This window comes from Dipodomys spectabilis, unplaced genomic scaffold (genome assembly GCF_019054845.1).
Source record: "Dipodomys spectabilis isolate Male_0828 unplaced genomic scaffold, ASM1905484v1 ptg000125l, whole genome shotgun sequence".
Lineage (NCBI taxonomy): Eukaryota > Metazoa > Chordata > Mammalia > Rodentia > Heteromyidae > Dipodomys > Dipodomys spectabilis.
In genome coordinates, this window is record NW_024870802.1 from 13306893 (window position 1) to 13378981 (window position 72089).

General features: G+C 43.4%; 2 protein-coding genes across 2 annotated transcripts in view; both read right to left on the minus strand.

Moving 5' to 3' along the window:
* Window positions 1-1226: 1226 nt before the first annotated feature.
* On the minus strand, window positions 1227-20441 carry LOC122115883 (acyl-CoA desaturase 1-like). Its single transcript, XM_042689467.1, has 6 exons — window positions 20415-20441; window positions 10571-10844; window positions 6379-6509; window positions 4560-4765; window positions 2642-2874; window positions 1227-1434 (listed from the first exon to the last, which is right to left on the minus strand). Exons 1-6 carry the CDS (start codon window positions 20439-20441, stop codon window positions 1235-1237), a joined length of 1071 nt encoding a protein of 356 aa, XP_042545401.1. The 3' UTR covers window positions 1227-1234.
* A 36600-nt stretch (window positions 20442-57041) lies between these two features.
* The window catches only part of LOC122115849 (acyl-CoA desaturase 1-like), a 25372-nt gene continuing 10324 nt past the window's right edge, over window positions 57042-72089 (minus strand). Inside the window, exons 3-7 of the mRNA XM_042689420.1 lie at window positions 70935-71211; window positions 67274-67404; window positions 65370-65575; window positions 63446-63678; window positions 57042-57241 (exon numbers count right to left, since the gene is read on the minus strand). Coding sequence (XP_042545354.1) covers window positions 57042-57241; window positions 63446-63678; window positions 65370-65575; window positions 67274-67404; window positions 70935-71211 — 1047 coding nt within the window. The remainder of the gene's footprint in view (window positions 57242-63445; window positions 63679-65369; window positions 65576-67273; window positions 67405-70934; window positions 71212-72089) is intronic.

Below are 72089 nucleotides of genomic sequence, written 5' to 3' on the forward strand. Positions count from 1 at the left end.
TTTTGTTGCTTTGTATGTTCCTCCCTCATGGTATAACCCCCTGTTTTCACTGTATTTGATTTTGGTATAATTTGTGGAGGGGAAGAGAAAAAACAAATTGTTTAAATAGGGATACAGTTGACCTATTGCAATAATGAGATGGATGTACAAGATTCTATATTGAAAAGTGAACTATACAATTTAGGTGGGGGGTAGTGTAGTTGAAGAGGTGGAAGGGAAAGGATGGTAGGGGAAAAACATAAGGAGTAGGCAACAATGCTTGAGAAGAAATGTACTCATTACCTTGCTCATGTAACTATAACTCCTCTGTACAGTATTTTCACAATAAAAAAAAATTGGGGGTGGGGGTCCAGCCATGGGGCCCGAACTCTGGGTCTGGGCACTGTCCCTCAGCTCTTCAGCTCAAGGCTAGTGCTCTTCCACTTGAGCCATAGCGCCACTTCCGGCTTTTTTTTTCTTCTACTTATGTGATGCTGAGGAATCGAACCCAGGGCCTCATGCATGCAAGGCAAGCACTCTACCACTGAGCCACCTTCCCAGCCACCCCCCCAAAAAAGATTTGCTGTTGTATTTGGCCATTGCCTGCTCAGCCAGGAAAGAAAGAAAACACACTATATGGAGGGCTCCATTTCTTTGCTACATAGGCTCCCAGATCTGATCTCAGAAAGAATGTTTTTTTTTTGGCTTAATTCCTTCTCAAGATTATCATGACTCGGATTTATACATACTGACTGTCTTCCCTGGGACTTTCCCTGCTTTGCAAGCTCTCTGCCAAAGGAAGTTACTTTTTGCTCCCATTTAACAAAACACATGCTGATGATAATGAACCAACATTTTCCAGAAGTTGTCATGTTTCAAGCATTAGCCACCTTCTTGACCAAGTACAGCTCAAGGAGAGAGATTTAGACTCTAAAAAGGCAGCCAGGCATTGGAAGCTAGACACTAACCAAGCTAGCTCACAAGACCAGCTGCTTGGCTGGGAGGCAGGTGGAGGGAGAGGAAATAAGGACCAAGCATTAAGAAGGCAAATGAATATAAAAGAAGAAAGAAATATTTGTATAGCATCATTAAGGAAAATTGTTGCCTTTCAAACTGAGTAGTTTACAAGAAAATTAGAATGGATTTAGTTCATTGTTTTTAGCATTGATCAGTAGTTTATTAATAAAACATTAATCAGTAGCTAATAGAGCATCTCATCAGATGGCTTTTGGAAAAGGAGCCTGGACCAACAACCTCAGCCACTCTTATAGCTTCCATCTCCAGTTCTCTTAATCCTGGCCAAGATGGAGGCCTTGGGTACTTTCTTCAGGTCATAAGCCAGCCCAATGGCAGCCATGCAGTCAATGAAGAATGTGGTGAAGTTGAAGCTCCAGCAGTACTCACTGGTAGAGTAATCATAGGGGAAGGTATGGTGGTAGTTATGGAAGCCATCACCTAGAAGAGAAGCAAGGGAAGCAGTTAGGGAAAAGGCAGTGTAGGCTTAAAGGAAGGCCATTGTGGTCAAAGAGAAATAAATTGACTGAGTGCAATGATTCAAGAAGCAGAAGAAATAAAATGGCAAGAAACAGAGCTGTAGGAGAGACAGGGAGGGATAAAATGCAGCAAAGACTAGATATAAAGAGAGTAGCAATAGAGACCAAGTAGGAGACTGGCAGTCATTTTAAAAGACCAGTCATATGGCAGTTGAGATTGGGGGGGGGCAGTCATTATAATTATTTATCATGCTGGCCACATCTCAGTACAAATTATTCTGTTCAGAAAAATGTAAGAACTAGCTGGGTGCTCATGCCTGTAATCTTGACTACTCTGAGGTTGAAATCTGAGGATTGTGGTTTAATGACAGCCCAGGCAGAGAAGTCCATGAGACTCTTATCTCCAATAAACCACTGAGAAAAGGTTGGAAGTGATGGTGTGACACAAGTGGTAGAGCTCTAGCTCTAAACAGAAGAAGCTCAGGGATAGTGCAGAGGCCCTAAGATCAAGCCCCAAGACTGGTAAAGAACAAAAAAGAAAGAAAGAAAGAAAGAAAGAAAGAAAGAAAGAAAGAAAGAAAGAAAGAAAGAAAGAAAGAAAGAAAGAAAGAAAGAAAGAAAGAAAGAAAGAAAATATAAGAATATAAGAACCATGAAGCCTAGGTGATTTATTTCAAACATGAATCAAATGTAGAACACATACAATGGTAGAAGGGGCTGAGAGAAGCGTATGAAATCATAGCAAGGAGATTACACACACTTTCACAGTAGCATACTTGAAGTGTATCAACCTGGCTGATATTACAGAATCAGTAAATATAAAATACTCATTGACCTCTCTATTGACCTGACTGTTCTACTTATGTATCACCTGCCCAAAACAAGACTGTAGCCCAACCAGAGGTGACTAGAAAAAGGAAAGCTCAGAATGGTTCAATAGGCATGCCATTTGGAAATGGATTTGGAAGCCTGCAACTAGTGAAGGTGTTATTTTTCCACGTTTTTTTTTTGCAAAAGGTTGCATGACTTTTGAGTACAACCCCATTTTGTAACCACTAGTTTTGTGGTCAAAAATCTAGGGCACAAAATGTCTTAAAAACAAACTTAGCTGATATTGCCAGCTTTTAACCAAATACTGAATGTGGTCATGTTGTACACTGCTCACTTACCAAGAACTCCCAGTGAAAGCAGGACATTTTCACGGGCCTCAATGGTCTTGTCATAAGGGCGATATCCATAGAAGTGAGCAACACTGTTCACCAACCAGGTCATATTGAGGGCTACAACACATCGCAGGAAAGTAGCAACATACAAGCTGTGTCGAAAAGTTTCACCCCAACAATACCAGGGCACTAGTGTGGGCAGGATGAAGCACATTAACAGGACACTGGGCTTGTAGTACCTACATGAGAGACCACACAGTGAGAGATGGACAGAGCATTTTCTCACAAACTTGGATTGCTAAGTCTTTCTGGGCTGGTCTAGCATTCCCTCCTACCCTATGAACACACAAGCCAAAGGATATGGGTGGAAAAGCTTTTGAGAAGACATATTTGTCCTCTCACTTTTCAAGTAATGCTATATGGATGTGTTCAATAAATATTCTAAGATCATCCTATTAGGAATGCAAAGGACAAGGAAAAGAATATCATATCTTGATTTTGAGTGTCTTGGTTTCTTTTGGTTTTATTTTTTTTATTGTTCTTTTCTGTGTGCTGATTCTAGGGCTTGAATTCAGGGTATGGGTATTGTCTCTGTGCTCAAAGCTCACACTCTGCTACTGGAGCCATAGCTCTACTTCCAGCTTTTTGTGGGTCATTGAAGATGAGAGTCTTCACAGACTTCCTGCCTAGGAAGCCTTTGAACCATTATCCTCCTATCTCAGCCTCTGAGAAGCTAAGATTACAGAGCTGAGCCACTGGTACACAGGTAGCATCCTTCCTTTCCAGGAGACTACAGGTCATGTTGATCAAACAGGCAGAGACACATCACAGCCACATCAGCCAAATTATGGACACCTTTCTCTTGCTCAGCAGTGTCACTGGTAGAAAGCATGGCAAATGTCATGCCTTCTTTTCCTGTTACCACCCCTTCGTTCTTTCCTCTGCTTTTTCCTCAGGACATACACTCAAGTGTCTGTGATCACAGCAACTCTCTCCTTCAGGAGGCCCTATTTCCTTCAGTCCCATGCAGACAAAAGCCATTGACATCACAAGAGAATCAATTGCCTGTGTGCCTCAGTCACATCTTCTGTTTGATATCACTATTTCTACATCAAACTGTTTTCCTATCTTGCCACTGCTTCCCTGGTTTGAGCCCTACCTACCATCTATCTTGTGTTTACACTTCTCATCTCCCTGCCTGAATGGTACTTTCACTTTTCTGGAGTGGCCTCTCCAAAACATAACTGACAGAGACACATGAGGCTGGAAAATCTTTGATGACTGATTCCCTGTTGATGACTGAATTAATCCTAAGTTTATATCAAAGACCCCACTGGAGCTATATGTGTCTACCTTTCAGTCCTTTTCCCTGTTATACTGTACTTCAAGCAGAAAGACTGTTTCAGGTACCTGCTTGACGTGTTAGCTCATGCTTTTCTTTCTGTTTGAACTATCTACCCATATTCACAATGCTCTCTCTATGTAGGTCAGCCCAGTCATACTTTGTTCATGCACCTTGACCTCATTTTCCTCACTGGCCAAGTTCTTTTCTTTTGTACCATCCCAGTACAGATAATATTCTCCTTTGTAAAATGGTCATTTTTGATACTTGCCCTAGCCCTCTACTTTACTAGAAACTCAAAGACATCAGTCACATTCATTTTTCTGCCTCTGACTATCCTACTTCAGTGAAATTTATAGTATTTAATTGGTTTCACTAAAATAGCTCAGAGAGAAAGGAACAGAAGAATAAAACATGGCTTTGGGCTTTTAGATCATAAAAATGGTCAAAATGACAATTTTGAAATTTTGAATATGGAATCAGGAAATTATTCAGGTATTGTTACATGTCCTAAGAGAGAGGTAGTGTCACTAAATCCCACATTTCCAAGGCCACACCCCAGTGCTATCCTCCCTTCCTCACCTCCTCTGGAACATCACCAGTTTCTCAGCTTTGAGGTCAGACAGGTCCAGCAAACCACCCTTCTCTTTGACAGCTGGGTGTTTGCGCACCAACAGCCAACCCACGTGACAGAAGAAAAAGCCACGGCGAGAATTGTGAGGATCAGCATGAGTCTCTGTGAACTTGTGGTGTACACGGTGATCTCGGGCCCATTCATACATGTCATTCTGAATGGAAAAGAAGGGAAAACTAGGCCTTAGAGAGATGCCCTCTAGGGAGGATTTGAGTGCCCAGATGTCTGCAAGGGCCCAGAGCTCTGAGCTCAACATCACAGTTCCCAGATTCCCAAGAAGTCATATGGGCCTGGCCTTCTTCTCAGCATTTGCTCCTGACACTAGTGTGGAAAATTAACCTCTAGGTGCCAAGCCCTGGAATAGCACTAATAATTCCTGAAGTTTATCTGATAGCACAGAAGGAGTTTCATTAGCCAAGAACTGCAATTCTTCATCAGGCTATGATGAAGAGAAGGGTACTCTTAGGAGTGAAATCCCTAAGCACAGCGTACAAGCCAGATGGAATGGATCCAAAGGTGCTACTCTCTGGATAAAACTTCAAGAAGTTTCATCCTGATGCTTTCCCACATGATAGGTACCCAACATAGTAACTATGTAATCATGACCATATGCACGTTTCTAAAGTCCTTCTTGGCTGGTTAGAGAGTCTATCCATCTCTCCAAAAATTGTCACTGTGTTTCTTCCTTCCCTTTGTCTCATGAGGACATTGGGAGCCTCAAGAAGAAGTTGTGCAGGCAGGTTGATTAGGCATATGTAGTGAGCCCTTCAGATCTTGCCAAAACAGTGGAGACAAATTTGGGTTCATTTTTCCCTCTTCTCTAAATTAGGCCTCACATAATAACTATAGCTTGGAGAGTTCTTCTTCTCTAATTATGTTAATCTTTCTGTTAAAAGCTTGTTGACGGAATCAATCTCAGTACTTGTTTTAGTCAGCTTGGCATCCCTAATAAGGCTAGTCTACCTCACCTCTTAGTGAGTCAGTTTCCTTATCTGTAAAGTAGGCATAACACTGCCATCTACCACCTCAGACCTAGGTAGAGAGTAAATGAGTCAATCTGTATTAGCTTTTTACCATAGTGTTGGGCACATTATCATTGCTACACAAGTATACACTTGTGTGTGTTTGTGTGTGTATACACATGTGTATATGAATGAGGAGTATATACATGAGCTGGTCATGAAGAATGAACATAGGGCCTGGCTGCTGTCCTTTAGCTTTTTTGTTCAAGGCTGTTTTTCTCTGCTACATGGGCCACAGTTCCACTTCTGGGATTTTGGTAGTTAATTAAAGAGAAGAGTCTACTGCACAAGCTGGCTTCAAACTGATCCTTAGATGTCAGCCTATTGAGTAGCCAGCAGTGTTTGGCTGTGTTCACCCTAGGAATAGACAACTATGACTCTGTGCTACATCACCGTTAATCCCATTATCTTGAGTCCTCAAATAGTCATCCTTACATTTAGGGTTCACCGACTGCCCCAGAAACCTAGGTCAGGGCCTGACTCTTATACTATGCTCCTCTATTCTGAAGGGCCACAATGGCCATGCAGTTTCATAAAACATAGACCTTGGATGAAAATGACCATATACCTGCTGAGCCTTTCCTCTCTACTTCCTTCTCAGTGACTCCAGCTGAAGTGACCAGATGAGACTGGAAAAGGCCATGTCTGACCTGCTGGGACGCCTCTCCAGGTGCCAGTCCCCTTCACTCTATCCTGGATCGTTGATAGGATGGAGACACAGAGCTGAGCCCTGCCAGCTGCTCACCTGGAATGCCATGGTGCTTGCAATGATGAGGAAGAGCCTCAGAGGCAGCCGTGCTTTGTAGGTCCGGTGGCTCCACAGGCGATGAGCCCCTGCTGTGATGCCCAGGCCACTGAATACATAGCACAGAAAAGCTGCCAGGATAGAACAGTAAAGAGTCACCACCTGATGGGAGTATAGCCAGGGGAGGCATGTCAAAACACTCCTGTGATGCCAGAGCCAGCTTCTTTAGACTTTTGGAGATCTACTTTACTTTAACCTTAAGAATACCTTGGGGCTGGGAAGGTGGCTCAGTGATAGAGCACTTGCCTTGCATGCATGAGGCCCTGGGTTCGATTCCTCAGCACCACATAAGCAAAAAGAAAAAAGAAAAAAGCCAGAAGTGGCGTTGTGGCTCAAGTGGTAGAGCTCTAGACTTGAGCTGAAGAGCTGAGGGACAGTGCCCAGGCCCAGAGTTCAGGCCTCAAGACCGGACCCCAAAAAAAGAATACATTGGTCTTGGGCTTCTAACGGTTCACCACTTGAAAATCCATGCTCATCACTTACCCTCTGCTTCCAACAGGGCCTATAAGTTAAGGAATCCCAGGAGATAAGAATGCACAAAACAAACAAAGAATAAGTCTCTCACTCACCTGTAATTGTCAAACCATAGGAATACAGTTCTATCTCTTTGGCCTTTACCTGACTTTCCTGAAGTATTCAAGGCAGAATATCATTTCCAAAAGTGTACTGAATATACTAGTCAGAGAAATTTAGACACTGCTCAATTGAAAGTGCCTTCCACTTCCATTTGCCAATCGGTACAACCCCATTTCAGTATTATAGCAGGCAATATGGCTCCATGAGGAGCCCTCCACCTAGTCATATTTGCATAATGGCTCAAACTTTATTAAAATTGTTTTTTTCTAATTTAATTTAATTTTTTGTGAACATACTGTACAGAGGGGTTACAATTACATGGGCAGGATAATGCGTACATTTCTTATCAAGCATTGCAGCCTCCTCCTTTGTTTACCCTTCACAACCCTTCCCAGCCTCCCCCCCACCCTCCCACCCAATCCTCCCCCCTCCCCCCCCCCCCACATCAACGTTGTAAAGTTCGTTTTCGACATGACAACTTGTACTTCTCATTGTTGCAACAGGTCCACCTGTATCCTTAAACGACTTGTTTTTCCCCATCTCCTTCACAAGTTATACTGACATCAAATATAGTGAAAGCAGGGGTTACACTGTGGGGGAGGGACATACAAAGCAACAAAGAGATAATCTTATAAATGCGTTAGAAACAAATGCATGAAAGAAAAAAGCATTAAAATACATATTAAGGGTTCATTTTCCTAACATCACATTATCTGACCTTTTCCGCTTGACTCATACATATACTAGATATTGCAAATAAGGGAAACCATGGGACCTATGTTTCTTTGGGCCTGGCTTACTTCACTTAATATAATTTTTTCCAAGTTTTTCCATTTCCTAACAAATGGGGCAATGTCATTCTTTCTGATGGAGGCATAGAATTCCATTGTGTATATATACTACATTAAGGGAGCTAAAACAATAGAATGGAAGAAAGACAGCCTCTTCAGTAAATGGTGCTGGCAAAATTGGTTAACTACTTGTAGAAAACTAAAGCTAGATCCTTACATATCACCCTGCACCAGAATCAACTCCAAATGGATCAAAGACCTTGAAGTCAAAGCAGACACTCTGAAAACATTACAGGATGGAATAGGAGAAACCCTAGGTCTCCTTGGCTCAGGCCGAAATTTTCTGAATAGAGACCCGGAAACACAACAAATCAAAGAAAGGTTGGACAAATGGGATTGCATGAAGTTGCATAGCTTCTGCATGGCAAAGGACATAGCTAGCAAGATCAATAGAAAGCCCACGGATTGGGAGAAGATCTTCACTAGCCATACAACAGACAAGTGTCTCATATCTAAAAACTTTATTAAAATTGTTAACATGCTTATATTCTCATATTTACCATACAGCTTGAACAGGGTAAATACTATTAATACTGCATGTCACAGTTGGAAACAGATGAAGTAAGAGCTGTTATTTAGGGTTACAGGGCTAGTCAAAGCGTAGCCATGTTTCAAACTAGATTATCTATCTCTGACAATGGAGGACCCCACGAATGGAATTCTGGAGGCCTTCAGGATTGCCTTCATTCCCTGCCATCCTGAAGGCTTTCAGGCTCAGGAGGTGCCACACATTATCTCTAGGGGGTGAAGGGTCCCTTGGCATATCCCTTTGTTTAGCGGCACTGGGAGGATAGGATGAAGCCTTTGTTAACAATTTGTAACTTATGCTGGGAAATCATATTGAAACAATAGATTGTGGTTATAGAAGGCACCAGACAATTTATAAGTTATCCTCCTCTATTGAAGCAAGAATAGATTTCTAAACAGCTTTCTCTCCTCTTCCCCTATCTCCTTCGTTGTACGCTGTCCTTCATGATCCCCAGGAGTGCCATAGGATCAGTAATATCCTAACAAAAGTTCTGGCCACAATTCTGGAGATCTAGAATTGAGACCCAGGTGATATGTGGCCTGGCCATGTAGTGATTGATATCATCTTCCCACATGCAGTACTACACCGGTAAGTAGGAAAAGTACAGTGAAGTCAGATCTCTGTAATCCTCAGGAAGGAAGGAGCTTGATTCCGGAAAAATAGAAAAACCCTCAGCTCAAAGCCAAGAAATCATATACAATTGTTTCATGCTGCAAACATATTGGTTCTAAAAGAACATGCAATGCCCATTAGCAGCAGAATTGGAACCAGAGCCCAGGCACTAGGTGCCTGTTCTATTATTTATCATGTACCCAGCTGAAGTCACTTATATTCATTCTCTGTCACCAAGGAAGTACTATCAATGTCCACACTGATTGTTATGCCATATCTCATAGATTTTTCCTGAGAAGTGGGCTGGAGAGGTTTTACTTTCAGACCCTTAATGATGTCAGAACTATTTCTCAGCCCTGCCTGAAGGGCTCTTCTGAACAGCTCCAAAAGTAAGGGGACAAAGCAACTCCAAATCTAAAATTTTTCAGTTTCCTTTGGGATAAAAAAAGAAAAGCACCTAAAGTCTAAAGGAAAAAATGTCCAATGTTAGAACTCAATCCTTCCTTTTTTTAAACCATAGAGGAAATTTGAAATCTACATTTCACATAGAAACTCTGTCAACCTAGTCACTCATCAAAAAGCCCTGATCAAGAGTAGAATAAGTCAGCATTTTAGCTCTGTGTACCAATTTCTGTCCAAAGTCACAGCAGATCCACAAAAGCAACACACCAATAGGCTAGATGCCCTAGCCTTAATTCTAAAGTGGTATTATGATTACTGTACATTTTCCAGGGTGGCTAATCACAGACTGGTCAAACTAGGAACTTAGTGAGTCCTGAGAGAGTGTCTTGGCTGGAAGGGACTTGCCACTGATGAGCCTGTTTGTGAAGAATCTCCTGGGAAGAAGGGGTGGAGAAGGAAACCCATATTTCCTCTGGATCCATTATGCTACAGCTCATAGTACATAGTACATCTCACAGGACACCAGTAAAAGAACATAAGTGTCCCTGTACAACTCTTGAACAATACACACACTAATTTTTACTGGTTTATACTTGAAGTTTGCTTCAGTGGCAATGATGAAACTATGTAACCAAAGAAACATAGTCTAACATGTTTGCTATCCTGTACTTGGTGCTCAGCAAAACTGTTTCCTGAGGATCAAAGATCTCAGTGGTATTTTTCCAGGACATTGGAAAGATTTCCCAAGACAAAATGCAAGAATCAGATCCCATCATCTAGAATACATAAAAGGCTCGGGTGGCAATAGTACCTACCTCCTCACTGACCAGTCCTATATTAATACCATCCAAGACAGCTACCTACTAATCCCCTCACATTGGACTGTTCTTCTTCTTGTCTTCTGGAGAGAAGACACTAGACTCCACTCCCAGACTAGTCAGCCTCCCTGGAAACAAAGACAAATGGCTGGAAACCCAGACTGAGAGGGGATGATGTCCTCTGTGGATCCCAATTGCATCAGGCTCTATTCCAGCTCAGTCAGCCTCCCAGGTACCAGAAAAACAGCTGGGAAACCAGAGGGGACACTGTCCTATGTGGGACCACACCTCATTAAAGACGGAAAAAACCTGGGCACTGGCTCAGGCTGAAGGGAGCTGCTTACCCCAGAGCCAGGTGTAGGCCTTGCAGCCAGGAACCAGGGTGATCCCATAGAGGGCTCCCAGGTGCAGCAGAGCCATGAAGATGATGTTTCTCCACACATACTCAAACTTGGGTGGGGGGCCCACCTCATCCTGGTAGGTGGGGTCATAGATGTCCTCTTTCATTTCGGGGCGGATGTCTTCTAAGTGGAGGGTCATCTTCTTCAGATTCTCTCTTCCATTCTTCAAGTCCATAGAAAGAGGTGCCGTGATGGTGGTTGTAGAGGAATCAGAGATCTACAAGGAGAGAGCATAGTGTATGAGGAGAGAGCAGATTGCCTTGTAGGTGACTGGGAGCACTGGGCTCTGTGCTGCACTGTGGTTAAGCTACAATAGAGGCACAGACCTTGCCCCAGTGCTTTAGGTAACAAGATTAAAAGAGGAAATCTGTCAAAATTATGCAGGTAGATGATGGTAAATCCTCAAGGTGAATGGGTGCAACTCAAGTGATTGACTCACTGCATTTTCTTTAAACTTTGTGAAAGTTGGTGAATCAACTGCTCTATAATTCACATTTTCACCAAAGGATGGCAGTAGATCAAGTATGCTGAAGAACTTCACTGTCTTCCTTGCCCACAAGTCATCCTGAATGAGGAACTTAGACTGTGGCAAATCCTGGAAAGAAGGAAGGAAGGAAGGAAGGAAGGAAAGAAGGAAGGAAGGAAGGAAAGAAGGAAGGAAGGAAGGAAGGAAGGAAGATATATGTATGTGTATGGAAAGCCATTGTTTTAGGCTAAATTCCTACACCAAGCCCTGAGACTAGACCAGGCCCAAAGCAATCGTTCAGTCTAAATGTCTGATCTTCAAAGACAAAGTTTTGCATAAAAGAGGAAGTAGCAGTGTATTCCCCTCAACCTAATAAATTCCATGCCTTACAAAATAGCATCCTACAGCAACTTGATGTGAAATCATCATATTAAAAATAATAAACCAGTTTTATTTTGCTTTTCAGGTAGTGTTCTTAAAGCTCTACTGCTTGGTAAACAATATAAATTAGTATAAATCATATAAAAAAACAGTGTTTTTGGCTGGGAAGGTAGCTCAGTGGTAGAATGCTTGCCAGGCATGCATGAGGCCCTGGGTTCGATTCCTCAGCACCTCATAAACAGACAAAGCTGGAAGTGGTGCTGTGGCTCAAGTGGTAGAGTGCTAGCCTTGAGCTGAAGAACTGAGGGACAGTGCCTAGGTCCAGAGTTCAGGCCCCATGACCGACAAAAAATAAAATGAACTAATTTAAAAAATTAAAAAGAAAAGATTAGGAATATACTTTAGAAAGCAGTATGAGGGTTCCTCAAAATACTCCACATAGAGCTCCCTTATCCCCCAGCAATCCCACTTTTGGGCATTGGTCCAACCAATCACAAACAAGGCTATACTAAAGCTACCAGCACAACTATGTTTATTGCAGCATTATCCACCATAGCTAAGATAATAAACCAACCCACCTACCCCTCCTCAACAGAAACAGAGGATTTAATATTGTTCTATATATTTGTTTTTGTTGCAAGTATACTCAAGTTTGGTTTGCTCTTTGGCTACTCTGGTTTCCATTTAGCAGAGGTTACCTTCTGCTGTACCCAAATAAACTCATTTCACAACTCAGATTCATGTTTTCAATGATAAACTACTTCCCACAATAATTCCTTTGAAAACTAAAAAGTGTGACAGAGTATATGTTGTAAATCATGTAAATTGTTAGATAAAGGACTTCAGAAAATCATAGTGAAGTGATTTTATTTAAGAAATGCTGAGGGAGATACCGGAGGAAGATGGTAGAGGAGAAGCTGGAGGCTAAACAAACTGTCACATAGAAAGCAGGAGAAGCTGGAGAATAAACAAGCTATCACATAGAAAGCAGTTTTTAGCATTCCAGTGAACAGTCCTAGGCTAGATAATCGCACCAAGTATGGCATCGTAGTAGAGTTCAGCCAAAGAGGAAATATCCAGGCAGTTTGGCCAAAGAGACAGATCTGAGCACTTCCCAGTGTCCGTGGTAGTGGTGGCAGTGGCTGCTGCTGTGGCTGCCATATCAACAGAGAGAGCCTGGGACAAAGGCACCAGATGTGGTTTGGAAGCAGATTCTACTAACCACCAGCAAGAACTGACAAGGAGCAGAAATCTTCATCCTGCTGATCACAGGACCACGACAGCCCGGAAACCAAGAAACCAATGTGAGTAATCCAAAGACATTCTCACTCCTTCTCACAGAGCAGTGGTGGGAAGTAGCCCCTTCCCCACCACCAGAGAAGAACTCCATCTTTGAATCTGACAAAGGCCCCTTGAGCTGGTAGCTCCAACTCAGGCCTTGGAAGAAAACAATAGGAGCCATTCAACAGGTCACAGGAACCTGACATGACCTGACCTGACAGGCTCAGCTCCACACATGGGAAAGTCTCTCTTCCCAGGCTGAGAAAGCTCTGACCCCGGAGGAGTGACTTTCTTCACTGGGTAAACAGAGGCTGCCCCTCCCCACTGCATCCTAAGCAGCATGCCTACCGAGTAGCAGGAGGGGTAAAAGACAAACAATTGAAACTCAGTAAACATAAATCCTGAGAATGGCTCCAGGCTGGGCTCTGTGAGTGTCTCAGGAGCTAGCCCCTCAGGGAAAAGCTACTGATTGGTTGATAGGCGTCAACCCTACCCAGAACCTAGCCTTGTCACAGCAACTCCTAGAGGAAACAGCCATCTCCCTCTTTTGTGATACTCAAAGCAGATCTCCCTCCCACTGAACTAGCCTGGGAGGAGAATCACAAAGTCCTGGGTAAGGCAGAGCTTTTTCTACCTGCTCAAACAAACTGACTTAAGAAACCAATCAAGCCACAGGAAAACCAAACACCACAAGCAAACCAGAGACTACCAAGAGACTGGTTACAGACACAGGGGAGATACAAGATCTTCCTCCTCCCCCCCCCAAAAAAAAAAATTCAAAGAAATCTTTTTCTACTTAATTTTTTCTTAATTAAAAAAACTGTGTTCTATTTTTTTCTTCCATAATTTTTATTTTAGGTGTGTGTGTGTGTGTGTGTGTGTGTGTGTGTATTTTAAGTCTCTTTTAACCTTTTGATCTTTTTTTTGGTTTTGTTTGTTTGTTTTTGGCATGACTTAATTGCTGTTCTGCTCATCTCCAGATATATACTCATTGTTGATTATTAGACCTTATCCTTCATTGTGTACATACCTAATTCAGAAAGTGATTATTCAATTCACAACCTCTTAGGTTTAACTTCTTTAATAGCAGTATTATTTTTTTACCTATATAATTTTTAAGTATTCTATTTCTAATTTTTTTATTTTTTACTTTTTCATTTTTCCCTTTTATCTTTCTCCTCCTCTCATTCTATTCTGTTTTTCAATCAGTATTATTTCTTTATACTTACATAATTTTTAAGTGTTTCATTTTTTTTTTAATTTAAATTTTTGTATTTTTTTTTCATTTTTTGTTTCTTTATCTCTATCCTTTCATTCTGTCCTATCCATTTCCCTCTCTGAGATTAGGACTTGGTTAAATTCACTCTCCTTTTATCTCTCCACATCCATCTAATCCTATTTTTCCCCACAATTCTCCCTAAACCTATTAATTTCTGGTCTGCTGAATCCCTCTTTGATGTTCTTAGCCCATTAATCCATAGTTGTTGAATAGATTGTATCTGTTGAACTAGATTGTATCTGCAGCCATTTTGATTGTGCAACTACTATAAGACTCTGGTTGATGCTTTTTTTAAAATAGTGTTCTAGCATGAAATTTGTGTTACTTTCATCCCAAATGAGCAGAATAAGCCAGAGATACACAAGAAAAATGGCAAGTCCAATTATCTCAACTCCCACTCATGATAATCAGGTGACAGAACAGTTAATGAATAATCCAGTTGAGAGTTCCCAATAGACTCTACAAACACTACTGGTAAACATGGTGAATGAAATGATTGAAAACCTGCAAAGGACTCAGTGTGATCCTGATAGGGAGCAAGATGAGGCTAACCAAAGATTAATACAGGAACTTCATGGGCATGAGGAGTCTAACCAAAAATTAATACAGGAATCTCATGAACATGAGGAAGCTAATCAAAGATTAATACAGGAATTGTGTGAGCAGGTTGAGAACAGTCAAAGAGAAATACAGGAATTGTGTGAATGTGAGGAAGCTAATCAAAGAGTAATACAGGAATTGAATGAGCAGGATGAGGATAGACAAAGTTATCAATAGAGGCATTTATGGAATCCATAAACAGACAGCTGAAGGAATCCAGGGAGATCACAAAGTGAATGCTGAATGGAGCCAGTCAGAAGGAAAGAGAGTCCAATGAAACCATAACCAATCAACTAAGGGATTGGAGAATAAATACTGAACTCCAAATTAAAGAAGTAAAGAAGTCCATACAAGATCTAAAACAAAGCTCCAACAAAGAATTTGAAGCCATCAAAGCTGACCAATTAGAAGGAAAGGAAATAAAAAACAAAGTAGAAAGTCTTGACAGTAGGTTAGACTATGCAGAGGATTGAATCTCTGGGATTGAAGATAGCCTAGCTATTATACAAATAGAACATACAATTTCCAAGACAAATCCAAGAAATATAATAGATCTATTCAAAATTTAGAAGACACCATCAGAAGGCTGAATCGGAGGATAATGGGTGTAGAGGAGCACTTAGAGACAGAAGTTAGTAGTCTAGGAAATTTACTTAACAGGATCCTACTAGAGGATACAAAAGGATAGGCCTATTCAGATCAAGAAGCTTTTATAACCCCAAATAGACCAGAACAGATAGGACATCTCACCAGCACATTATAATCCACACAGGATCAATTCAGACCAAGGAAAGGCTCATTAAAGCTGAACATTAAAGGAGAAAAGATCTATCACCTATAAAGGGAAACCAGCCAGGCGCTAGTGGCTCTTGCTTGTAATCCTAGCTACTAAGGAGGCTGAGATCTGAGGATCATGGTTCAAAGCCAGCCTGAGTAGGAAAGCCCGTGAGACTCTTATTTCCAATAAATGACTAGGAAACCACAAGTGGCACTGTAGCTCAAGTGGTAGAGCATTTGCCTTGAGCTGAAGAGCACAGGGATAGCACCCAAGCCCAAAGTTCAAACCCCATGACCGACAAAAAAAAAAAAAGGGAAACCAATTAGAATAACCTCAGATTTCTCAGCAGGGATAATTAAAGCAAGAAGAGCCTGGAATGATGTGTGCTGTGCCCTAAAGACAACAACTATCAACCAAGAATACTGTACCTTGCTGAACTCTCCTTCATAATGGAAGGTCAAATAAAAACCTTCTATGCCAAAGAAAAACTGAAATATTATATCTCCACCAAACCAGCCCTACAAAAGATACTTAAAGATGTCCTACACATAGAAAACCAACAAGAGCACAATAAAGACCAGAAAGCACACCCAAACTGAGAATCAAAGAACCATAGGAAGAACCCAGTTGTCACAGCCCCCAAGAAGTTGGATAACATGGCAAGAACTACTAAATATCTCTAGTCCTATCAATATTAATAAACTTAACTCTCCAATTAAACATCATAGACTGTCTAGTTGGATTAAAAAGCAACAGCCTTCTATCTGCTGCCTTCAAGAGTCATATCTTGCCCATAAAAACAAACATATTCTGAAAGTGAAAGGCTGGAATAAAATCTACCAAGCAAATAGTCCCCATAAACAGGTGGGAGTTGCAATCCTAATATCAGATAAAATAGACTTCAAATTAAAATTAGTGAGAAGAGATAAAGAAGGTCGCTACATACTAATTAAAGGATCTCTCCTTCAGGAGGATATTACAATTCTAAATATCTATTCACCAAACAATGGAACACCCAAATCTATCCAAGAAACACTGCTTTCCCTCAAATCTCACATAGATCCAAAGACATTAATTGTTGGGGACTTTAACACAGCACTATCCCCACTAGATAGATCAACTCAGCAAAAACACAACAGAGAAACCACAGATCTAAACAACTGCATAGATCAACTAGATTTAACAGACATCTACAGAATATTTCACCCAGCAGCATCAGAATGCATGTTCTTCTCAGCAGCACACAGAACATTTTCCAAAATAGACCACATTTTAGGTCACAAAACAAACGTCCAAATTCAGAAACATTGAAGTTATGCTCTGCATAACTCAGACCACAAGGGAATAAAATTTAGAACTCAACACCAAAAGCCATCAAAGAAAGTCCTGTAATACAGGGAGCTGTACAACACACCAGTGGGTCATGGAAGAGATTAGAAAGGAAATTCAAATGTTAATGATATTCAACAATAAGCACACCAATTACAAGCTCATATGGGACACAGCAAAGGCAGTACTCAGAGGCAAGTTTATAGCTCTGAGTTCCTACATCAACAAATTGAAGAGATCTGAAACCAACAAATTAATGAGACATCTGAACCTCCTTGAAAAAGAGCTAAAACCCAATCCAGTAGACAGAAAGAAATAATTCAAATTAAAGCAGAATTGAATGAATTAGAATAAAAAAAAAAACCTAAAAAGAATCAACAAAACAAAGAGTTGGTTCTTCAAAAAAAATGAACAAAATTGACAGACCCTTAGCAAATCTTATCAGAAAAAGAAGAGAACACACCCAAATAAATAAACTCAGAAATGAGAATGGAAACATCACCATGGAAACAACCAAGATTCAGAACATTATAAGGGAATACTTCTCAAATCTTTATGCTAATAAGTGTGAGAATCTGGAAGAAATGGATGATTTCCTAGCAAATATTGACATGCCAAAACTAAACCAAGATGAGTTAAACCAACTTAACAGACCCATATCAAGCATTGAAATAGAAACAGCAATAAGACACCTTCCATCTAAGAAAAGCCCAGGATCGGATGGATTTACAGTGGAATTCTACAAGGTCTTCAAAGCAGAACTCACACCAATACTTCTCCAACTCTTCTATGAAATTGAAAGAGAAAGTTTACTACCGAACTCTTTCTATGAAGCCATTGCAACCCTCATCCCAAAACCAGGCAGGGACACATCAAAGAAAGAGAACTATAGTCCAATTTCTTTGATGAACATCGATGCAAAACTTGTCAACAAAATTTTGGCCAATCAACTTCAACAATTCATCCAAAAAATCATACACCACAATCAAACAGGATTCATTTCAGGAATGCAAAGCTGGTTCAATGTACACAAATCAATTAATATAATTCACCACATCAACAAGAGCAAGGATAAAAACTACATGGTTATCGCAGTAGATGCAAAAAAAAGCATTTGACAAGATTCAACACCCCTTTATGTTGAAGGCTCTGGAAAAAGTAGGAATCCATGGAACATCCCTCAATACAATAAGGGCTGTATATGACAAACCACAGCCAGCATTATACTTAATGGTGAAAAACTAAAGCCATTTCCTCTTAACTCAGGAATGAGACAAGGATGCCACTCTCTCCACTTCTCTTCAATTTAGTATTAGAATGCCTAGCTACAGCAGGAAGATAAGATGCAAACATAAAAGGGATCCAAATAAGGAAAGATGGAGTAAAACTCTCCTTCTTTGCAGATGGCATGATCTTGTATTTAAAGAACCCCACGGACTCCACTCCCAAATGACTCAGGCTGATTCAAAACTTTGGCAACATATCAGGGTAAAAAATTAATCCTCAAAAAACAATGGTTTTTCTGCATGCCAACAATGAGAAGAGTGCAGCTGAAATCAGGAAATCAACTCCCTTTGTAATAGCCCCACAAAAATTAAAATAACTAGGAATTAAGTTAACTAAAGAAGTGAAGGACCTCTATGATGAAAACTTTAAAAAAGAAAATCAAAGAAGCAGAACTTAGGAAGTGGAAAAACCTCTCATGCTCCTGGATTGGAAGGATCAACATTGTGAAAATGGCAATACTTCCTAATGCTATCTACAAATTCAATGTGATACCTATCAATATTCCAACCTCATTCTTTAATGAAATAGAAGAAGCTACCCCAAAATTCATATGGAACAATAAAAGACCCCAAATAGCAAAAATGATCTTTAACAGAAAGAATAGTGCTGGAGGAATATTAATACCAAATTTCTAACTCTACTACAAAACCATAGAAATCAAAACAGCTTGATACTGGCACAAGAACAGACCTGAGGACCAATCGAATAGAATTGAAAACCCAGAAACGAGCCCACAGACCTTCAGCTATCAGTCTTTTACAAGGCAGCTAAAAAAAATAGAATGGAAGAAAGACAGCCTCTTCAGTAAATGGTGCTGACAAAATTTGTTAAACACCTGTAGAAAACTAAAGCTAGATCCTTATATATCACCCTGCACCAGAATCATCTCCACATGGATCAAAGACCTCAAAGTCAACACAGACATCCTGAAAACATTACAGGAAGGAATAGGAGAAACCCTAGGTCTCATAGGCACAGGCCAAAATTTTCGCAGTAGAGACTCAAACACACAACAAATCAAAGAAAGGTTGGACCAATGGGATTGCATGAAGTTCCAGAGTTTCTGCATGGCAAAAGACATAGCTAGCAAGATCAATAGAAAGCCCACGGGCTGGAGAAGATCTTCACTAGCCATACAATGAACAAGGGTCTCAGATATAAAATATACTTAGAACTCAAAAAAGTAAATCCCCCAACAACAAATCCTCAAAGAAACAACTGCCCAATAAATAAGTGGGCTAAAGACTTAAAGAAAACTTCTCTGAAGAGGAAATAAGAATGGCCAATAGACATATGAAGAAATGCTCAACTTCTCTAACCATAAGAAATTGCAAATCAAAATAACACTGAGATTCTACCTCACCCCAGTTAGAATGGCTATAATCAAGAACTCTAATAACAACAGATGCTGGAGGGCATGTGGTCAGAAGGGAACCCTACTGCATTGTTGATGGGAGTGTAAACTTGTTCAACCACTTTGGAAAGCAGTATGGAGGTTCCTCAAAAGACTCCACATAGAGCTCCCCTATGACCCAGCAATCCCACTTTTGGGCATTTATCCAAATGATCACAAACAAGACCATACTAAAGCTACCAGCACAATTATGTTTATTGCAGCATTATTTACCATAGCTAAGATATGGAACCAACCCAGATGCTCCTCAGTAGATGAATGGTTCAAGAAAATATTATATATATGTATGTATGTATGTATCTATCTATCTATATCTCTCTATATATATACATGGAGAGACAGAGAGAGAGAGAGAGAGCTAGTATCAAACCCTATATATAAAGAGTGTGCCATAGCAATAGGCAATCTGATAACCAAGATAACTGCCACGTGACATACAGATGGATAACATATATAGCATGAATATTTTGAGCAAAGGGAAGATTCTTCTAAATAAGATGAAGTAGTGAAAGAAGGTACCAGTTACTGACAGACTAACTTCCTTTTTACCTCCTTAGCTCTATTTTGCATCACTATTTTCCCTCTTGAGTCACTCTCTTCCATAGTTATCTTGGATCTAGGAACCACAGATTGCCAGATCATCAGCTGCATGGCAAGGAAGGAAAAATACCCCAACATCATCAGCAAGCCTCACAGGACAAAACTCAGGATTATGCAGTTGCTCAAATGGAGCTATAATTTCTGTTTTGAGGAATGGAAGACACCCCAATTCAGGGAACAATCAAAGTCAATTAGAGCTGTAACAAATTAGTTGCAGTTATGATAGTTGAAAGTTGAGCCAGGTGCTGCTGGTTCATACTTGTGATCCTTATTGCTCAGGAGATTGAGATGTGAAGATTCCCAACAACTACTTTGCTACAAACCCAAACTGAACTGCAAACATGGCTACAGAGCCACTTCTTGGAAACTTACCTTCTCTTGCAGCAAGGGCATAGGCATTTTGGTTCCAGATACCGGGAAACCTTTCCCAGGACTGAGGCTGCAGACTGGAGCGTGGTACTGCCAGGACAGAAGATGGCTTCTCCAGAGCCTGCTGGTGTGCCACAACTAGGTGCTGTACTCAGAGCCCTTCACTCTGCAATATAGACCACATCTTTATGTATGTATCTCTCTAAGCTGAGGAGTGACCAACATCCTACATAGCCCACACACCTTTTATCCACTGCCAACAAGGGCAAGGTGAGAACAGCTGGCTGTCAAATCATCTCTCACCAGCGATGAGAGTGGTAGAGGAGAGATAAGAGAAGGTGGAGGCAGGCAGGAATTAAGCCAAGGCCTAAAGATGTTACCAACACCTACCCTACCTCTGTTCTTGCCCTGAGAAAATTCTGTCACCTCTGGCACATAGTTGGCCAAAGAGAATTTATTGTCACCTCTACCAGACATTTCCCCTGGCTCAGTGCAATCTGTTCTCTCCAATACCACCTCTATGTTCTTTCTCCCACGCTTTTCTTCTAGGCTTCATTCCCACAGGCTACATATGCTCACCCTGGCACTCTGGCCTCAGAGGATACTATGGAGATTCCTTTCTTGATAAGAAAGAAGACCTCCAGTGAGGGCTAAGTCCAAGCCTAGAGATTCCCTGGGAACATAGTGAAGGTTGGGCAGTAGGACAGTTACACAGGAGAATGGGAAAGCCATGGTCCACCCACCATGGTGCCTTGGTTCCATGGTGTTCCTCCCTGAGGGAAGGCGCTGGTTATCTTTCACTGTGTGGCCCTTGTTGGAGAAGAGGCCAATGCAGTTGTCCAGGTTTCCCACATGTATCTGTCCATACTATGCACAGAATGCCCCCTGATCTTTTTACTCCAACCCTTCTCTCCTGTGTATCCTGTATCCAACACTGAAAGAAAGAAAAAGGGAAAGACAGAGACACACAGAGAGAAAGAGAGACATGCAGAGTGAGAAAGAACTCAGGCCTGTGTACAGGCATGGGTATGTGTCTAGAGGAGAGGCCTCAACTGTGGTTATGGCTACATATCTTGAGGATATAGTGGCAGTCCTGCAGTTCAGAGAGTAAGTGTGACTGTGACATTTCATGTCACAAGGCAGTGTGTGATAGGCAGGGTGTATGATAGCCAGGGAAACTGAGACATGGAGCCAAAGTCTTAGCAATCAAACATGGCTGGAACATTCTGTGGTGGCTTGACTGGAAGGATGGCCCTGTCTAGATTATAGTATCTCTCTCTCTCTCTCTCTCTCTCTCTCTCTCTCTCTCTCTCTCTCTGTCTCCTTTACCTCCCCTCAAGTAGAGTCCTCCGAGTAACCATCTCCAGAGTGGGAATCAGCCCTGTACCTTAGTTTACACAGACACGGCAGACCCCGGCCCTGAGCCTCCAATGATATGTTGATGAACAGAAAGGAAGTCCTTGCTCTGACACTGTTTCCAGGCCATTGTGGAGATGAGAGTGATGTGTCCCATCTCTGCCTTTGTGGTAGTGCTAGTCCTATTGGCTAGGAGTACCCAAAGGAGCTGCTAGTTGGTGCCCAGTGTCTTGAACCAGTGCCTTCCTCTCTCCCTCAGGTACAAGAAATACATCTAACCTAGTCTTGCTTCCTCTGGACATTCTTTCTTCTTTCTTTTTTCTCCCTTTCTGTTTCTCCTCAGCCTACCTTGTTGTGACCTACAGCCTTCCCCCGTCCTACAGTTACCTCATGTGCACTGATATCACCCTTGCTTTGCACTGACATAACTTGTACTGACCACATGGTGGCAAGATCCAGAGTCAGCTGTCCATGGCCTAAAAGTGTTTCCCAACCAGAAATGTGTCTCCCATCATTCTATCTATGCCAATGTGCCTCCCTAGTGATTGAGTGTTGACTAAGCCTCCTCTGTGTCCACTGGATGGCCAATACTCCCTCTGTGTAGGGGAATAGAAAATGTACTGCTGTCATCCTGGAGAATTCACAGGTTTCTAAGAGACATGGGACAAAGCACAATAGCAAACTATGCTAGCCAGTATGTGATGGGCACAAAGTAAAAACAAATAAACATACTATATTGTATTGGGTAGGAATGTAGGGAAGGGAGAGGAGCTCTCAATAGAGGCCGCCTTAGAATTCGTCTGACAAGAGTGCAGGTCTGAGACAGAGTGATGTGGGAATATTTTAGCTTCTTATGTGCACTGTGCTACTGGCTCTGACTTCTTTGCAGGCTCAGGTTACTGAGGTGGGGGATGCTGTGATGGGAATATACAGGAGCCTGACATCTCCTAGATGCATGCAGGTATTTGTGTATCTTCCATGCACAAAATAGTAATTCTTTTTACATCCATAGAAAAGACATGACATCTGGGCCCTGTTTCTCCTGATCCCACCTCTAACCACTCTTGTTCCATGAACACATCCTGGCCATAGACACTTTGGAACCTGGTCCTGACCCTTGGGAAGGGCATGTCTGAAAAGCCTCCTAAGCCAGTTAGAGGCAATTTCCTTTCACTCTCCTGTCCAACTATACTTTCCCTCACATCTCTCCCTGTTCAAGAGGGAAAAGGGAGGTATCCCAAGCTAGCTCTCAGCCTTGCTTTTGTCATACAAGGAAAAAGTGAATGCAATCTTGGGGCATTTCCAGGCTTTCCTCAGCTGCTGCCCCAACAGGGGGTTTGTCTGGATTCCCTTTTTTACTTCCTGCTTCCCACAGGTCCTAGATTTGAAATGCCATCTTGACTCAGAGCTGCTCTTTTGGAATGCTTGGTTTTTCCCATGACCTTCTTCATGAGGCAGCTCAAAGAGAAGACTGCATTCGTCCCTGCAGATCTGCCAGGAAGAGAGGAGCCATGTGCACAGCTCCATACTCTGTAGCCCCTTATCCCTCCTCAACTCTTCCACCCTCAAGAACACTCCCAGAGACCAAAGAGAGCTTGTCTAATCTTTACGACATAACAGCATTCCTGTCCACTCATTTTATCTCCACAAATATCTGTTTATTACAGACAAGGGTCAACATGTTCCTGGTGCTCAAGAGGTGTCTACCTGTCCTTCTGAGCTACATGGCAATGATGTGCCTTGTTCTTGGCATGAGCCACAGCTTCACTGCTGAGTCTGATGCCAGGAGAGGGTTAGCTGAGAACAGAGTCTCAAAGAAAGGGATCAAGCCTGATGCCCACAGCTTCACTTCCTGCCAGAGCCTGTGGGTTGGAGCTGAAGTCAACAGGTAAGAAGTCAATCTCGTTTTCCCCTTCATGATGTCGAACTACAAGTAAGAAGCAATCAGAGGCAGAGATGTGGAAGGACTGAGACTGGCATGGAGAATCCGTGTATCTGGCTTCTTTCAGTCCAGAATCCCATTCAGTCAGAAGGATGACCCTTTGCTCTGGTCCCTGGGGAACAATTAAGAAAGGAGTGAGGTCAGCACAGGAAGTAAGGGGTGAGGAGCCAATTGTGCCCTCTGAGAGTTGGAGAGCAGCCAGGGTACTTAGTAGAGGCTGCCTTTTCTGCAAAGGAAGGCATGGAGGCCACAGGGAAGAACCTCCCAGACTTCCACCTACAGAGAGAGTTATTGACTGACCGCTCACCTGGGGGGCTGCCTTTCCCAGCACTGCTTCCTCATGGTCTCACTAACTATTTCATAGATTCTACCACAGTCACACAGCCAGTCTCCTTTCCCCAATCTTACTCTCTGATCTCTGATTAGGCTGACTGACAGCCTGTCAGCAAAGCTACCCCTTCCTCCTCACCCCCTGCACTGAGTTGTTTCACAACTGTTTCCTCTGTGAAAGTTTTGAGTACTCTGTAGTCTGTGTTTCCTGCCTAGAGCACCCAGCTCCACAGCAAGGGGTTTAGGCCTCTTGAAAGTCCAAGCCTTGTGGGATAGGATGGCAAGGCCAGGCAGGAGCCTTCCCAGGTACTCAGAGGGTATGATTAACAGAACAGAGCTGTTGACCAGACTGAGAGTGCCCAGCTTTCCAAACTGGTTTGTGGGCTTTTCCTTCAGGAAAGAGCTGTGGCTCCCTGTGGATGGAGGTGGGACCAGGGTCATGCTGCCACCCTGTGACTGTGGCAGGGAGGGAAGGAGTGGAGACTCATCAGAGCCCTGGATCTGAAGCTAGATTTGACTGTAAGTTCTCTGTCTGTCTCTGTCTGTCTGTCTCTATCTTTGTGTCTCTCTTTCTCCCTGATTCACCTGTTTCTTCTTTATATAATCGAAAACTATTCTGAAGGACCATGTAAAAATTAACTAAAATAGTGCTATTTAACTTGTCTACCCTCTAGGTAGTAAATAAACCATAGCAATGCTTTATTTCTGTCTCTTCACTCATTCCCCATTCTTCAAAGCCTGTCTCAATGTCATTTCCTTCCAAATTCCCTTTCTGACCTTCCTGGCCACACCAACCTCCTTAGTTAGCTGCTATCTCACTGGCAGCTCAGAGTGGATTATTCTCCACAAAGAATCTTGATGTTTGGGAATTCAAGCATGAGAGACAGAGATGCCACGTTTTGAGAGGTCAGATTGGGAGTCTTTATTAGAAAGTTGGCTATTGCAGGTGAATTCCTGTACCAAAGACCTGCATTCCCTCAAACACACATAACACTGTTAGAACACTGAGCTATGGGAGTAGTAAAGCCAAGAAAGAGCTAAAAAATGATACCAACAATCCAGATCAACCCCAGTAGAGATGACATGGCTGCCATGGTGACCAGAGATGAGACATGAGCCATGGCCTATTGGTACCTGTGCTAGTCCTGGCCTAAATAGGGTCAGGGTCACAGGAAACTTGACAGCTTCCTTGTTCAAGGCACAAGACTGGCAAGTCCAGTAACCATTGTCCAAATAACCACCTTTTCTGCTAGTAATTCAGGCATGCCCATCATCTGGGGGTGACAGTTCTCCTTTTCCAACCATGAAGACACGATGATGTCAGTTAAATCCAATTCCCTATCATCCACCATATGGCCAAGATGATGCTGGTTAGACTCAGTATCCTTATTTCATCTGTAGGAGGATAGTAAGTAATCAGAAATGTGCCTTCTGAAGCAATGGGACAAATTAACCAAATAGGCTAGCAGACATCCCAGTGAAGGGTGTTTTCCATTCTAATAGACCACAGGGTTGTCATGTGGTTTGGGTTTATCATTTTTGTTTTGCTCTGTGTGTGTGCCAGCCAGTTTGTGCCAGGCTCCAACTCAAGGCCTAGACACTGTCCTTAAGCTTTTTTTGCTCAAGGATAATGCTCTGCCACTTGAGTCACAGCTCTGCTTCCAGGTTTTGGTGGGGCTGAGAAAGATTAATTGGGGATGAGAGTCCCATGGCTTTTCCTGATCTGGCTGGCTTGGAACCTTGATCCTCAGATCTCAGCTTCCTGTAGCTAGGATTACAGGTGTGAGCCATCAGCACCTGGCACTCTTTAGAGATGTTTTCATTCAAAGTTTACCTTCCATGTCTCTCCAACTGACAGGCTCACTCCATTCTTCTGCTGTCAGCTGGTGGGAATGAAACAGTGTGAACACAGCCAGTTCTGTTCCCATGTCCCTCAGAGACTTCAAGTGTTGCCGAAAGTTAATTGCCATGTGGTCTGGTCAGAAAAGAGTACTGGGAAAGCCAAACCCTTGGCCTACACTCTAGAGCAGGGTGTAGTGTGAAGTAAGGGGGGAGAGAGATTATACAGGGAAAGGGGAGGAGGAGGTGTGGCCGCAGCCCATGTGGAAGTCACATCAGAGCCTGCTGTCCTTTTGCCGACTCACAGTCAGGTGATGGACAGTTAACAAGTGACATTGGTTTTGAGCGGGTGATTTCTGCCAAGGCTACCTGCTGTCTTTGACCAAGAGGAAGGGGTTGAGGAGGGGGCTATTGTCCCAGGCTGGCCTAACAGAGACAATGTCAACCCAGTCTTGATTGAAGGTATCTACCCTAAAAGAAACCGGGTAAGTTAGTGACATAGGAATAAATGCTGTAAGATGATTAGCCTCGGTCTATGCTTCAGAGAACATAGCCAAGAAGGTCTCTGTTTTCTCTATATTTTCTAAAACTTTCTTTCCTGTCACCAGGACAGGTGTGTGTGTGTGTGTGTGTGTGTGTGTGTGTGTGTGTGTGTGTGTGTGTGTGTGTGTGTAACTGAGTACTGAACTCAGAATTGCTAGGCAGATACTCAACAACTTGAGGCATGCCTCTAGCCTGTCTTTGTGTTAGTTGCTTTTTAGGTAGGGTCCCATTACAAGTCAACCTGGGTTGTAATCCTCCTACTTGTGTTTCCCTTGTAGCTAGGATAACAGGCACCCAGACAATGGTTAAGATTAAACCTTGATGGGCTGAGAAGTTGGCTCAGTGGTAGAGTGCTTGACTCGCATGCATGAAGCCCTGGGTTTTATTCTTCAGCACCACATAAACAGAAAAGGCCAGAAGTGGCGCTGGGGCTCAAGTAGTAGAGCACTAGCCTTGAGCTGAAGAGCTGAGGGACAGCGCCCAGGCCCAGAGTTCAAGCCCCATGACCAAAAAAATTTAAAAAAAAAGATTAAACCTTGAAAACTTTCATTCCCAGGCTGGCTTCCATCCAAGATCCCCCAAACTCTGCTTCTTAAGTGGCTAGGATTACAGACTTGAGCCTTCACACTAAACTTGCATAGGCATTTTTATCAACACTTTGTATATAGATAAAATGCTCTCAAAAGGGACTTGTTGAGAATCACTAATGAGTTGCTGAGCAAAGAGGTTGTAAGGTGATAAATCAAAGATGTCACATTTTGAAGCATTAAATCTAGGAGTCTATATTAAAAAGGTAGTAACTCTTTGATGGACTCCAGTGGAGGTGAATTGGGATGCCATATTGACCAGAGAAGAGCCAGGAGAAAGGACATGAACACGAAGACGTGTGGCATGGTGCAAAGGCACCTGAGCTGGTCCAGACCCAAATAGGGCCAGGTCAGGGGGCAGGATCACAGGAAACTCCCAGTCCCAGGCACTGTACCGACAGGTCTCATAACCTATCAGCAAAGTGCCCACCCCTGCCTCCGTGGATTCAGGCACAACCATTATCTGAGAGGTGGGGGCCTCACTTTTTCCCATGATGAAGACAAGATGCCAGACCCTACCATCCACCATGTGGCTAAGATTGCACAGGTCCCATTTGTTAGCATTATGCCCATCTTTGGTCCTCAACTCCACCCACACCTGCACCACTCCCTTCCCTGGAGTTCCTACCATACAGCTGGCCACTCCCTCTCTCTGCCCAGACCCAACTGAGCACCCACCTACCCACTTCCTGCTTCCAGATCCTCCTTCTACCTAGATAGGGATGGATGCCATGTGTTCCCTCTTCGGGAAATATGGCTCCACTAATAATCTTTCTCCTGTGCCTCCCTGCCTCCGTGTGGTCCCCTGGGATGGATGTGAAGGATTCCTTTCATTTGGTGGCCTGCACGAAGATAGGTCCCCCCCCCCCCCGTAGATTTGCTCCCCACTCCACTTCAGATGGGGGTCCAACAAGCTGCCCCAGGACCTAGCCTCCTGTTGCCAGATGACCACCAAGGTAACTTTCTCCTAAGTGCTCTATCTGTTCTCCATCCAATTCTGCTAATTAAGTCCTACCCCCATGTAAGTGAGCAATTGATTGGAGTTCCGGGTTTCAGATTTCTGTATTTCTGTAAATAAGGCCACTGGGCCTTGGTGGGCTACTGAGGCCCTGTTCAAACAAAATCTTGGTCAAGTGCCAGGAACTTACCGTTAGGGCCTATTCCAGGAAATCAGCAACTCCCCTTAATCCCCTTGAGCCCAAATTCCAGGAACAACCCCCTTTATGGAAAATTCCGCTAACCACAGCTAATCAGCAGATAACTGGATAAGGACCACTCAATCAGGGTTCAGACCATCTGCTCCAGCCAATCATTTTGAAGAGCATCAACCCCATGAACTAGCCAATCCCCAGTACCTGGTCGGTCCCGCCACTGGTTACACTAATCATCTTTTAGAATTCTTTTATGATTTTCCCATAGTGTGATATGATTTGTTAAGTGTTGCAATGATGCATAGAAGTCCTAAAAAACCCTATAAAAATCTTGCTAGAGGAAGGGTCGGGGCTCTCAACACTGACCTGCTACATTAGTGATGGTTGTGACTCCAGGCTAGAACTTGTAATAAAGGACTCTCATGTGCTTACTTTGGAATCAGCTCCTTGGTGGTCTTTGGGGATCCTTTTTGGTCATAAGATTATTTTTCCACGGAAGTGGTGCAGTAGCTCAAATGGTAGAGCACTAGCTGAAGAGCTGAGGGACAGTGCCCAGGCCCAGAATTCAGGCCCCATGACTGACAAAAAAAAAAAAAAGAAAAAAAGGAAAAAAAAGATTATTTTTCCACCATATAGACTGACATGAAGATTGTAATTTTTCAGATCGTTCAAATGTTTATTTGCTGCTGAAGTATTGGATGGAAAAGTCAAATTTTCAAAATTAAGTGTATATAATGCCATTACTATAAGTTCTTTGGGGATCCAGTAACCTACAACTGTCTCCCCTTTTTGTTTATTTAATTGGGACTGCAGTGTAAAGTCCTGTGTTTAATTTGCCACTTGTTTAGGTCAGTTTACAATTCAGTAGTAATATAGGCAGGAGCGTTGTCTGTTTTAATAGTAAAGGGGACACCCATAGCAGCGAAGCAGAAAAGCAGATGGGTGACTATATGATTAGATGTTTCTCCAGATAAAGGCATAGCCGAAATAAAGCCAGAGAAGGCGTGGATAGTGACATGTGTGGATAGTGGGGAACATTCATTTGTCAGATATCACTGGGATTTAAACCTTTAGGGTTGATTCCAGGAGAAAATGAGAGCTGGGTAAGCAGAGCATATGTAGGACAGGCTGCAATAATGGATTGAGCCCGTGTGTGAGTTAAACGAAATTTTGTCTGCAAAGCACAAGCATTGTCATGTGTTAAATTGTGTCAATCTGTAGCTTGAATGAGTAAAGGAAAAATTAGCCAAATCAACAAAATCATTGCCCTGGGACAAAGGACTGGAGCATTGAGAATGAACTCTAATGAGAGCAAGTGAAGCAGACTTGCAGGGCACCAGTGGCTCATGCCTGTAATCCTAGCAACTCCAGAGGCTGAGATTTGAGGGCTGTGGTTCAAAGCCAGTCTGGGCAGGAAAGTCCATGAAATTCTTATCTCCAATTAACCACCAGAAAACCAGAAGTGTTGCTGTGGCTCAAGTGGTAGAGGGCTCCCTTTGAGCTGAAGAGCTGAGGGACAGCACCCAAGCCCAGAGTTCAAGCACCAAGACCAACAACAACAACAAAAAAAGTAGGCTTATCCTTGAGCAATTGGTTGTCTACAAGCAGTTTATACTGCTGTACAGACTGTTAAGGGGAGAATAGAGGGGAAGGGTCTCCTAGACTGTCAAGAAAACTAAGCCAGAAAATTGACCCTTTACTGAAAACAAAGAGATGCCCTAAAGGGGAGACCTTAAAATGTATTTCACACGTACTTTGGCCCTATCTCCTCCTGTCTAATTAGGATGGTGCCTGTTGTGCATGTTGTGCATCCTACCCCCATTGATTGCCTCCTGTTTCAAGGGTGTAGATGCCTCCATGTGCACATTGTAGCTAACTTTATAATAATTCACCTGTAGCTATCTTCTATAACTATCTTTGTATCAACCACCAGCTTCAAGAATGCAAGGACATATGTCATTATGTCACTGGACAGAGGTGAGGATTAGTGAAGCTCCCCTTTAAATATAGGAACTCTTCACATAGGGTTCTTGACTTCAATCACAGAATAAGAATTTCTGGACAAGTCACAATGGTAAGAAAACTTGGCAGAGCTTTATTAAGTAAACAAGCAGGGAAACAGACAGACAAAAAAGCAGACAAACAGAAGGGCTGGGGTACACAGGGCACATTCTAGCAGAGTGTGGGTGTTCTCATAGGGATATAAAGACATAGATACACACAAGGAGACACCCAATGAGACAGCCAGCTCCTTGGGCTGTTGGGTATTTGTAGGGTAAAGGCAGGGAGTCTGGCTTTAAGTTAGGCAAAGCCAGGAGCTTTGTCTTTGTTTTAACTACACCTGCTGTTATTCTCTGAGTTTCCAGTTGAGAATGCATCCTGCCATAAACAGATCCTTATCCATGAAAGGAGGAGACATCCTGCTATCTGCATTTTGGGGCATCCTGTCAGGCAGTTGTGAATTCTTGGGTGAGGAAATACATCCCTTAGAAAAGAATGCATTCAGTTGCCTCTCTTTGAAGCAAAGATAGCATTTCTAAGTTTCTAGATACCATATTTCTGAGTTGTCTACACCAGGACTCAGTTTCCATAAGTTATCCTGCTTCATTTCCCCCAAAATGACTTTGTTCCCTTAGTCTTAAAGAAAGTACATGAAGGAATATCTCCTGTAATTGCGATTAGCTGACCATACCTCATTTTTCCTAGTCTATCTGGCTTCAATTATGTTTCTGAAATACGCAAGTCTCACTTGCTTCTCGGTTTGTGCCTTTATAAACTAAGCCCTATCGCTGGCTTGGGGTCACAGTTACAGCCCCCGAGTTTGTGCTGCATCCCTGCCGGTCAGTTTGCTGCACTCCAATAAAACTCCCTGCTCCCAACTTTGCTCTCCTTGGTGGATTCTTTCTGGCTGATATGGTGGAGGAAGTAAAGATAGAATATATATAAGATGGATTGTGTAAAATGGATAATGAATGATTTTAAGATATAAATGTAAGTGTGGGTGGATAACACTTCCCTGGTGCCGGATGCCGGTGGCTCACACCTATAATCCTCGTTACTCAGGAGGCTCAATCTGAGGATCACAGTTCAAAACCAGCTTGGGCAGGAAAGTCCTTGAGACTCTTATCTCCAATAAACCACTAGAAAACTGAAAATGGCACTGTGGCTCAAGCTGAAGAGCTGAGGGATAGTGCTCAAGCCCAGAGTTCCCTGGTAATGAGCTATTTTAGCTGGTAACTGTAGTTATAACTCTGTAACCCTGTAACTCTGTAACTCTGTAACTCCATAATCCTGTAACTCTTTAACTCCGCTTCTGCTGTTTTCTGAACAATGTGAGCCCTAAACCAACTTAACCATCACCAGCCTTTGTTCTATTCCCCTGCTTCCCGACAACAAAACCTTGGCGGGAAATTGAAACTTAAGGTGCAAATTTCTTGTAACAATCAATGGCTAAAACCAACACCCAACCTCCCCCTTTCTTCACCCTAGTCCAAAATGCTTAAAAGCTGATGTGGGTTGGCACTCAGGGTTGTTTCCTGAGATCCTGACTCCAGGTGCGGTCTTGGCACATCAGCACTTTTTGCTCAATAAAATCTTTTACATTTTCACTGCGGACTGAGTGGTCTCACTACCCCTCCCCACTACACTGCACCCCCCATTACAGTTCATTATTACTGTAACAATAGGCCTTTTCCTTTTTGTCCCCACCAGTAAAATAAAGAGGTGCTTTTGAAATAGGATAGCTTTTAACAATTTTTGGAACAATCCATTGTGTATGTTTTACAAATTAAAAGACCTTACCTTTTTGATAATGACATCCCAGATGTTCCAGATAACTGGAAAGAGCTATTTTCTTACATACTAGAGATTCAGGATTTACTCTTTTTAACTGGACATTTTGAATATGCTGCTGTAGCAGTTGCAGCTCTTCTATAGCCTGACTATAATTGCTATGGAAGTTCCATTTTTAAGGCAACTTATATACTTGGAAAACAAACATATGAAGCATATATTAAACACATATTGAAAACATTAAGTACATATTAAACCCCTGCTGTGGATTCTGAGAGGCTGAAGATTGGGGCTCTGTGGTTAGGGCAGCCCTTCAGAAGATGTTTAATAAAGGACTTATCAAACTAGTTTTAAAGTAAAAACTTACCATGTTAGTTAAAAAATGCTTATTTGAAGGACCTTACCATACATATTCAAGTGAACCTCAGTAGTCCTAATTTCCCCTTTTTCCACTTTCAAACAAGTATTTCAGACAATTTCTACTTTTAATTTTCATTTTGCTAGGAACTCACTTCTGATTTTCTTTTCAAAGCCTTAAAAAAAAATACTAACTTTCTGTAGCACTCCCATTGCTTCAATTTGCATTAACCCTCTAGGAACCTGAGCCATTTGGCAACACCTTTTCTCTCCTGGCCACCTGGAATTTAAAGCTGCTACCTTTTTTCTCTAGTCTGGGTTAATAGAAAACCTTTGAAGTCAAATGACATAGTATTTTAGATGTAAGAATTACAAGCAGTTAGGTACCTCACCAAGAATCCAGACTTAACAAAATTAATGGATCTTAGACTATGTTTGTTTTTTCCAAATATGTATCTAATTGCAGATTAGCATTGAAACCTAATTATATTGCACAGATTAACCATTTTTCCCTTTCAATCCTCCTTGTAGAGCTTTTCCAATTTTTAATACATCCCAAAAAGCAGTTTTTAGGAATACTAATCACATACCTGTCAGGTTTTTAGTGTCTGTCTGTAAGGAAAAGGAAGAAAAGCACCTTCATAGAATGGGCATATGGATGAGATGTTTGTTTTACAGTGTATTCATTCTAACCCTATTTAAATCACAGCCAACTTAATTACACACCAACTTTACTAACTTTACTCATAAGCTCTATCTTTCAAGACATACCATTTCAATTTACTTGGACCTTCTGAATTTGTCTTAACTTCTCTCTTTTTCCATTTTGGAAGGAATAAACATTTAGGATAATTCTTACTTTCCAATTGCTTTCTTATCCAAAGGAAACTGTTTTTTGTTTCCTCAATTTCCCTTTCCAAGGCTTTCTTTATTAACTCTTCTCTTTCTTTACATTTCCTAATTTCCTTATTGGCTCTACCTTAATAGATAATATGTTACAATTGTAGTCAAAAGGCCAATAATTTTAGGAACTATCAGTACCAGAAATATTACCATACAAAACAGGAGCACTTTGGTTTGATAGGGAAGACTACTTTTTTCACATCATAATGAGTTTTCATGTGTTAAAATATCAGACTGTGATGATCCCTCCCAAAAAAGAATATAAAATGTGAAATTAGAAACAGAACAAAATTATTGCCTATTAAGAATAGTGCCAAACATGAAAGGCAGGATTTCCCTGTAGAAAACAACAAACTCAAGGCTAGTAATTAAAAGGAAAAATTCTAAAGATAAAGGCTTGAAGTGAATTAGTGAGCTAAACACCAGGTTGCTGTAATTCAGTAAGTTGTAGTAAAAAATCAGGATCTGCCATAGGGACTCTCCAGGCCAGGGGCGACTCAGAAGGCACAGTGACCTGAATAACTGGAATCAAGCCTGAAAGACACAGAGAAGAATAGGCTGACACTGGCCCTGAGCCTCCAATGACAAATTAATGAACAGAAAGGAAGTCCTTGCTCTGACTCTGCTTTTAGGCCAGTGTGGGAGATAAGAGGGATTTGCCCCATGTCTGCCTTTGTGATAGTGCTAGTCCTATTGGCTAAGAGTATCAGGATGAGCTGCTTGCTGTCCTCTAGAGTCCTGAACCAGTGCCTTCCTTTCTCCCTCAGGTACAAAAAACTGATTAACCCATTCCTGCTCCCTCTGGTCATTCTTCTTTATTTTTTCCCTCCTTAGCTGCTTCCCCTCAATCTACCTTGCTGTGACCTACAGCCCTCCCCCATGTCCTACAGTTACCTCATGTGCACTGATATCACCCTTGCTTTGCACTGACATAAGTCTGTATTTGAAGGAGAAAAATGTAAACGTAGGTAGAAAGTAACCCAAAGAAAGTAACCCAAAAGACCATGAGGACAGAAGTCAAATAGAAGCAAAGATTTATTGCCAGCAAAGCTGACAAGGACAAGTTCTCATGAGAAAAGGGAAAAAATGGTCCCGTCTGGCTCCTTGAGACCTCTTTTATATCGGGGGCCGGAAGTGGGAGGTGCCTTACCTACTGCGCAGGCACTGTCATTGAGGTCGCAGATCAGATTAGGTCTGTGAGGTGGGCGTTTCCTTACACTTCCCCCCTTTTTGATTTGATATGTACAGTACTGAGCAGGGAATATGGGCAAAGGTCTTTCCTGCTGCTAAAGGGGACTGTAAGGGGAGAAGGAATACCACGTACTGTACATGAAGTTGACCAAGGTCATGATAGTTATGAAGATGTTACTTGTCCAGAGCAGGGTCCTCTGGTTCCTCAATGACTGGAGGAAGACCAGGTCCAGTCTTTTTTATCCATAGAGATAGGGGTCCAGTTGGCTCAGACGTATATGAGAGTCCATCATGCACATGACGTTTAATGTGCCAGATGTGAATCCAACGTGGACAGCCTTGTATCTGCATGGCTGTGCAGAGAGAGTTACTGAGTAGGGTCCCTCCCACTTAGCAGAGAGCTTGGTGGAACGAGATGCCCATGGCATGTAATTTTTTGAAATGCACACTAAGTCCCTAGCCTTGATGGAAGGCTTGGAGAGCAGTTTGGAGGGCTTAGGTTCATATTGGTCCACATACTTCCAGAGGAAAGTGTGCAGGTGCTGAAGGAGAAGACAGCATTGGAGGGGGGGGGGAGGACAAAGGGGAGTCCAAGGTCTGAAATAGGGGAGGCAAAGGTGGGTGGCCATATATAACTTCAAACGGACTTAATCTTAAGGGGTCTTTTTGGCAAGACCCTTAAGTGGAAAAGAGCTAAAAATAAAAGCTTTAGCCAATCTAGATGTAGTTCAAGGGATAGCTTGGTCAGAGTTTGCTTAAGGGAGCAGTTGGCACATTCCACCTTTCCTGAGGACTAGGAGATATTTAGAGACTTAGCCAGTAGCTGGGTCATGGAGGAGGCAAATTCCAATCCATTGTCTGTCTGGATGGAAGCAGGCAGGCCAAAGTGGGGAATTATTTCCTGTAAGAGATGCTGAGACACAGAGGAGGCTTTCTTGTTGGTGGTGGGAAATGCTCCTATCCATCCCATGAAGGTGTCCACAAGCACCAGCAAGTATCTGTACCTGGCATATGGGTGAAATCAATTTGCCAATCTACTTCTGGGAGGTTACCTCGAGCCTAATGGATTGGGAAGGAAGGTGGCCGCACATTGGTATTTGGATTTGTCTTTTGGCATACTTCACAGGTTTATGACAGCTGCATGAGGAATTGTGGATCAGCAGGGCTGGAAGGTTAGGGTGGGGTCCTCTACCAGCAACGCCTGAAGGGAGAGAATACGGGAGGGAGACAGAGTTTGCAGCCCCTTATAGGTTAGTAAATCAGAGAGGAGATGGTGGGAGAGGATGGTAAGGTTTGCATCAAAGGTTAGTTTTTTCGACTCCATCAGGACAGAAGAGGTGGCTAGAACGTGAAGGCAAAGAGCCCAGCCCCTAGTGGTGGAGTCTAGGCATTTTACAAGTAAGCAACTGGTGCAAATGAAGGTCCAATCAGTTGACTTAAAACTCCCAATGCAGAAAGAATGAGCATGAAAGTTCTGGCAGCCTGAGAGCCGGGGCCTGTAATAAGGCCCGTTGAAGTCTCCTGAAGGGAGGAATAAGAGAGGAGGAGGATAAAAGGGTGGTGGCCCTTTATCTGCTTCATATAAGGGGCATGTTAGAAGGGAGTAGTTAGGAATCCAAGACCTGAGATAGCCACCTAGACCCAGGAAGGAGAGAAACTTCAACTTAGTGGAGGGAGTAGGGTAGTTAGTAATCAGGTATTCCCTGGGGACAATGATGGCCTTGTGTGTGGGAGTGAGCTGAACACCCAGATAAGTCACAGACTGTTGAACTACCTGTATCTTATTGGGTGAGACTCGATATCCCCGGGAGGCCAGAACGTTAAGAAGTGTTACTGAATGGTTGTAACACAATTGTTTGGTGGGACTGCAGAGGAGAATATCATCCACATATTGGATAAGGGAGAATGGTTCTATATTTAGGTCACTTAAGTCCCTTGCTAAAGCTTGGCCACGCAGATGGGGACTATCCCAGAACCCTTGAGGCAGCACAGTCCAGGTGAGCTGAGCTGAGGTTTGGGTAACTGGGTCAGTCCACGTAAAGGCAAAAAGGTCCTGGGAGGAGGGAGCTAATGGGATAGTAAAAAAGGCATCTTTTAAATCCAATCACTGGGATTGGGGAAAGCATTGTATAGGGATTGGGTACAACAGGGTAGGGGGATAACAGTAGCATTTATAAGGCAAAGGTCCTGTACCAGGTAGAATGAACCATTAGTTTTGGCTACTGCTAAGATGGGGGTATTAAAGGGAGAGTTAGTGGGGCATAACAACCCTTTTCTTAGTAAGTCTTATAACTGGTTGCAGTCCCAGAACACTGCAGCAAGGAGGAGGTACTGGGGTTGTAAAGGGAAGCATTGGGAGTGCCTCAAAGAGATATGTATAGGAGGGTGGTGTTTAGCAATAGAGGGGTTGTGGGTATCCCACACCTTGGTGTCCACCTCAGAGGGTGGAAAATGGAAATCTGAGAGGGTCTCTAGGTGAGGCTACTGAAGCCATAACAAGGAGATTTCAAGGGAGGCTGAATCAATATCACATTGTGCCAATTGGGAAGAACATAGGGTAATAGAGGCTCCAAATTTGGCCAAAAGATCTCTGCCCAGCAGTGGAACTGGACAGTGGGGAATAACAAGGAAGGAGTGATAGAAGGTCACTCCTGAAAAAAGACAAAATGACAGGGCGGGGGGTGGGAGAGACTGGGAGTTTGTAAGGTTTTCCCTCCATCCTGACTATGGAGGTATCAGCTAGGTAGGACTGGCCATGACTCAGTGAGCACCTGTGTCCACGAGGTCATCCTACCTGCAACCATGATTGTCACCCTGGGCACCTGCATGGTTATGAAAGTGGTTGAGGCCAGGAGTCCAGGGCTGCCTCAGTCTTCTCCAACAGCCAGTCCCAGAATGCCAGGAGGGGACGATGGGGCCTTAGTGGATGGCCGCCATGCCTGAGAGGATGATGGACAGTTCACAGCCCAATGCCCTGAAACTGCACTTGGGGCATGGTCAGGTTGGCTTATGTGGCTGTGGGCAGGCTGGGCCCCTATGGCCTGGCTGTCCACATCAGTAGCACAGCTTCTTCAGGGGGCAGGTTTCCATCCAGTGCCCCTTTCGACTATAGACATAGCAGGGCTCAGGTGGACCCCATCAGGAAGGGGTTGGTTGCAAGGCCAGAGGCTGGTAGATTTTGACTAGCACCTGGTACTTGAGATTTTTGGCCCTTTCCTCCCTGCTGTGATACACCTTAAAGGCTGCCTCCATAGCCGGTGTTAGGAGCTCCCTGTCTAGTTTTTTAAATTTATCCCAGATGTCTGGAGAGGATTGATTAATAAAATGAGTCATTAAACAACGTTTTCCATCCACAGACTTGGGGTCGGGGTCTAGGTTAGTATATTGAAGGAGCATCTGACTCAGTCTGGCCCAAAAGGCAGACAGGTTTTCATTTTTGTCTTGTATGATGGTGGCCATTTTGTCAGTTGATGGCTTTGCAGCCCACCTGTTTGAGACCCTCCATTATACAGGCAATAAGTTGGTTTCACCTTTGGCGACCACCGGGGGATTTGTAATCCCAGTGAGGCTCCTGGTCAGGCACTGCCAGACCACCTGGTGGGTCTCATCTGCATCCTGGCGGGCCTTTCCCAAACATCTCCCTGTTCCCCTGTAGAAGGGTATTACTCAAGATTACATATACATCACTGCCAGGTTACCTCATACTATGGGAATACATGCTGCAGCTCCTTGATGTAGGCAGTAGGACTGGCAGAGAAAGATCCCAGGTGCGTCTCGATCTGTGCTAGATCATTTAATGAGAACGGCCTGTACACTGTGACTATACCACCAGCCCCTGCCACCTCACGTAATGGGAGAATGTGGGCTGAGGTAGAACTCTGATCTGTAGCAGGCTCTTGGGCCTGGGTAAGGATGGTACTCAAGGTTTCTGTAAGGTGCACAACAACCTCCAGGGCATCTTTCAGCTGAGACAGCTGGTTCACAGTGGCCCGGCACACTTTTGTCTTGTAGGGCAGGAGGGGTGCCAACAGAATGGGGCCTTGGCCTTGGATGGTGCAGGAGGGGATGGTGTGGGAACTGCTGCATCAATGGCAGGGGAGGGGACTTCCACCTCTGTAAGAAGTCCTACCCCCTTCAATGGAAGTCCCACCCCCTCTAGCAGGAGGAGCTGTTGCCCCAGGTGTTTGAAATGGCTGCAACTCATCCACTGGATCTGGAATAGAGTCTGGGTTATAGGCCGGTGGCCTTGTGGCCAGGAGTTGGGCAGGAGAATGTAAGGACTCAGGAAAAGATTTAGTTTGGAGGAAGGAGAGAAAGAAAGAGAAAGCATCTACATAACTAGCCTCCTTTCATTTGCCCAATTGCCTGCAGAAGTTAGATAGATTTTGTATAATATCAGGATCCAGTGTCCCATGAATGGGCTACATGGACTGATTTTCCAGTGGATATTCAGGCCAGATCTCAATACAGAAATGTATGAGCTCCAGTGAATCAACGTCAGATTCAAGGTTAAGCATTTCTAGATTATTTAGGAGAAAACCCAAGGGAGAGTCCTGAGGAATGTCAGGAATATTAGATTGTGTCCCGCCCATGGCAAGTAATCTGGAACCAAAAGCTTCTATGAAGCATCTTACACAGTGCAATTTAGCTCAAATAGTGGAAAACAACCAGTGGGAAATGTCGTCATGTTTCTCCACAGGATCCCTCAGCCATGGAGGCCCTCAGAAATGTGGCTTAGACACTTGGCCAAGTTTTTTTTGGGGGGGTGGGGGGCCCTGAAGAGAGGTACAGGCTCTGTGGCCTGAGCAGTAAAATCTAAGCCTCTAGACACTTCACTTACTTTGATCAGCCGCTGGAGGACATGTAGGAGGCATTCGGTCAGTAGGACACTAGATCGGTGGACTTTTGGGTCTGCCTAGAATAGTGGGTTAGGTCTCAAGGTCTCTGGCAGGGCTCTCCCAGTTGTCAGGAGGAGCAAATCTACCAGGGAGCCTAAAATAAAGGAGAAAATGTAAACCTAGGTAGAAAGTAACCCAAAAGACCATGTATACAGAAATCAGGTAGAAGGAAAGATTTATTACCAGCAAAGCTGACAAGGCCAAGCTCTCATGTGGAAAGGGAGAAAATGGCCCCATCTGACTCCTTGGAGGCCCCTTTTATATTGGGGGCCAGAGTGGGAGGTGCCTCACCTACTGCTCAGGTGCTACCATCGAGGACGAAGATTAGGTCTGCGAGGTGGGTGTTTCCTTATAGTACTGACCACAGCATGGTTGCAAGATCCGGAGACAGATGGCCATGGCCTAAGAGTGTTTCCTAATCAGGAGTCCATGTCTCCCATCCAGTCCATCTGTGCCCACATGTCCCCCTGGGGATGGACACTGTCTCTGAGCTTTTTCCCTCTCAAGACTAGCAGTCTACGACTTCAGCCATAGTTCCACTTCCAGCTTTTTAGTAGTTAAATGGAGGTAAGAGTCTCATGGACTTTCCTGCCTAGGCTCACTTTGAACCATGAGCCTCAGATCTCAGCCTTCTGAGTAACTAGAATTGCAGACAGATCCTCCAATGCTTGGCCGTTACATCAAATTTTAAATGAAGTATTAAAAAGGTAAAAATATCAACATACGAATTCTCTTGTCATTCTGCTTCTGCTAGGGTAAAAACTATGTTGTTTCTGCTTGGTGTCAAGGGTGGAAATAAAGTAATTTCCAATACATTTGCAGGCATACAGCTCTGGCTAACCACAGTAGTTAATAACCTCAGAACTGGGGTTAGCCCAAAAGTTGTCAATTTGGCTTGTTGATTCATCCACTTACTTCCTTTGTGGGTTAGCCAAACTATCTGATAGACCTAAAACTCTTTTGATTTGTGAAATGGGAGTGATAACAGAACAAATATTGTAGAGCTATTTGAAGTAGTCCAATAAGATAACACAATATTATACATTTGAAAAAGTATTCAATGGCTTAGTGGCTCATGCTTTTTTGGGGGTGGGGTTAATTGTGAGACTTAAAATATGGGCCTGGGTCAAGCGGAAAAAGTCAGAGAATGTGATGTTAGGAAAACGAACCCTCAAATATGTATTTTAATGTTTTTGTTTCTTTCATGCATGTGTTTCTAACGCATTTATAAGATTATTTCTTTGTTGCTTTGTATGTCCCTCCCCCACAGTGTAACCCCCGCTTTCACTATATTTGATGTCAGTATAACATGTGGAGGAGACGGGGACAAACAAGTCATTTAAGGATTCAGGTGGACCTGTTGCAACAATGAGAAGTACAAAATGTCATGTCAAAACCAGCTTTACAATGTCGGTGGGGGGGGGGAGGGGGGTATGATTGGGTGGGGGGCCGGGGGGAGGCTGGGAAGGGAGGTGAAGGGTAAACAAAGGAGGAGGCTGCAATGCTTGGTAAGAAATGTATGCATTATCCTGCCCATGTAATTGTAACCCCTCTGTACAGTATGGTCTCAAATAAAATAAAATAAAATTTAAAAAAAAAAAAAAAATATGGGCCTGGGCACTGTTTCAGAGCTCTTCAGTTCAAGGCTAATGCTGTACCACTTTGAGCCAAAGAGCCACTTCCACTCTTCTGGTGGTTAATTGGAGATAAGAGTCTCACAGACATTACTGCCTGGGCTGTCTTTGAACCATGATTCTCACATTTTACCCTCCTGAGTTGCTAGGATTTCAGATGTGAGCCACCAGCACCAGGCATGGCTCATGTTTACAATCCCAGATACTTGGGATCCACAGATAGGAGGCCAGCCAAGTTAAAAAGTTGAGACTTTATGTCAATGAAAAAGATGTGCCTGATAGTGTGTGTGTGTGTGTGTGTGTGTGTGTGTGTGTTTGTAATTCCATATAGGAATACTTCCTCCAGTATTAAAATCCTATACTACTTGTTACACAATGGAGCTACACTGACACATCATTATCATCCAATGTCAATAGTACACAATAGGGTTCCCTCTTGGTTTTTTCCATATTCTATAGATTTCGACAAACATAAATTAACATACTTCTGTCATAATGGTATCATACAAAGTACTTTCAATTCTTAAAATCTAGCTGGTTACTGGTGGCTCACACTTGTAATCCTAGCTACTCAGGAAACTGAGATTTGATTATTGTGGTTCAAAGGCAACCTGGTTAGGAAAGCCAATAAATTACCAAAAAAAAAAAAAAAACACTGGAAGTGGAATTGTGACTCAAATGTTAGAGCACTACCCTTAAACAAAAAGTTCAGGAACAGGACCCAGGCCCTGAGTTTGTACCCCAGGACTAGCCTCCCTCTCCCCATACCCCACACCCACAGAAAAGTCTTAAAATCTTCTGATCATCACCAGTTTATCATTCTCTCTGTTCAAACCTGCCAACCACTGACAATATTTACTATCTCCATTTCCACCACTGGAGTTTTGAAAGGAGAAATAATAGCTCACGAGGTTCAACATCTCATGGTTAAGGATTTTGCCTCGGGTGGGCCACAGTAAACTATCACTGACATACATTCTGACTTGTTCCTTACTCATGCTTTATTCTAGGGACTTGGTAGGCCTAGAAACCAGGGCTATTTGGGACTCATTTGGCTAAAATAGAGCTATCATGTTTTTAGGTAGATGATGTACAGGAATCGTTCAACTTCCCATAACAACATGGACTACAAAGCCCTTGAGGCCTATGATCTCCTTTGTTCCTGACAGTAGTACTGTATTTATAGCTTAGGACAATGTCACTATTATGATTACACATAATCAGGAATGATTATGTCCTCTTCTTCCTTCTTCCCCTTCCCCTCCCTTTCCCCCTGCTATCATGATCTTTATGAAAGCCTTCTGGCCCCAGTTCTCTTGGAGGACTTGTTAAAGAGCTTGCCTCTCCCCTCTTGGCCCGATCATTTTATATATCTAAAGATGGAATATGAAGGATTGACCCCCACCCTATTGTCCCAGGCTCATACAGACACCAGGCATAATCCCAGGTATGAGTGAGCTCCTTTGAAGTGCAGGCAGGGCAATCCACCTAAATCCAGCTGTAAACATCCCATTGTGAGTCCAACTGAAAGGCCCCCACCTTCCTTGACCTAGTGGCTTTTTCATTAATCTCTGCCTCCTTGCTCAGACCTCCTATACTCTTATAAAAACCCAGCTCCTGTCCCAATTCTCTGGCACAACCTCCAACCCTACGGGAAGGTCTGTGCCTCTCGCTGATCCTCAATAAACAGTCCTGGCCTGTTGATGATCAAGTCCCGCCTATTCCTTTTCCATTCTCCTCCAATTTCCTAACATTGGTTGTGGCCTTTTGCTAATGGAAGAAACATTGAAGTTCTTTGTATAGAAACAATGGTTGTTTGTTTTAGGAGATATTATTGTTATCTCAAAGGTGCACCTGGGACTGGGCCTGTGTAGGAGACGCTGTGAGCCATGACCAGGCTGGATCTGGTCACCATGGAGTCAGGCGGGACAGTAGGGACCCTCAGCCTTTGATGACTCCTCTTGCCCATAAATTAATAGCAATTGGGTAATCTTTGTCTATCTCTGGCTGTAAACAAAAAATGCCTACCCCTATTCACTCTGCTTTCTTTTAATGGGTTTCAGGGTTTGGTCACAGTTTGGCAGGATCTTATATCATCAGAAGAGAATGAATGAGCTTGGAGATTAGGAATAAATTGTCTTTTCTGACAGATCTAGATCTTATAAGGGAAGAAAGAGAATGTGTATTGGAGGTCCAGGTGACTGAGCCCCTATGTGTCTGTAAAGATGAATGAAGGTGACTGGCCACATAAAACCATGATGTTAATGAAGGCATAGTGGTAGAACAGAAAGCACATGATGCCTGGAAGAAGGCCACCAGTTATGTGTGAGGCATTTTTGGTGAAGATACTTAAGTCTCCCTGAAGATACTTGAACTTTGTGAGATCAGTAGAAAAACAGAAGATACTTAGTGGCTCTCAGTAAGTACCTATTGCCATTCTACATGAAAATACAAATAAGAGAAGTTCTGAAAAATCATCCCATATAGATGTGATCATGCTCTGGCCTGGCTGGTATAAGTGGATAGAGAAGAGAAGTAGCTCATTTTATATAGCACCAATCTGAGTACTGGCTCTGGCTCTCACCAGCTGAATGGCCCTGAGCAGATCATAGAAACTGAACTTGACTCATGGAGAACTTTGCTCTGGGCAAGGTCAAATCAGCAGACATGTCTGACAGGGTGAATGGAGATAGTTTAAGGAAAAAGCCTTGAAAATTGTGGAATGTGGTACACTGATAATAATGTTTCTGTGTTACAGATCATGGTAAGAACAGGATTAAAAATTTTTGTAATTAATGTCGGTGTGGGAGGGCGAGGGGGGTATGATTGGGTGGGGGGGGAGGGGGGAGGCTGGGAAGGGAGGTGAAGGGTAAACAAAGGAGGAGGCTGCAATGCTTGGTAAGAAATGTATGCATTATCCTGCCCATGTAATTGTAACCCCTCTGTACAGTATGTTCTCAAATAAAATAAAATAAAATTAAAAAAAAATAAAATAAAAAATAATAAAAAAAAATTTTGTAATTAATTTACTGTTATTATATAGGTGAGCCTCAGGGGGATTGCAATTACACGAGTCAGGTAATGATTGCATTTCCTTTCATATTGTGTCTTCTTTATTTTTTGCTAGTCCTGGGGCTTGAACTCAGGGTCTGGGCACTGTCCCTGAGTTTCTTTTCCTCAAGGCTAGCACTCTACACACTGGAGCCATAGCACCACTTCTGGATTTTTCGGTTTATGTGCTACTGAGGAACCAAACTCAGGGCTTCATGCATGCTAGGCAGCAGTCTGCTACTAAGCCACAATCCCAGACCTCATACAGTATCTTCTGTTCCTTCAATTTCTCCCAGTCCCTCCCTCTATCTCTACCTACAACGTATATAGTTCATTGTCATCAATGTCCACTGAGCACTACTGTTATACTTTTTCACCCTTTTACCCTTGAGTTCTATGCCCTCCCCCAACCCTCCCAAAGATACACATGAATACACCATACATAAGATAAAGAAGACAGAACCATCAAAAACTAAAAAAGAAAGAAAAAAAGTTTTGTTTTCATATCTTGGCATTTGTTTCAGTACATATATTATTTTACATGAGGCACTTAGGCTTATGAAGCCCCTGACCCATAAGTCCACAGCAGGGTCTACCTCCTAAACCTCGTAGATTATAAAAGGTCACTGTTAGTGAAATGAGTCCCTTCCCATAGCTTAGTCTACTCCTTCCCTTCTCCACAGCTTAGCATGCTCTCTTCCTAGGCAGCACTAGGCCCATGTAGTAAAGGCAGTAAATAATCAACCTCCAACCCCCATTACCTTGGAATGGCTCTCCTCTGGGGCAGCTACCACCATATAAGGCAACAGCCCCTTAGAGTGAGCTTCAGGTCTGGGCAGTTGCAGGATCCTTATCTACTATTTGGATAGCAGCCATAAATCCTAGTCTGACATGATGAAGCCCCTGGCCCACATGTCCACACCAGGGTCTCTGCCTCCTAGCCCCTTCTAGCCCCTCCTACACCCCAGACAATAGCCAGTGCTTCTTCTCATTCCTCCCTTATGAGAAGGAGTATTGCTAGCCCCCTTTCCCCAGTAATAAACCTTTCTTTTGAAGTAGGTTCTGAGAGGACACTTAAGCTGGTACAGCTTCTTTCCAGGTATTGCCTTTGTTTTAGGGATTATAGAAGAAAAAACTTTTAAACAAGGTTAACTAGACCTTGGCTCCAACCAGCCAAGTTCCTGGAATGGAAAGAATGCCTCTAGCCCCCCTCCCCTTAACAACCTAACCAACCTTGATTGTTCAGTTAAGGATTGACTGATAAAACAGATAGGTTGTAATCTGGCTCAAACTGTAAACTTCACCCTTTTCACTTGCTTATGTAAACACTAAACTCCTCTTTTGTGCATGTTTACCGTAAGCTCCGCCTTACCTGCTGAATTTGTGAGTCATTTAAACCAAAAGTGATAGGCTGGTTTAAACAGCCATTATGTGACAAACTGTCACCTGTGTGTGGTCTGGTACTACTGTGCAATCTTTTGTGTGTGTGACAATCTCATTGGTCACCTGCATGACCAGGCTTGACCTCATGAATTTTGCCTTTAAAAACCAAAGTATGTGGGCCGCTCTGGGTCACAGTATCAGCTCCCGAGCCTGTGCAGTGGCCCTGACTGGTCAGTGTAGGAGCCTTCTCCATAAAGTTGCTTCTTTGTTAAAAACTTCGTTGTGGTGGGCTCTTGCCTGCCTGAGTAGGGGTCTTCCTACTACATTTAATGGGGGCTCATCCGGGATAGAGCTCTTAGTCCCTCCAACCTGAGGGGGATTGAAGTCCCTGGCCCCAAAGACAGTGTGCAGACACTCGGATGTTGGAGAGAAGTTCTGAGAAAAGCCTCGAGGTAAACAAGGTCGACCTAGGTAAAGAAGGCATCAGAGTGAGGCCAAAAGTAGGGTGAGACTGGACGCAGCAGAGTCTCCTATAGCGGAGGAGGTCCAGGGACACCTGGACCCCTCAATTCCACCAGTCTTAGCAGTCCTAGTTGGATGGGGGCTTGCTTGTGGAGGAAATAGGTTGAGAGAAAAAGTAAGTTTTGGTTTTGGGATCCCTCCTCATTCTGTGTATAATCCTGTCTCAGTGTCTCATTATGCTTTTGCTTTTGCTTACCATGTTTGTAATTAGATTTACTTTACAGGAAAAATATGCAACAAAGTGAGTCCACTCCTGAGACACCTCTAGACCTTGCCCTACTTCATTTTAAAGATTTCAAAACAAAACAAAACAAAACCTGCTGGTTCTGCTTTTGTAACTTGCTTCTTTGTCAGTTATGAAACTGTCACTGACCACCTGAAAGTGGCCCCAGCAAGATCTTAGCCTCAGGCCTTGGCCCAAGGGGTCTGAGCATGGGGGTGAACCTGCCAGTCTGAGGGGACGGCCGCTAAGGACTTCTTTCCCTTGCCCCAAGATGATTGGGAATTCTCCTCTGCTTTGGAAGGCCCCTCGGTCAACATTTGCAGGAATCTAAAAGAAAAATGAGTAGATGGGGTTTGAGTCACCTGCTAAGTGAATGGTGGTGAGATGTTGCCCCATTCACTGAGACCTGATTTTGTCTTTGTGGCCACTTGTCTGTCTTGTTTACTTTGTTGTGTTTTCTGTTCTATGTTTTCTGAGGTAGGGAAGTTCTGGGTGAGAGTGGCAGGCTCACTCAGCAGACTGTAGATTCAGCTTGCTGAGTGGGAGCAGCACAGAGTTCTGGTAAGGATGAGCTGGGGGCCCATTAGTCCCCAACTCAGCCTTTGGTCCTTGTCTTGTCCTGTTTTAGAATTGGTAACCATTTTAAATGTGGATCCTTGGTTTTTGTATTTATTTGTGTTTTTGTTATTTATTTGAACATCTCTGGGGAAATAAAAGTTCCAGCCTCCAGCTAGGCTCAGTCACAGACCTGCTATGTCCCCCTCCCTGTGAGGCCTGGAAGGTTGCAGGACTGCCACTATAACACTTTCCTCCACTCCAAATCCAATCTCTCCGAATGTAGTGGGGAGGAGCAGTGAGACCACTCAGTTCCCAGTGAAAATGTAAAAGATTTTATTGAGTGATAAGTACTGAGGTGCCAGGACTGTACCTGGAGTTGGGATCCCAGGAAATGGCCCCGAGGGCCAGCCCACATCGGCTTTTAAGCATTTTGGGCTAGGGTGGGGAAAGGAGGAGGCTGGGTGTTGGTTTTAGCCAATGATTGTTACAAGAAATGCGCACCACGGGGCTGGGAAGGTGGCTCAGTGGCAGAGCGCTTGCCTTGCATGCCTGAGGCCCTGGGTTCGATTCCTCAGCACCACATAAGCAAAAAGAAGAAAGCTGGAAGTGTTGCTGTGGCTCAAGTGGTAGAACGCTAGCTTTGAGCTAAAGAGCTGAGGGACAGCGCCCAGGCCCAGAGTTCAGGCCCCACGACCGGACCCAAAACAACAACAACAACAACAAAAGAGAAATGCAAAAATTGTAGCCATAGCAAAGCTTTGCATATAGAGGATGTTGTGATTCTGCATTGATTGACTCCCTAAATGGCTGAAATCACCAGCCTCTGGTTAGCCCCTAAGCATACCCTATAAGGAAGGTTGAGACCTCTCTTTCCTAGATGGAAAAGTTCTGCTGGTACCTGAGTATGTCCATTTAAGGTCTGGCATCTTGTCTTCCTTGTAGGGGAGGGTGAAGGTGCCCCCCTTCTCAGGTGATGGGTGTACCTGGATTCCTGGAGACAAGGGCAGGCAATTGGCTGATAGGTTGCTGGACCTATCAGTCCAGTGAGTGGGATGGGAATTTCCCATGACCCTCTCCCTCCCCAACCCCCTCTCCTCCCCTCCCCCGCCTTGACCCTATTTAGACCTGGAACAACTCAGATACCAGGATGCCATGCCATGTTTCTCTGTGCGTTCTATGACGTGTCTCCTGGCCCTTCTCTGGTCAACTTCGCATCCCACTTCAGCTCTCCATTGGAGTTGAACTGGTTTGTTGGTATTGTTTTGTTCTTTCTGTCTTCTCTGGCCTGTTTCCCATGATAAGTGTATTTGTAGGCTGCAGACTTCTAGCCTTCTAATAAAGACTCCAAGATTCCATCCTTCAAAATGTGGCTTCTCCATTTTCCCATCTTACATATAGAGGTCCTGCCAAGGTCCCAATGCCAAGGAGGGCATTTGGGTTCTTTGAAGCCTCTGGCAGATGGCCTCGATGGGCCAGTGGCCAAGTGACCGAAACCCCTATAGGGGAGGTGTGCCCCCTGAGAAGTTCCAGAACCCTGTGGTCTTTCCACCACACTGATGCCAACAGCTCATTGACAACAGACATGCTATCCAAACATCTTTTTGGAGTCACTCAAAAATCTTCTGGAAATCTGTTTCTCTGTCTTGTTTTAAGTTTGTATGTTTTTCTGAGACCTGTGGATCCTTCTATTTGGTCTTGTATCTAGGTAGGAAATCAGAGCCTAGTATATGTGCTATCTTCTGTAAGAAGGCACTTGGAAGTGTGCAGGCAGCTGAGAACCTGGTTCAGACAACTAGCTAATCTTAGAACAATTTGAATTTATTTTTTTGGGTCCGGTCATGGGGCCTAAACTCTGGGCCATGTTTGCTGTCTGTCCCTCAGCTCTTCAGCTCAAGGCTAGCGCTCTACCACTTGAGCCACAGCACCACTTCTGGCTTTTTTTCTTTTTGCTTATGTGGTGCTGAGGAATCCCACCCAGAGCCATTATAACCCAATACAGAATGAGACTGTTTAATTAAAGATTTAATTAGGTACTAAGACCAGTAGGGAATGACCTGGAACAACTAGTTCTGAAGGAAAGACAAGGCCCAATTGCCCCCTGGCCACCCCTTTTGCTGCAACTGGCCCAATCCTCCCCCCCCCCCCTTTCCCGGCTGCCCCTTCTACTGTAATTACTAGTTTCAAAAAGGCAAAACACCTGTGTTTGAAACCAGGAACTGCCCACTGTTTAGGTCAAGAAATTGTTACAGGAGTATTTATGATTTTAATTGTTTCAGGACTGTTTGTGATTGTTACAGGGGTATTTATGACTTTAATTGTTTCAGAAATGTTAGTGATTCATGTACTTGCAAAATAATTGCTTGACGAGGGTGATCAGAGTCAGCGAAGTGAGGTGTCCTCAATCATCAGTGGCCAGGCCCAGGACTGAAGGTGGCAAGTCAGGAGAAGGAAGGACTGTACCCCGCCATTAGATGTAGAGGGGAAGTTAGTCTTCTGGTGTCCCTTTTGATTGCACAGCAGACATGGATTTGGGGAGAAGATGGGGTTTAGGGCATTTCCTTGCCTGGTGCCCCTCCTAGCCTCATGTGAAGCAAGGTCTGCATGGTTGGTGCACTCTTCCAGAACCACATGTTGTAGAGGGCCTTAGGGCAGCGATCAGAGCTTGGGCAAGGTAGGCCACCTTTAGGTGAGAGCGGGCTTCCCTATCAAAATTTTCCTGTTCCTTACTGCATGAAAACTTTAAAGATCATGTTTACCAGGTTATGGATAGGGATTTGAGGGCCATCCTCCACCTTCTTGAGTTTTTTCTTTATGTCTGGGGCTGACTGAGAAATAAAATGAGAGGCTAAAAAGCTGGCTGCAGCCAGGGAGATGGAGTCCAAGCAGGTGTACTTAGTCAGGGCCTTGGTAAGTGTACTTAAAAAGGTGGCAGAGTTTTCATCTCGGAGTTGAGTAATTTCCCTCAATTTATCAAAGTTAATAACCTTATGGGAGGCTGCCTGTAAACCAGCCAAGAAGCACTGAATCATTTTTTCCCTCTGTAGGTGGCCAACCATGCCTGCCTGTGTGTCGATGTGGTATTCCCAGCGGGGGTCCTGTCTGGGGCCCACCTCGGCCCCCACAGGCATGTTAGTATCTGTAAGATAGATTTTGTCCCCATGAGCCTGGGCAGACTGATAGACTGGCTCACGCTCCTCCATACTGAGAGCGGGTAAAATTATAACATGGAGGTAATTCCAGGTGAGATATTAGACACTCAGCCCAGTGGGGTCAGATGGCACATAGGGTGGTGGGCACGGCACTGGTGGAGGATAACTCATAGTTGAGAGGGTCAGGAGAGGAAGATTGAGGGGGAGGGCTTTTGGAGGGATCTTGCTGTATGAGCAAGATTTGAGATAGGAGGCAGGAGAGACATAGAGCAGGACAGGATCATTAAGTAGAAGAATCCTTGGACATTAGGAATTTCAGCCCATCTTACCCTCCGCTCACAGAAATTGTGGAGTGTCCCAACCCGCAGGACTTCAACGAGGGCGCTGAACCTAAGCGAGAAGGAATGAAGGGACAAGAGACACGAAGAAGGACAGCAAGACAAGGATTCTGATCAAGCTGCCAAATTTTATTTTTCACACAGGGGTATTTATATGCTTAGAATAAGGAAGCTTTTTCATTGGGCATAGCAGCTGCAGGATGCTTGCTTAGGGCAATGTGAAAAGGTGGTCAATAGCAGCTACCTGGTCTTTGTTTGGGGCAGGATGCAAAGACCAGATTCTGTAAATAGCCTCGAGAGATGTTCTAGCGAGATAGTCAAGCTTATCATGCAGAGAGACTCCCTGCAGGGCTCTAGACAGTGGAGATCGGTTAGTATGTTAAAATCCAAAGTCCCATTTTTAGGCCAGTGCAACTAATTATCGAGCTGGTACATAGGCCATTCCCAATTACAGAGGAAGATTAAGGTCAAGTCTTAGGCCTAGAGGTTTGAGATTAGCCAATAAGCAACCAAGAGGAGTGTGTGGGTCTGGTTTGGAATTTTGGTTTCCCATGGTGCCCAGGCAGCCTGGGGTAAAACTAAGGCTGAAGAAGGCATCCCTGTCTTAGCAAAAGAGTTACCAAATAAAATGGGGGTGACAGAGAAGATCAGGAGTTCCTGATTGTTCTCAGCACCGAGACCAAAGGCCAGAGGGGGACTCGGGCATGAGCGCTTATGACTTTTATGGATGGAAATAGAAGGAATCGAGTTCCCGGAGAGCAAGCCAGGACACACTGGGAAGGAAGGGGGGGGGACTCACCTAATTCCATACTCAGAAGACCAGGCTGAGGTCCTGGTCTGATGAGGGAAGGAGGGAGAGAGGTAGGGAGGGAGGGAGAGGGAGGGAGGGAGGGAGGGAGAGAGAGAGAGAGAGGCCTCAGCTGGATTTACACGGATAACCAATAACATCCCAAGCCACCTGTGGCCGTCCGCAGGATATGCACCCCTTATGGGGGCAGAGGCCACAAGGTCTGTCAAGTGTCTGTTTAGTCCAAAGTAAACTCGGTGGGCTCCGTGCTCCCTATGGAGGAGGCCTCAGGAAAAGGAGGAGAGGAAAAGAGAGACTGAGAAGGGGCAGTATCCGTCGGTCACCCAACGGTGAAGCGAAGCACTACCACCTTCCCAGGTTTCGGAACCAGGTTTTAGGCAGAAAAGGACCACGCAGAGAGGAATAAAAAGATTGACATGAAAGTTTATTGGGGTACGCTATCAGGCGAACTCCCTGGTCAGGATCAGAGAGGTCACTCTGAGTTTGGTTGTACCAGAGCTTTTATAGGCAGGGTAAAAGCAGAACTTATAGTGAGCGGGGAGTTGTAGCATGTAGCTTGTTTTGCCAGCAGTTTGAGATCTTAGGCCAGTGCACTAGAAGAATGGTTGACTCAGATGGTGTTTTTAATAGGGACGTTGTTCCATGGTAGAATCAGAGGCCCATTATCAACATTTGGATTGGCCAATTAGCCATGACTAATGAGACATATATCTCATTATACACACGTGTGCGTGCACACACACACAAATATCCATACACACACACACACACACACACACACACACACACAGAGGGGCAAGGGAGAGAGAAAAAAGAGAGAGAGTTGGTGGGACAGAGGGAGAGAGAGAGGCTCTAAGGGCCATCAGTTTTTCAGAAGCTGGTGTCCTCTTAGGGATTAATTAGTGTGGCAGAAGCCCCAGAGGTGATGGTGAAGATCTGGAGGCAACAATAAACCAGTATCCAGCTTTCCTTGCCAGACTCATGGTGGTTCAGTGTCCATGAACATTATATTTACAAGCATGTCTTTCCTGCCCTGAATATGCACACAGGAGCTGCCTGTGTGACCAGGGAAAGAAAAAAAAGTCGAGGAACAAAAAGAATAGGTAAGAGAACAGAAACATGCAAGAGAGTTAAAAATTCAGAAGCAAGATGGTTCAAAGATTCCTAATCCTCCTACATTGCTCTTTTACACTTGCAGTACTCTGATTTCCCACCAAGACATCCAGCTCCTAGAGCTTAGGAATGCGACCCCGACATGCTAACCTGCTGGGTACTTAAGGGTGCAAACTACATACGGGTGGCATTTTCACAATAAGTGAGAGCAAGCAAGCTGGGGGTAGAGAAGCAAGAATGACACAGTTAGCAGGAATTTGACTCTGGGAGTACAGAAGCAAGAATTCAGTGGTTATGCTTGGTTTGCCTCTCACCCATTTGTAGGAGTCTGCAAAGGTCAGGCTTGATTCTGGTTATTCAGGTCACTGTGCCTTCTGTGTCACTCCTGGCCTGGAGAATCCCCATGGTGGATACTGATTGTTTTACTACTATTACTGAATTCCAGTAATCCAGTGTTTAACTCACTCATTTACTTCAAGCCTTTATCTTTGGAATTTTTCCTTTAAATGACTAGCCTGGAGTTTTATTGCTTTCTACAGGGAAATCCTGCCTTTCAAGTTTGCCCCTATTCTTAATAATCAATCGTTTTGTTTGGTTTCTGAATTCAGATTTTATATTCTTTTTTGTGGGGGTCATCACACACTTGGGCTGTTTGGTTACTGAGGAGGGAAGTGTGAAGAGGAAACACCACCATGGAGAGAAGCCTAATTATTATATAATCCAAGGAGCAGTTGCAACAACTAAAACAACTCAAGGTCACACTTGTTTCTTGATGACACCTAATAACATACTCTTTTGAATCCCCTGCATATCTTCAAGAGCCTTTTTCCCTGTAAAGTTATCTCTTTGGAGATGCCTATAGACACAGCTTTTCAGTCGCTTTCTCCTGCCAAGAAGTGAAAAAGCAATCCAGCTAGGTCCTCCTCTATTTAAGTAGAGGTCTTCAGAGATCAGTGTTCAGAGCTAAATATTCTGAAATACCCTTTTCAAGATCCAAGTATAGTATATATATTTTTCTATCTGTATTCTGATTGACCCAACTCTACCTTTGGAAACCTTTGTTGGACTGGCTGTTTAGAAGTGTCATAGCTGTCTTATTTCTATAAGAGAATCACTTGATATGCTGAAGATGGTAGTACAGGCTGATGATAGAAGTTGAATGACCAACTCATACATTGTTGCTTCTTCATGTGACTGTGCACATGAATTCTAGCCATGCCCTGTCTGAAGACTTCTTGAATTATGCTATAAGAAATCTGCTTGCTATGAACAAAGAATAAAATCCTTCCTAGTAGAAACTATTTTTCATATTTAAGGATTAGACTATTTTTCATATTAAGTACATGTTCCTTTTATATTCTTACTTCAAGTTATATTTAGACATTAAGATTTGCTGTTGTATTTGACCCATTGCCTGCTCAGTCAGGAGAGAATGAAAACAAATTGTGCAGAGGGGCTCTTTGTTACATACACTACCAGGTCTGATCTCAGAAAGGACACTCTTTTGGTTTATTTCCTTCTAAAGATTATCCTGATTTCAGAATTATAACTGCATACTGACTATCTTCCCTGGGACTTTACCTGCTTTACAAGCTCTTTGCCACAAGAAGTTACTTTTTGCTCTCATTTGACAAAACTCAGGCTAATGATAATGAACCAAGTTCATTATCTCAGAAGTTGTCATATTTCAAGCATGCGCCACCTTCTTGACCAGTACAGCTCAAAGAGAGAGATTTAGACTTTAAAAAGGCAGCCAAGCATACTTGTTCTCAACCAAGCTACCTCACAAGACCAGCTGCTTGGCTGGGATGCAGGTAGAGAGAAAGGAGAGAGAGGAAATAAGGACCAAGCAATAAGAAGGCAAATGAACTTAAAAGAAGAAACAAATATTTGTATAGCATCATAAAGGAGAACTGTTGCTTTTCAAAATGAGTAGTTTACAAGAAAACTAGAATGGCTTAAGGTCATTGCCTTTAGCATTGCTCAGTAGTTTATTAATAAAGCATTAATCAGTAGTTAATAATCAGAGCATCAATCAATTAAATAAGCCAAGTATCTTACAACGAGAGACAGGAAGCAATCAAAAGTCTTCCAAAAAGGAAAAGCCCAGGACCAGATGGATTCACAACGGAATTCTATAAGACCTTTAAAGAAGAACTAATACCCATACTCCTCAAGCTCTTCAGAGAAGTAGAAAAGGAGGGAGCTATCCCAAACTCATTCTACGAAGCCAATATCACACTCATCCCCAAACCAGGCAAAGACCCAACAAAAAAAAAGAGAACTACAGACCAATCTCATTGATGAACACAGATGCAAAGATCCTCAATAAAATTCTAGCTAACAGAATCCAGAAACACACACAAAAAAATCATACACTACGACCAGGTAGGCTTCATCCCAGAGATGCAGGGATGGTTTAACGTAAATCAATAAATATAATCCAACACATCAACAGATCCAAGTTCAAGAACCACATGATTATCTCCACTGATGCAGAAAAGGCATTCATGTTAAAAGCTCTAGAGAAACTAGGAATAGAAGGAACATTCCTTAAAACAATAAAAGCCATATACGACAGACCAATAGTCAATATTATATTTAATGGGGATAAACTACAACCAATTCTCCTAAAATCAGGAACAAGGCAAGGATGCCCACTGTCTCCACTCCTCTTCAATATAGTCCTGGAACGATTAGCCAGGGCAATAAGGCAAGAAAAAGACATTAAAGGGATCCCAAAAACTCCATCCCAAAACTCTTAGAAATTATAAATCACTTCGGCAAAGTAGCAGGATACAATATCAACCCACAAAAGTCAGTCGCATTCCTGTACACCAACAATGTAGAAGCAGAGAGGGAAATAAAGGAAGCAGCCCCATTCACAATACCCCCACCAGCCCCCCCCCCCCAATGAAATATTTTGGAATTAACCTAACCAAAGATGTAAAGGAACTATTTAACGAAAACTATAAAAACTTAAAGAAAAAAAATACAGAAGACACCAGGAAATGGAAAGACCTTCCATGCTCTTGGATAGGCAGACTTAATATAGTGAAAATGGCAATACTGCAAAAATTAATATACAAATTCAATGCAATTCCTATTAAAACCCCAATGATGTACATTTCTGAAACATAGAAAATAGTCCAAAAATTCATACGGAACACCAAAAGACCTAGAATAGCCAAAACAATTCTAGGCAAAAAAGACAACATGGGAGGGCTCTCGATGCCCTTCAAACTCTACTATAGATCCATAATAACAAAGACAGCATGGTACTGGCACAAAAACAGACCCATAGACCAATAAAATAGAATAGAAGATCCAGAAATAAAACCACATGCCTACAGTCAGCTGATATTTGGCAAAGGAGCCAAAGACTTCACTACTGGTGCTGAGAAAACTGGGAGGCCACATGCACAAGACTAAAAGTGGACCCCAGCCTATCACCATGCACCAACATCAACTCAAAATGGGTTAAAGGACCTTAACATCAAACCTGAATCTCTGAAACTACTGCAAGACAGAGTAGGAGAGACACTTGAACTTATAGGCACAAGCAGGAACTTCCTGAACAGAGTCCCAGGGTCACAACAAATTGCAGAGAGACTCAACAAATGGGACTACCTTAAAATAAAAACTTTCTGCACAGCTAAAGCTATAGCAACCAAGCTAGAAAGACAACCAACTAACTGGTTAAAAAAATATCAGACAAGGGGTTAATATCCAGTATATACAGAGTACTCAAGAAACTAATCCCTCCCAAACCCAACAAACCAATTACTAAATGGACAAGGTAACTAAAGAGAGACTTCTAAGAAGAAGAGATAAAAATGGCAAAGAAACACATGGGGAAATGTTCACCATCCCTGGTTGTAAAGGAAATGCAAATAAAGACAACCCTGAGATACCGCCTTACGCTAGTCAGAATGGCCCACATCCTAAAGTCAGCCAACAACAAATGCTGGAAGGGATGTAGAGAAAAAGGAAACCTATTACACTGCTGGTGGGAATGTACACTTATACAACCACTTGGAAAGCAGTCTGGAGGGTCCTCAGAAAACTAAATATTGACCTCCCTTATGACCCAGTCATACCACTTCCAGGCATCTATCCTGAACAACAGGAACCAGTATACAAGGATACATGCACCTCCATGTTTATGGCAGCATTGTTCACAATAGCCAAGATATGGAAACAACCCAGATGTCCCACCACAGATGAATGGATCCAAACACTGTGATAGCTATAATAGTGGAATATTATGCAGCCATTAGAAAGGACAAAATAATGGCATTTGCAGGGAAATGGATGGAGCTAGAAGAAATCATGTTGAGCGAGGTAAACTAAGAGCAAAGAGACAAATGGCACATGGTCTCCTTGATAAGTGGATGTTAAATCTAAAATGTAAGGTGATACAACAAAATTGACAAGACTTAAGAAACAAAGAACTTCCACTCATCTGGTTGAATCACTACTAAATAACCCCATGCTGCTGATCACATATATGGCATATATATGCACACCAGAGGGAAACCAGGAGGACAACACAGAACTAGAGGGAATCAGGGAAAAACGTACAACAGCAGGACCCATCAGCTGCACTGGACATTGATCAAAATGAACTAAGCAACTCAATGGCAGCAATGGGAGGGAGGGAACAAGTGGGAAAGAGGGAACAGCTGATGCTATGCAAAACAAAAGAAATGTACATATCACCAATATGGAAAAATAACTGTATTGCAAAGCTCATAGAACTCATAAATGTTATAGATCATGATAGACAATTTGCCCCATGAAAGTTAGAATGTGTTTGTAACTTTAACTAAGCATCTCTATCCCACAATACTGTGAAATTTGGGAAATTATGTAATCACTTAATCACAATAAAGAATTTGAAAAAAATAATCAGAGCATCTTATCAGATGGCTATTGGAAAAGAAGCCTGGACCAACCACCTCAGCCACTTTTATAGCTTCCATCTCCAGTTCTCTTAATCCTGGCCAAGATGGAGGCCTTGGGTACTTTCTTCAGGTCATAAGCCAGCCCAATGGCAGCCATGCAGTCAATGAAGAATGTGGTGAAGTTGAGGCTCCAGCGGTACTCACTGGCAGAGTAATCATAGGGGAAGGTATGGTGGTAGTTATGGAAGCCTTCACCTGGAAGAGAAGCAAGGAGAGCAGTTAGGGAACTCAGCAGATGCTGATTGGTCATCTTTGAGCATTTCTTACCTAGTAGGTCCTCTGTACCTTGGAGAATTTTGCTGTTATTGAGTGAATGGCAAACCCAGTGTCTTCTACTCTAAAGTGAACAGATGCTCTCTGAGGCATCCTTAGCAGTGAACTGAGATAGTCTACAAAAATTCCCAGGACTGGGAGTAGTTTTGGGGAAAAACTTTTCTCTCAAAGGATCAAGAAAGAAGCAAGTTCTTCTGAGAAAATACAGGAAATATACCCTGTACAATGTCAGAGATTTGGTAGTACTGGCCTGAGACCTCACAGGCTGTGTGCACATGTGCATGTATTTTGATGGGAAAGGGAGGGACCTAGGGAGAATAGAGACTGTGCTTCTTACAGTGGTGAGTAAGCAACACACCAACCCCACTGAGATCATGCTCTCTGTAAGGGCATGGGGAATAAGGGCATGGGAACAGCCGGCAGAAGTCAGAGAAAAGGAGGTCCAGACAAGGATTAGAAATTCCTCACCCATTGCTGGTTCACAGTGTGCTGTTCTTGCTTCTATTTTTCTGAACTTTGAGACTGGAATTGTTAGTATTATCCCCACCATTGGTCCTCAGCTCCACCCAGACCTGAGTTCCTCCTATTCCCCGCCATACAGCTGGCCACTCTCTCTCTCTGGGCCCAGATCCACCTGAGCTCATTCCACCTGAAGTCATACCTACCTCATGTCCTACCCCCAGACTCCCCGGCTACCTGGATAAGGACAAGTGCCATGTGCTCCCTCTTGGGGGAAATATGGCTCCTCTAACAAACCTTGTAATAATCTTTCTCCTGTGCCTGCCAGCCTCTGCGTGGTCCCCTGGGATGGATGTGATGGGTCCTTTCAGGGATAAGAGGTGTTGATATATCAGAACCCCATGAAAACACTTAGAGATTTCCTTTATCCTCAGAGGTTCTGAAAACTCTTGGGATGAACATTTTGTAAGAAACATCTTAAATGATGGTTTTGCTCCGTGCTGGTGGCTCATGCCAGTAATCCTAGCTACTCAAGAGGAAGAGACTCAAAGATCACGGTTCAAAGCCTGTGTTTATTAGGCTCTAATCTCCATGAACAATCTAAAATCCAAAAGTAGAACTGTGTTTCAAAGTGGTAGAGCAGTGGCCTTCAGCAAAAGAGCTCAGAGAAAGTGCCCAGGCCATGAGTTCAAGCCCAATAACTGACCCACCCCCTCCCCACAAAGAAAGAAAGAACTATAGTTTTACTTGGCTCTGTGAAAAGTCCTCCAAGTTTGTGTCTGTGCCATTGCTCTGAACTATGGTCTGCTGCTGTCCCTTTGTAATTACTATGGGCTCCAGGAGGAAAAAAAGAATCACTGATAATTATCCTAAATGGAAGGAAAACTACCCCTCAAACAGGCAGTGCCTTCTTCTTATCTTCTGAAAGAAAAGAGACTGCTTTGTTCCTGTTCTGTTCCAGCAGTAAAGTGAAAACAACTTTTCTGGAACTCCTCCAAGAACAAAGACTGAGATGTTGGTCAAGTAGGCTTGAGGCTCTTCTAGGAATGAGACTGTTGTAACTTCTCATTTCCTTCCCCTTAACGTTTCCAATTTAACCTGAAGCCAATGTCTATATCCCTCAAAACGTCTGAAGATATACTGACGTGCTGTCTTCCCAGGGCTGTCATGTAATACATCTCTTTTTCTGCCATTCATCTTGTGTCTTTATTTGGCATATCGGAACTGCTGGACTTTGGGCCTAGGGTCTAAAAACCCAGGTTCAATTTTATTTTGAAAGGACAATAAACATACTAGACTGAGGACAATTTCTGTAGTGAGTACATATTTGGAAAATCCTGAATTTGCTACCTCTTGGCAGTGAAATAAGGAGGCTGAGTCTAAGTAACTTCATGCAGCCATCCTGGTGCCTCTTGCTTGGGGAGGGAATTCTCCATCCAGTGCTGAAAAGCCCAGAGGTGAGAGAGGCCATTCATTGAATGCAGATGTCTAGCTCAAGGTCTAGGAGGGCTCTGTTTCAGATGTCATAGCTTTAGGAAAGCTTTGCATACAGAGAATGCTCTGATTCTGCATTAATTAACTTACTAAATGGCTTTAATCTCCAGTCTCTGAGTAGCCTCTGAGCATACCCCATATGGAAGGTTATTCCTTAGATGGAAAAGTTCTGAGTTCTTCTGAGTATGTCTATTTAAGGTCTGGCATCTTGTCTTTATGATGGAGGAAGGTGACATCCCCCCCTCAGGTAATAGGCATGCCTGGATCCCTGGAGTCAAGGATGGGCACTTGGCTGATAGGTTACTGAACCTGTGGGTCCTGTGCCTGAGATGGGAAATTTCCTGTGACTCTGCCCCTTGCCTGACCCTATTTAGACCCCGACCTTCATAGGTGTCATTATGCCATGTTATGTGTCTTCATATTCCTGTACTGTCGCTTGTCTCCTCTCTTTTCTCTGGTCATCATGGCGTTCCAGTTCAGCTTTCTATCAGAGCTGAATTGGTTTGTTGGCCCATTTCCTAGCAGTGTTAAGTGTATTCATGGGCTGCAGGTTTTTGTTACAACTGGCTGCCTGCAGACTGTAAGCATTATGCCCACCTTTGGGCCTCAGCTCCACCCAGACCTGAGCTCCTCCCTGCCCTGGAGTTCCCACCTTACAGCTGGCCCCTCCCTCCAGCTGCCTCCACCCAGGCTCACCTGAACTTCCATCTATCTCACTTCCTAACCCGAGACCCTGCTGCTACCCATAGCAGAGGTGCCATGTGCTCTCTCTCCGAGAGAAATATGGCTCCTCTATTAAACCTTGTAATAATCTTTCTCCTGTGCCTGTCTGCCTCCGCATGGTCCCCTGCCATGGATGTGATGGATCCTTTCAGTGATCCTTTCACAGACTAACTTGTAAGAAAGATACCAAGATTCGATCATTCAAAATGTGGCTTCTCTGATAATTTACCTTCTAACAGTAGGGTGCTTCTTTCAGAATCAATCTGAACAATAACAGCATTGAACTCTCTCAGGTTAGTGTTGGCATTCTCCCCACCTCAGGTCCTAAGTCACACCCACTATGTTTCCCAGGGCAGCTTGTAGCCCCCAGCTCCACCAGACCTGAGCTCCTCCCTGCCCTAGAATTCCAGGATACTGGCCACTTTTTCTCTCCACTCAGACCTACCTGCACATGCAGAGTACCTCCTGCCACTATCCCCAGAGTTATGAGCTACTACCTCGATGGGGCAGACCCCATATTGCTCTCCATCTCGTGGGCAAGTTGACCACACTAATAAACATCTTTATAATCCTTCTCCACCTGTATGTGCTGCCTCTGAGTGGTCCCCTAGGAAAGCTGGGATGGATTCTTTCAGTTAGGGTAAAGAACAACTAATCACAGGTCTTTTGCTGGGTGCTGGTGGCCCATACCTATAATCTTAGATACTCAAGAGGCTTAGATCTGAGGATTAAAGTTCAAAGCCTTCCTGGGCAAAAAAATAAGAGGTATCTCCAATTAACCACCAGAAAAAAGGAGGTGGTGCTGTGGCTCAAGGTGGTAGAGCACTAGCCTTGAGCAAAAAGAGCTCAGGGATAGTTCCCAGGCCCTGAATTCTAGCCCCATGACCTACAAAAAAAGAAAGATAAACAAATAAATAAGTAAATTAATAAATATCTTTTGAGAATAAATATATCTCCATATACTCTAAGCATTGTGGTTTATGACTGTGAAGTAACAAAAAGATCAAGTCTAAGTAAGTTACCTTGTTCACACAACCATCTTATTGCCTAACCAGGTGATGGGGTAGTCCACCCAGCTTCAGAGGCTTCCAGGTGAAGCAAGCCATCCTTTGAATTGCAGATGCCTAGCTCAGTAGGTAGAGCAAAGAGAGCTCTCTGCTTTAGAGGATATGCAGAGATCATGTTGGTTAGCCCCAGGAAAGCTGCTCCTTGTGATTTGTTGGGGCCTTGTCTGCCCCCAAGGTTTTTGTCTTTACAAGCTTGGTGCAAGTTTTGTGCAGGGAAAGTGGGGGGAGGCGTAGCCATACTGGTCTTTGAGACAACAGTCTATCATGTAGACTCTGGCTTTCTAATAAAGACTCTCAATTCCATCTCTCCAAAGGTGGCTTCTCTGTATCCTACCAACTCCATTTACTGTACAACAATTGTAATCTCAGCACTGGAGAGAATTGTGAGTCTAGGATAGTCTACAATACATAAGGAGATGTTTAAAATACAGTAAGTAAATACATATATTTATATGTACATACATAACAACCACAAAAGTGCCCCATATAGAGTGAGAATGATGTAAATAACAAGCTAGTGATGAAGTCCTGCCAAATAAGCCTCCAGCTAGGACTCTGAAGATATCATTACTCTGTACATAGGTAGTCCATAGTATGAACTAAGAAGCAGGCTGGAAGTTGGGAAATAAGGCCAAGGCTAAGTGTACTGACAGAGGACTGCTAACTTTCACACTGGTATTCACATCCAAGCTCTGAGTGGTCATTCATTAGTCCTATAGGTATCAAATTGAAAAGGAGGAGGATCATGGGTGGCAACCTGGACAGGAAGAGGCAGGTCAATGTAGGCTTAAAAGAAGGTCAGTGTGATCAGAGTGAAGAAAAGGTGAGAGATCAGCAATTTAAGAAGAAAAAGAATTAGAATGTCAGGAAACAGAGCTGTAGTGAAATAAGTAGGCCAGGTCTGCCCAGCGCCATATTGGCCACATGGTTGATTATAGGATCTGGCATCTTGTCTTCATGCTGGGGGAAGAAAACCCCCTGCCCATCACCTGCCTCTCAGGTAATGGGCATGCCCGGACCCCTGGAGGCAGGGGTGGGCACTTGACTGATAGGTTATTGAATCTGTCAGTCCAGTGCCTGGGGACTGGGAATTTCCTGTGGATCTGCCCCCTGGACCAGCTTAGCCACCAGGAGGCCAGGCCACCTGTGTCTCTGAGATCGTCTCCTGTCTCCTGTCTCATCTCCAGTCATCATAGCATCCCAGTTCAGCTCTCCATTGAAGCTGAATTGGCTTGTTGGTATTGTTTTTGTTATTTCTTTCCTCTCTAGCATGTTTCCTAGCTGTGTTATGTGCAAACCTTTGTAAAACAGGCAGCCTGTAGCCTGTTAAGTGCGTAATAAAGACTCCAATATTATATATTTTAAAATGTGGCTTCTGGGATGATTCACTGTACAACAGTAGGAGAGACAGGGTGGAATAAAATGCAGGAAAGAGCAGGTTCACAGAAGAGAGTAGCAATAGAGAACAAGTGTTCTCTAAAATGTGGCCATTTTAAAAGGCCAGTCATAAGGCAGTTGAAATTGGGGTGCTGTCATTTTAATTATTTATCATGCTGGCCACATCTCAGTACAAATTATTCTGTTCAGAAAAATGTAATAACTAGCTGGGTGCTGGTGGCTCATGCCTGTAATCCTAGCTAATCTGAAGCTGAGAGCTGAGGATTGTGGTTCAATGACAGCCCTGTCAGAAAAGTCCATGAGATTCTCACCTCCAATAAACTACTGAGATAAGGTTGAAAATGACACTGTGATTCAAGTGGTAGAACTCTAGCTCTAAGCAGAAGAACTCAGGGACAGTGCTTAGGCCCTAAAATTAAGCCCCAAGACCATCAAAAAAGAAAAGAAAAGAAATGTAAGAAGCGTGAAGCCTAGGTGGTTTATTTCAAGCATGAGTTAAAGTTAGAACATGCACAATGGTGGAAGGGGCTGAGAGACACATATGAAATCATAGCAAGGAGATTATACACACTTTCACAGTAGCACTCTTGAAGTGTATCAACCTGGCTTATATTACAGAATCAGTTGATATAAAATACTCATCTTATTGGCCTCTCTTTTGACCCGATGTTTCTAATTATGTATCACCTCCCCAAAACCAGACTGTAGCCCAGACCAGAGGGAACTGAAGAAAGGAAAGCTTGGAATGATTCAATAGGCATGCCATTTGGAAATGGATTTGGAAACCTGGAACTAGTGAGTGTTATTTCCCCCTTTTTTGAATAGAATTTGCTGCATGACGTGTAAGTATATCCTCATTTTTTAGGAACCACTAGTTTTGTGGTGAAAACTCTGGGGCACAAAATGTCCTAATAACAAACTTAGCTGATATTGCCAGCTCTTAACCAAATACTGAATGTGGTCATGTTGTACACTGCTCACTTACCCAGAGTTGCCAGCGAGAGCAGGACATTTTCACAGGCGTCAATGTTCTTGTCATAAGGGCGATATCCATAGAGGTGAGCAACGCTGTTCAACAGCCAGATCATATTGAGCAAAATAATGTATCGCAGGAAAGCAGCAACATACAAGCTGTGTTGAAAAGTTTCACCCCAACAATACCAGGGGACTAATGTAGGCAAGATGAAGCACATTAACAGGAAACAGGGCTTGTAGTACCTACATGAGACACCACACAGTGTGAGAGTAGGAACAGAGGATTTTCACACAAGCCTGGATTACTCAGTCTTTCAGGGCTGGGCCAAGCATTCCCTCCTAACTGTAAATACAGAGGTAAACAAACCAAAGGTAATGGGTGGAACACCTTTTGAGAAGACATAGTTGTCCTCTCGTTATATAGATGTGTGCTATATGGATTTGTTCAATAAATATTCTAAGGTCATTCCATTAGGAATGCAAAGGACAAAGATAAGAATATAATATCCTGATTCTAAATGCTTTGTTTCCTTTTGTGTGTGCTGATCCTAGGGATTGAACTCAGGGTGGGGACACTGTCCCTGAACTTTTGTGCCCAAAGCTAGTACTCTTCCACAGAAGACATAGCTCCACTTACAGCTTCTGGGTGGGCCAGTGGAGTTAAGAGTCTTAACAAAATTCCTGCCCAGGATGCCTTTGAACCAGTTTCCTCTGATCTCAGCCTCCTGAGAAGCTAAGATTACAGACCTGAGCCACTGGTACCCAGATTGTATCCTTTCTTTCCATGAGACCTCACATTATATTGATCAAACAGGCAGGGTCCCCTCACAGCCACATCTGCCAAATTCTGGACACCTTTCTCTTGCTCAGCAGTGTCATTGGCAGAAAGCATGGTAAATGTCACGCCTTCATTTTCTCCTACCACCCCTTCGTTCTTTGCTCTGCTTTTCCCTCAGGAGGTACACTCAGTGTCTGTGACCACAGCAGGTCTCTCCTTCAGGAGGCCCTGTTTCCTTCAGTCCCATGTAGACAAAAGCCATTGACATCGCAAGAGAATCAGTTGCCTGTGTGCCTCAGTCGCATCTTCTGTTTTGATGTCACTGACAGTCCACATCAAACTCTTTCCCCATCCTGTCATTGCTTCCCTGGTTTGATTCCTCCCTATCATCGGTCTTGTGTTTCCACTTCTCATTTCTCTGCCTGAATGGTACTTTAACATGTCCTGAGAGTAGCCTCTTTAAAGCATATCTGACTATGATACATGCTGCTGGAAAAACTTTTATGATTCTCTATTGATTACAGAACTAATCCAAAGTTACATCAAGACTCTACCAGAGTTATAGCTACCTTTCAGTCCCTTTCCTGTTGTACAATAACTATCAAGTAGAAATACTGTTTCAGGTACCTGCTTAATGTGTTAGCTCATGCTTCTCTTTCTGTTTGGACTCTCTACTCATCCATATTCATAACAGTCACTCTATATAAGTTGGCTCAGTCATACTTTGTTCCTGTACCTTGACCTCATTTTCCTCACTGACCAATTTGTTTTCCTTTGTGCCTGTCCCAGTACATAGAATATTCTGTTTTGTGAAATATTTATTTGAGTTCTTGCCCTGTCCTTCTACTCTACTGGGTAAAAATAATCAAAAGAAAGACATCAGCCACATTCCCTTTCTGTTTCTAAATATGCTATTTAAGTGAAATTTGTGGTATTTAATTGGTGTCATTAAAATAGCTCAGAGAGAAAGGAACAGAAGACTAAAACATGGCTCTGGGCTTTTAGACCATAAAAATGGTCAAAATGACAATTTTGAAATTTTGAACACAGAAACTTAGATAATTATTCAAGTATTATATTACATATCCTAAGAGAGAGGAATACCCTAAATTCCACATTTCCAAGGCATACCCCAGTTCTGTCTTCCCTTCCTCACCTCCTCTGGAACATCACCAGTTTCTCAGCTTTGAGGTCAGACAGGTCAAGCAAATCACTCTTCTCTTGGACAGCTGGGTGTTTACGCACAAGCACCCAACCCACATGAGAGAAGAAAAAGCCACGATGAGAATTGTGAGGATCAGCATGAGTCTTTGTGAACTTGTGGTGCACACGGTGATCTCGGGCCCATTCATACACATCATTCTGGAAGGGAAAAAAGGGAAAACTAGGCCTAAGGAGAGATGCCCGCTAGGAAGGATTGGAGTGCCCAGATGTCTGCAAGGGTCCAGAGCTCTCAGCTCAGCATCACAGTTCCCAGGACCTTGGCTCCAAAGAAGGCATATAGGCCTGCCTTCTTCTCAGTAGTTGCTCCTGACATGAGTGTGGAAAAATCAGCTTCCAGTTCCCAAACACTGGAATAGCACTGATAATTCCTGAAGTTTATCTGGTAGCACACAAGGAATTTCGTTAGCCAAGAACTGCAATTATGTATTGTGCTAAGATGAAGAGAAGGGTACTCTCTTGGGTGTAAAGTCCCTGAGCACAGAGTACAAGCCAGATGGCATGGACCCTAAGGTAATGCTCTTTGGATAAAGCTTTGAGACGCTTCTTCCTGATGCTTTCCCACATGATACATACCCAACACAATAACTATATAGTCATGACCATGAGCACATTTACAAAGGCCCTCTTTGTTTGTTAGAGACCCTATCCATCCTTCCAGAATTTGTCAATCTGTCTCTTCCTTCCCTTTGCCTCATGAGGACATTGAGAGCGTCAAGAAGAAGTTGAGCAGGCAGGGATGATTAGGCATATGTCGTAAGCCCTTCAAATCTTGCCAGGACAGTGGAGACTGATTTGGGTTCATTTCTTTCTCCTCTCTAAATTATGCTTCACATAACAACTATAGCTAGGAGAGTTCCCCTTCTCTAATTACCTAATCTTTCTGTTAAAATCATGTTGCCTAAACCAATCTCAGTACTTCATTTAGCCAGCTGGCATCTCTAGTTAACACTATAAGGCTAGCCTGCATGACCTCTCAGTAACTTAGTTTCCTCATCTGTAAAGTAGGCATAACAGTGCCATCTACCTCCTAAGACTTCTGTAGTGACTTAATGAGTTAATCTGTATCATTAATCTGTTAATCTGTACTTTACCATAGTGCTGGGCAAATAGTCATTGCTTCTCAAGTATTCACTCATGTGTGTGTGTGTGTGTGTGTGTGTGTGTGTGTGTGTGTGTGTGTGTGTGTGCTTGCATGAGTGCATACATGCACTGGTCATGGAGCATAAACTTTTGGCCTGGGGGTGCTGTCCTTTAGCTTTTGTTTTGCTCAAGGCTGTTTTGCTCTACTACAAGGGCCACAGTTCCACTTCTGGGGTTTTGGTAGATAATTGGAGATAAGAGTCTCACAGGATTACCTGCCCAAGCTGGCTTCAAACTGATCCTTAGATGTCCATCTATTGATTAACTAGGATTACAAGTGTAAGCCACCAGTGTCTGGCTGTGTTCACCCTAGTTATCAGCAATTAGACTGTGTGCTACATCACCTTTAATCCCATTATCTTGAGTCCTAAAATAGTCAACTTTATATTTAGTGTCCACCAATTGCCCCAGAAACCTAGGTCAGGGCCTGGCTCTTATACTATGGTCCTCTATTCTAAAGGACCACAATGGCCATGCAGTTTCATAAAACATAGACCTTGGATGAAAATGACCATATACCTGGTGAGCCTTTCCTCTCTACTTTCTTCTCAGTGACTCCAGCTGAAGTGACCAGATGAGACTGGAAAAGGCCATGTCTGACCTGCTGGGACGCCTCTCCAGGTGCCAGTCCCCTTCACTCTATCCTGGATCGTTGATAGGATGGAGACACAGAGCTGAGCCCTGCCAGCTGCTCACCTGGAATGCCATAGAGTTGGCAATGATGAGGAAGAGCCTCAGAGGCAGCCGTGCTTTGTAGGTCCGGTGGCTCCACAGGCGATGAGCCCCTGCTGTGATGCCCAGGCCACTGACTACATAGCACAGAAAAGCTGCCAGGATAGAACAGTAAAGAGTCACCACCTGATGGGAGTATAGCCAGGGGAGGCATGTCAAAGCACTCCTGTGATGCCAGAGGCAGCTTCTTTAGAATTTAAGAGATCTGCTTTACCTTGAATCCTAGGAATGCCTTGGTCTTTGATTTTTAAGCTTTCACTGCTTGAAAATCTGTGCTTATCACTTACCTTCTCCTTCCAAGAGTGGAGATGAGGAGTTCCAAGAGTTAAGAAAGCATAAGAACATGCAAAAGGAATAAGGCTCTCACTATCGTGTAATTATCAAACCATAGGCATATGGGTCTATCTCATTTGGCCTTCAGCTGATCTTTCTGAAGTGTTCAGAGCAGAATATCATTTCCAAAGGTATACTGAATATAGTAGTCAAAGCCTTGCATTTCCTTTTGCCAGCCAGTACAACAGCATTTCAGTATTATAGCAGGCAATATGGCTCCACGAGGGGTCCTCCACACATAATGCATAATGGCTCAAGCTTTATCAAAATTGTTAACATGCTTATATTTACTATACAGCTTGAACAGGGTAAATACTATGAATACTGCATGTCACAGTTGAGGAAACAGATGAAGTGAGAGCTATGTTATTTAGAGCTATGTTATTTAGGGTCACAGGACTAGTAAAAAGGAAGCCATGTTTCAAACTAGGTTATTGGTCTTTGACAATGGGGAATCCAAGAATGGAACTCTGAAAGACTTTAGGGATGCCTTCTCTACCATGCTGATGGCTTGCAGGCTCAGGAGGTGCCACACGTGATCTCTGGTGGGTAAGGAGTTCCTTGGTATACACATCATTCCCTTTGTTCAGCGGCACCAGGAGGATGAGATGAGGTCTTGGTTAAAATTTTATAACTTATGCTGGGATAACAAATTGAAACAATAAATTATCTGTGGTTATAGAACCACATGGAAGGCATCATACACTTTATAAGTTGTCCTCTCTACTAAAACAAGAAGAGATGCCTGAACAGCTTTCTCTCCTCTCCCCCTAGCTCCTTAATCTTATCCTGTCCTCCATGATGCCCAAGAGTGCCACACGATTATTATTATCCTAACAAAAATTCTGGCCACAATTCTTTAGGTCTGGGATTGAGACACCAGGTGATATGTGGCCAGGTCATATGGTGATTTAGACCATATTCCTAAATACAATACTACACAGCTAAGTAGGAAAAGTATGGTGAAGTCAGGCCTCTATAATCATCAAGAAGGAAGAACCTGAATACAGGAAAAGTAGAAATTCTCAGCCCAGAACCAAGAAATCATGTACATTTGTTTCATGCTGCAGACATGGTTCTGAAAGAACAGGTAATGCTCATTAGCAGCAGAATTGAAACCAGAACCCAGGCACTAGGTGCCTGCTTTATTATTCATTCATCATGTACCCAATCTCTGTCACACTGATGGTTAAGCAACAACTTGTAGATTTTCCCTGAGAAGTGGCTAGAGAGGTTTTCTTTTCAGACCATCAATGATGTCAGAAATATTTTTGAGCCCTTCCTCAAGGTCTCTTCTGAGCAGCTCCAAAAATAAAGGGACAAAACATCTCAAAATCTGAAATTTTTCTGCTTCCTTTGGGAAAAAAACAAGAAAAGCGCCAAAATCTACAGGAGGGATTGAGAGAATGCCCAAGCTAAAACCTCTATCCTTCTTTCTTTTTTAATCATAGAGGAAATTTGAAATCCACATTTCACCATAGAAACTCTTTGTCAACCTAGTCAGTCAAAGAGCCCTGATCAAGAGTGGAATAAGTCAGCATTTTAGCTCTGTGTACCAATTTCTGTCCAATGTCACAGCAGATCCACAAAAGCAAGACACTAAAATGATAGATATCATAGCCTTAATGCCAGTGTGGCATTATGATCCCTGTACATTTTCCAGGGTGGCTAATCACAGACTGGTCAAACTAGGAACGGAATGAGGCCTACAGGGAGTATCCTGGCTGCAAGGGGCTTGCAGCTGAGGGAACTGTTTGTGAAGAATCTGTAGAGGGGAAGGATCTCCTAGTGTTAAGGGGAACAAGACTAACTTCATTTTTAATATACCAGGAGTTCCTCGCCCCCCCAACACCCCCACCCAGCCCCTGAGACTCAAAATACTGGTTTCTCACAAAGGTCAGGAAATATGGTGTTTGTTGAGACCCCAGGAAATGTGGGAAGCCTTGCTGATTGTTGTGATAAGATCTGCAGCCCTGTTTGGTTAACAATAGTAAAACAGCCCAACCACCTTTGCCCTTCCAGGAAGGAGCAGGCTTATCCCTGCCCCTTATCTGCCTGCTTTGTGTGGGGACCCCAATTCATGCACCAATTCCAACCAGGATGATAGGTTAGTTCAAACAGATACTATAAGACAGACTGTAACTCCATTGGCCACTGACATAAATATGCAATCTTTATGTGTGTTTTACAATCTCAGTAGCCAGGCTTGACTGCATGGATTTAGCCTTTAAAAACCCTAGCTTGGGGGGGGGGAGGGGGGGTATGATTGGGTGGGAGGGAGGGGGGAGGCTGGGAAGGGAGGTGAAGGGTAAACAAAGGAGGAGGATGCAATGCTTGGTAAGAAATGTATGCATTATCCTGCCCATGTAATTGTAACCCCTCTGTACAGTATGTTCTCAAATAAAATAAAATAAAATTTAAAAAAAAAAAAAAAAAAAAAACCCTAGCTTGTAGGCCATTCAGGGTCACAGTTTCAGTTCCCGAGTTTGTGCTGTGTCCCTGGCTGGTCACCTATCCACTTCCCCAATAAAGTCATCTTTTTACCTGAGGCTGTCTCTGAGTGGTGGACTCTTTTCCCCATAACAAATCTTCTGAGAAGAAGGGATGGACAAGAAAACCCATTCTTCCTCTGGATTCATTATGCTACAGCTCATAGTACATAGTAGAGCTTATAGCACACCAGGAAAAGAACATAAGTGTCCCTTTACAACGCTTGAACAATACACACATTATATTTAAAGTTTGCTTCAGTGGCCATGATGAAATCATGTAAACAAAGAAACATCTTCTAAATGTGTGTTGTTATCTTCTACCTGGTACTCAGCAAAACTATTTTCATGAGGTTCGAAGATTTTAGTTAAAATTCTCCAGGGAACTGGAAGGATTTCCCAAGACTAAACTAGGAATCAGATCCCACAACCTAGAATACCTAAAAGACTCAGGTGGTGGTGGCACCTCCTTGCTGACCAGTCCTATATTAGTACCATCCAAGACAGCTACCTACTAATCCCCTCACATTGGACTGTTCCTCTTCCTGTCTTCTGGAGAGATGACACTAGGCTCCACTCCCAGACCTGGAAACAAAGACAAATGGCTGGAAACCCAGATTGAGAGGGGATGATGTCCTCTGTGGATCCCAATTGCATCAGGCTATATTCCAGCTCAGCCAGCCTCCCTGGAACCAGAGAAATCACTGGGAAACCAGAGAGGAAACATTGCCCTTTGTGGGACCACACCTCATTAAAGAGCAGGGAAAAAAACCTGAGCACTGCTAAGGATGGGAGCTGCTTACCCCAGAGCCAGGTGTAGGCCTTACAGCCAGGAACCAGGGTGATCCCATAGAGGGCTCCCAGGTGCAGCAGAGCCATGGGGATGATGGTTTTCCACACATACTCATGCTTCGGTGGGGGGCCCACCTCATCCTGGTAGGTGGGGTCATAGATGTCCTCTTTCATTTCAGGGCGGATGTCTTCTACTAAGTGGAGGGCCATCCCCTTCAGTTTCTCTCTTCCATTCTTCAGGTCCATAGAAAGAGGTGCTAAGATGGTGGTTGTTGAGGAATCAGAGATCTACAAGGAGAGAGCATAGTGGTGAAGAGAGAGCAGATGCCTGGTAGGTGACTGGGAGTGTCACGGGAAAGAGGTGAGGTTAAGTGAAGCTCCCCTTTAAATATAGGAACTCTTCACATAGGGTTCTTGACTTCAATCACAGAATAAGAATTTCTGGACAAGGCACAATGGTAAGAAAACTTGGCAGAGCTTTATTAAGTAAACAAGCAGGGAAACACAAAAAAGCAGAAAACCAGAAGGGCAGGGGCATACTCTAGCAGAGTGTGGATGTTCTCATAGGGACACAAAGACACAGACACACACAAGGAGACACCCAGAGAGACACACAGCTTCTTGATCTGTTGGGTACTTATAGGGTAAAGATGGGGGTCTGGCTTTAAGTTATGCAAAGCCAGGTGCTTTGTCTTTGCTTTAACTACACCTGGTGTTATTCTCTGAGTTTCCAGATGAGAATGCATCCTGCCAAAAAACAGATCCTTATCCTTGAAAGGAGGAAACATCCTGCTATCTGCATTTTGGGGCATCCTGTTAGTCAGTTGTGAATTCTTGGGTGAAAAATGCATCCCTTAGGAACGAATGCATTCAGTTGCCTCTCTTTGAAGCAAAGATAGCATATCTAAGTTTCTAGATACCATATTTCTGAGTTGTCTACACCAGGACTCAGTTTCCATAAGTTATCCTGCTTCATTTCCCCCAAAATGACTTTTGTTCCCTTAATTTTAAGGGAAATACATGAAGGAATACTTTCTATATTTGCTGTTAGATAACCATACCTCATTTTCCCTCATCTATCCAGCTTCATTAGCACTACGTTCTGTGCAGCAGCTGTGGTTAGATTACAATAGAGGCACAGACCTTGTTAGGAGACAAGATTAAAA

What these genes read in the sequence shown, in the direction of transcription:
- LOC122115883 (XM_042689467.1), bottom strand. Translation starts at nt 20,441, where the DNA reads ATGCCTATGCCCTTGCTGCAAGAGAAG. An exon ending in TGCCCTTGCTGCAAGAGAAG is followed by an intron (nt 10,845 to 20,414) that starts GTAAGTTTCCAA and finishes CTCTCCTTGTAG; the next exon opens with ATCTCTGATTCCTCTACAAC. An exon ending in CAAGCACCATGGCATTCCAG is followed by an intron (nt 4,766 to 6,378) that starts GTGAGCAGCTGG and finishes TTTTCCATTCAG; the next exon opens with AATGACATGTATGAATGGGC.